Source organism: Oryctolagus cuniculus, chromosome 16 (assembly GCF_051225735.1).
Source record: "Oryctolagus cuniculus isolate XC-2025 breed Fujian yellow rabbit chromosome 16, ASM5122573v1, whole genome shotgun sequence".
Taxonomy (NCBI): domain Eukaryota; kingdom Metazoa; phylum Chordata; class Mammalia; order Lagomorpha; family Leporidae; genus Oryctolagus; species Oryctolagus cuniculus.
Genome location: NC_142882.1, coordinates 3898344 through 3959291, shown reverse-complemented (window position 1 = coordinate 3959291; position 60948 = coordinate 3898344). Strand labels below are relative to the sequence as shown.

The window sequence follows — 60948 nt, the reverse complement described above, 5'->3', positions numbered from 1 at the left end:
TGGAAAATGTGTGTTATGAATATGTGTGTTTGTAATAAAATATGAAAATGTGTGTTTGCAATAAAACTGACTAATGAGAAGAGATTTCACATAGTGTTACATGCCTTACACCTTGGAATTGCATAGCAAGGAAGAAGCAGGATTGGGAAGAGGCACCATATCACTGCCAGGGGCAGGTGCTCATCCTCTGACCTACACAAAGTCCTATGGGATATAAAGGCAGAGAGCACATCTACAAGTGGTCCTACTGTTTCAATACACCTGCCTTGCTAATTCTGATGCTGGATAAGCTTTGAAAGCTCTGAGGGCTCCTGTGCAAGGTGAAACTCTTGCTGAGGGCTGCTGTTGCCTGAGGAACCTCACCTGAGTCTCTGGTGCACAAACACCTATTTGGATGAAGTCTCAATCTAGGGGCAAGTGGTGGTCTACACGAGGGCCTCTATAAACTCCCAGTGATGCTGGGGAGCTGCCAACCCCAAAGTTGCACCATCAAGATCTCTGGAGGTGGTACTGTGGTGCAACAGCATAAGTCTGCACTTCTGGCACCGGCATCCTACATGAGTACTGATTCATGTCCAGCTGCTCCTCTTCTGATTCAGCTCCCTGCTCTATCACCTGGGAAAACAGTGCAGGATGGCCAAGTTCTTGGGCCCCTATACTCAAGTGGGAGACAGAAGAAGCTCCTGGCTTCTCGCTTCAGATCAGCCCAGCTCCAGCCTTATTGGCCATTTAGGTAGTGAACCAGTGGATGCAAGATCTCTTTCTCTCTCCCTCTTTCTCTCTCCCTGCTTTGCAAATAAGTAAATAAATATAATCTAATAAAACATTAATGAAGAGACCCAATGGTCTCCCTAGGTGGCATTTAGCACATTCCTGTGGAAAAATTCCAATCCATCGTCAGCCATGGGTGTGCTCATAGGGTCTGAGGGTTACCTTGAGCCCCTGAAAGAATCCAGACTTGTGCAGAAGAGCAAGAACGGACTCCCTAACACCCACCATTGTTGGACTGCAAAAACAACCTGAATGTTGTTCTGCAGCACCAGTGTTCATCTAATTTCAATGTAAGGGGATCCATAAGATCCCAGAAGAACCAAGAAAAAACATATCTGTATACAACATTCTCTGAATAATATGATAATTATTATTGCTTCTGAGGAATATGATTGCGCATGATTTATCTATTTTTCTTTATATCTAATTTTGGATTTAATTTCCCATGTCTACATCTTGTACAATAAAGGGATAAATGATGCTGTCACATTGAAAATAAATGCCCATGCATTTATACCTAAACTATGAACACTCCTATTTTAAAACAGAAAAAGGAAACAAGCCAAGTCAGAATAGAATAGATTCTTCATATAATGAATACACATATGTGCAACTCAATTATTTCTAATAAATCAAAGTATCAATGAGACACTATTTGCACATACCAACTCAGGCCACCTGTTAAGATAACCAATGTGAAGGGAATAATAGTGTTATAACTGTCTAGAACACATCATTTTAATTCTTGAGGATTTTGGACATTTGCCTGAAATACTGCATTACATGAATTGCTTGGTTAAACCAATTATATGGTCCATTATAGTGGATTCTCAGAATCCATTGGCTTAAACCATAATGCAGGGGCCAGTGCCATGGCTCACTTGGTTAATCCTCTGCCTGTGGTGCCGGCACACCAAATGTGTGCCAGGTTCTATTCCTGGTTGCTCCTCTTCCAGTCCTGCTCTCTGCTGTGGTCTGGCAAGGCAGTGGAGGGTGGCCTAAGTGCTTGGGCCCCTGCACACACATGGGAGACCAGGGAGAAGCACCTGGCTCCTGGCTTCAGATCGGTTCAATGCCGACTATAGCAGCCATTTGGGGAGTAAACCAATTGAAGGAAGACCTTTCTCTCTCTCTCTCTCTCTCTCTCTCTCTCTCTCTCTCTCTCCTCTCTCTCTCTCTTTCTTACTGTCTGTAATTCTACCTGTCAAATAATAAAAAATCATAATGCAAAGAACGATGCCCTAATATCTATCTTCTATCAAAGATCTATGTACTGCCTTCTTACTAACTGGATTATTAAAGTAGAAGTCAGTTTGAAAGTCAGAAACCTTCAGAAATTGGTATGATAATAAAATTATGCTAGACCTAAAAGATATACTTAGGTGTAAATTAAATATAAAGGTAGTTACATGGAAGAAAAATATCATATTTTACTACAGAATGCAAACCTAAGAGAGGAGGAGGCAGAATCACCACAAATTTCAAATATCTATATATGTATGCAGTTGTCTAAACACAAAATTATTACTTATGAACTGAAACATTTTCTTTCTTGGCCTATCTTTTATTTTCAATGGGGATTTTTTAAAATGCATTCTATGGTCCCCAAATCAAGTGCCAGGTAGAAAATTTGATCAGCACATGTAGAAGAACTCAAGTAAACACAAGGATGTTCATTTCAGTGCCTGGGCTGGGAGACAGTGTTTTTTCAAACTGATCAAATTGGAGAATGGAGGACAGGAAGTATAACAAATACCCTCTCTTTTCTTCTATGAGGAGATGCAGTGTCACACCAACATTCTGAGATTAGTCAAAAGAAATGTCTTGATGAGGCCAAAAGCATCTAGAGATTCACAAAAGAAGACCATTCACTTAATCTAGAGTCATAGTATAGCAAGAAAAGCCACCAGAGCAAAACAAAAAAAGAAGAAAAATGCAAAGAATATCTCCACAATGCCAGCAAGAAACAAGGAAAACAACATCATGATGCTCCCAAATGAACATGAGACTCCAGTACATGATTACGAAGATGATGAAAGAGAAGATTGCAAAATATGGAATTGAAAAATTTATGATAAGGACATTTAGAAATTATCATAAGCCAATGCATGAACTACAGAAACCCAAGCAGGACATGACAGAAAATCTCTCTTATGAAAATGAAATATTAAGGAGGAATCAAAATGAAACGAGGAATTCAGTAGAACGTGAAATTGAGATACTGAAGAGAAATCAAAATGAAATGAAGAATTCAATAGAACAAACAAACACATTTGAGAGCCTTAAAATTAAAATCAGTGAGGCAGAATAGAGAATATCTGACTTAGAAGACAGAGCACAGGAAAGTATACAGTCAAACCAAAGGAAAGAAGAGGAAATAAGAAATCTCAAAAATATTGATACATGATACTATTAAAAACCCAACATTTGGGTCCAGGGAGTTCCTGAAGGTGTGGAGAGAGAAAGGATTAGAAGGCCTTTTTAGTGTGATACTAGCAGAAAATCCCCCAGGTTTGCAGAAGGAAAGAGAAATCCAAGTACAGGAAGCACATAGACATCCCAATAAACAGACCAAAAGAGAGCTTCAACATAACACGTTGTTATCAAGCTCACCACAGTGAAACATAAAGAAAAGTTTCTAAAATGGGCAAGAGAGAAACATCAGATTACTCTTAGAAGATCTCCAATCAGACTAACAGCAGACTTCTCAGCAGACCCTACAGGCTAGGAGGGAATGCCATGGTATAGCCCAAGTACTAAGAGAAAAAAAATGCCACTACACAGTATTATATCCTGCAAAGCTCTCATTTGTTAACGAAGGTGAAATAAAGACCTTTCATAGCAAAAAAAAAAAAAAATTGAAAGAATTTGTCACCACTCATCCAGCCCTGCAAAAGATGCTTAAAGATTTGTTACACACAGACACATAGAAACATGGCCAGTGATACAAAAAGGTAAAGGAAGAAAATCGATCAGTAAAAGATCACAGGAAGCTCAAAGAATTTATTAGAAATATGTTTGGAAAAATGACAGGACAAAGTCACTACTTATCAATAGTCACATTGAATGTAAATGGCCTCAACTCTCCAATTAAAAGACATAGACTGGCTGGATGGATTAAAAAACAAAACCCATCAATTTTCTGCTTACAAAAAACACATCTTTCCAACAAAGGAGCATGCAGACTAAAAGTGAAAGGTTGGAAAAAGTGTTTCTATGCCAACAGAAACCAAAAAAGTGCTGGCGTAGCCATCTTAATATCACACAAAATAAACTTTAACACAAAACTTGTTAAGAGAGACAAAGAGGGGCAGTATATAATGCTTAAGTGTTCAATTCAACACTAATTGGAAGATGTAACTATTATAAAAGTACATGTACCTAATCACAGGACACTAGGTTATTTAAAAGATATGTTTAGGAACTTAAAAAGAAGACTTACACTCCAATACAGTAGTATAGGGGGACTTCAATACTCCACTCTCAGAAATAGACAGGTCAACCAGATAGAAGATCAACAAGGAAACAGCAGATTTAATAAACACTATAGACCAACTGAATCCAACATATATCTACATAACTTTTCATCCTACACTTAAAGAATACACATTCTTCTCAGCTGTACGTAGAACCTACTCTAGGATTGACCACATACTAGGCCATAAAGCAAGTCTCAGAAAATTAAAAAGAATTGAAATCAAACCATGTATCTTTTCAGACCACAAAGGAATGAAGCTGGAAATTAGCAACTCAGGAATCCCTAGATCACATGCAAACAAATGGAGACTGAACAACATGCTCTGAAATGAACAGTGAGTCATAGAAGAAGCAAAACAGAAATCAACAACTTTATGGAAGTTAATGAGGATAACAACACAACATATAAAATTACAGGATAAAGCAAAAGCAGTGTTAAGAAGAAAGTTTATAGCAATAGGTGCCTACATCAAGAAATTGGAAAGGGACCAAATAATGAGAGCCAATGCATCTCAAGGATCTAGAAAAACTAGAGAAACCAGATGCAAAACTATTAGGAGAAGAGAAATAATTAAAATTAGAAAAGAAATCAACAGAAATGAATCAAAAAATACAAAAGATCAGCAAAATGAATGGATGGTTTTTTGAATAAAAACTCAATTGCCACACAATTGGACCAACTAACTAAAGAAAGAAGAGAAAGGACCCAAATCAATAAAATCAGAGATAAAAAAGGAAAGCTAACAACAGACACCACAGAAATAAAAAGAGTCATCAGAAATTATTACAGAGAGTTGTATACCAGTAAACAGGGAAATCTATCAGAAATGGATAGATTCCTGGACACATACCACCTGCATAAATTGAACCATGAAGACCTAGAAAATCTAAACAGACCCATAACTGAGACAGAAATTGAATAAGCGATAAAGTCCCTCCTAACAAAGAAAAGCCCAGGGCCAGATGGATTCACTGCTAAATTCTACCAGACATTTAAAGAAGAACTAACTCCAATTCTTCTCAAACTGTTCAGAACAAACAAAAAAGAGGAATCCTCCCAAATCCTTCCTATGAAGCCAGCATCACCTTAATTCCTAAACTTGAAAAAGATGCAGCAGAGAAAGAGAATTACAGACCAATATCTCTGATGAACATAGACATAAAAATCCTCAATAAAATCTGGCCAATAGAATGCAACAACACATCAGAAAGATCATCCACCCAGACCAAGTAGTATTTATCTCTGGTATGCAGGGATGGTTCAACGTTTGCAGATAAATCAATGTGATACACCACAGTAGCAAACTGCAAAAACAACATATGATTATCTCAACAGATGCAGAGAAAGCATTCGATAAAATACAACACCCTTTCATGAAGAAAACTGTAAGCAAATTGGGTATAGAAGGAACATTCCTCAATACAATCAAATCAATTTATGAAAAATCACGGCCAGCATCCTATTGAATGGGGAAAATTTGGAAGCATTTCCACTGAGATCTGGTACCAGACAGGGATGCCCACTTTCACCACTGCATTTCAATATAGTTCTGGAAGTTTTATCCAGAACAATTAGGCAAGAAAAAGAAAATTTTTAACTTTTATTTAATGAATATAAATTTCCAAAGCACAGCTTATGGATTACAATGGCTTCCCCCCCATAACTTTCCTCCCACCTGCAACCCTCCCCTTTCCCGCTCCGTCCCCCCTTCCATTCACATCAAGATTCATTTTCAATTCTCTTTATATACAGAAAATCAGTTTAGCATATATTAAGTAAAGATTTCAACAGTTTGCACCCACATAGAAACACAAAGTGAAAAAGACTGAGTACTAGTTATAGCATTCAATCACAATGTACAGCACATTAAGGACAGAGATCCTACATGAGGAGTAAGTGCACAGTGACTCCTGTTGTTGACTTAACAAATTGACACTCTTTTTTGTGGCATCAGTAATCACCCTAGGCTCTTGTCATGAGTCACCAAGGCTATTGTAGACTTTTGAGTTCACCAACTCTGATCATATTTAGACAAGGTCGTAGTCAAAGTGGAAGTTCTCTCCTCTGTTCAGAGAAAGGTACCTTCAAGAAAAACAAATTAAAGGGATACAAATTGGGAAGGAAGAAGTCAAACTATCCCTCTTTGCAGATGATACGATTCTTTACTTAGAGGATTCAAAGAACTCTACTAAGACACTATTGGAGCTCATAGAAGAGTTTGGCAAAGTAGCAAGGTATAAAATCAATGCACAAAAATCAACAGCTTTGTATGCACAGGCAATGCCATAGCTGAGAAAGAACTGCTAATATCAATCCCATTCACAATAGCCATAAAAACAATCAAACACCTTGGAATAAACTTAACCAAGGATGTTAAAGAACTCTATGATGAGAATTCCAAAATCTGAAAGAAAGAAATAGAAGATGATACCAAAAAATGGAGAAACCTTTCATGCTCATGGATCGGAAAAATCAATATCATCAACATGTCCATTCTCCCAACAGCAATTTATAGATTCAAAGCCATACCAATCAAAATACCAAAGACATTCTTCACAGATCTGTAAAAAATGATGCTGAAATTCATATGGAGACACAGGATATCTCAAATAGCTAAAGCAATCTTGTACAACAAAACACAGCTGTAGGCTTCACAATACCAGATTTCAAGACATACTACAGGGCTGTTATATTCAAAACAGCATGGTACTGGTACAGAAGCAGATGAGTAGACCAATGGAACAGAATAGAAACACCAGAAATCAATCTAAACATCTACAGCCAACTTATATTTGATCAAGGATCTAAAACCAATGCCTGGAGCAAGGATAGTCTATTCAACAAATGGTGCTGGGAAAACTGGATTTCCATGTGCAGAAGCATGAAGCAAGACCCCTATCTTACACCTTACACAAAGATCAACTGAACATGTATTAAAGATCTAAATCTATGACCCAACACCATCAAATTATTGGAGAACATTGGAGAAACCCTGTAAGATATAGGCACAGGCAATGAATTCTTGGAAAATAGCCCAGATTCACGGGCATTCAAAGCGAAAATTAACAATTGGGATTACATCAAATAGAAACTTCTTATGTCTGGCACTGGCAAAAGAAAATCAAAGCAAAATTTATAATAAACAAAATGAACAGATGGAAAAATTTGCAGAATCACTTCTACATATAATGAAATCTTGGTGTGTATCACATCATTTTAAATTCATATGAAATGATATATAATTAAGGAGTTTCTGGACAATGAATTATACACATTATAAAGACTTAACATGTCTAATGATTGCACTGAAATATTCCAACTATATTACTAAGCTGCTTTTAGTATAGACTCCAATGAATGATTAAAAGTAGCAAACAAATGTGTAATTCACTTTATCAAAATATGAAGATAACAAGGTCAATGAGTTGACAATGAAAATACAGGATTGAAAAGAAATGAGATGGGTTTGTGCTTATGAATGTAAAACCCAGGCTAAGAAATTAGTACACAGTATTATTTTGAAGGAGGAGGATTAGGACCACCATGGGGGTGTAGTGGATATAACCACCACCTGTAAACCTAACATCCCATGTAGGTGCCAGTTCATGGCCTGTCTGCTCCACTTGCAACTCAGCTCCTTGTTAAGATCTAGAAAATGCTTTGGAAGATGGCCTAAGCCTTTCCGTCCCTGGTACTCACATGGACACCTGAATTAACCTCCTTGCTTTGGCATGAACCAGCACTGGCCCACTACAGATATCTTCACGTTCCATCACAAGATGGAAGGTTTATCCCACTCTCTCTTCATTTTCTGTGGACTGGTCCTTCAGAACAAAAACATTTTAAGTATAAATTGTTCATAAGGAGGTCACATATTGCAAGTTATTTTATAACATCACAATGCAAAATCGGTTTTATAAATTTTAGTTTCTAACCATTGAAAACAGAGAGAGCCTAAGAGCTATTCCTGAGAACATCTGTTTCCTTGGAAATTATTCTATCCCTGAATCCTTTCAAAGCATTCTTCTCAGGTCTGAAGAGAATAATGTAGCACTTGGGAACAAAGATGCAGCCCAGGAGCCCTGCACTGGAGCACAAGATGGAGAAGACCTCCACAGCCACCATGACCTTCCCCTTGGTGCTGTGGTAGACAGGCAGGAAGGTCACCCAGACACTGATGAACACCAGCATGCTGAATGTCAGGAACTTGGCTTCATTGAACTTGTCAGGCAAATTCCTGGCAAGGAAAGCCACAGTAAAGCTGGCCAGGGCCAAGGAACCCAGGAAGCCCAGGACACAGTACAAGGCAGTGACTGAGCCCTTGTTGCACACCAGGATGATGTGGCCATGCTCAGAGTGTGCATCTGTGTCAATAAAGGGAGGAGAAGTCCCAAGCCAGAAGCCACAGAGAGCCAGTTGGATCAGGCAGCATATGGGAATAATGGAGTTAGGTAACCCTGATATCAGACACTGTCTCATTCTTCTCCCTGGGCCAGTGACCCTGAAGGCCAGAAGCACAGTGATAGTTTTGGCCAGGACAGTGGAAATAGCCACAGTGAATACCACTCCAAATGTGGTCTGCTGGAGGACACAGGTGGTTTTGTTGGGACGACCAATGAACACTAAGGAGCAGAGGAAGCAGAAGATGAGGGTGATGAGCAGGATGTAGCTGAGACAACAATTGTTGGCCTTGACTATGGGAGTGTCTCGGTGCTTCACAAAGACCCCAAGGACAACAACGGTGAGGACAGAGAAGCACAGAGCTGTGCAGACCAGGATCATCCCCAGGGCATCTTCAAACGACAGAAAGGTCACTCTTTTGTGGAAGCACTGATCTCGCTCTGTGTTGGCATACTGAAGATCTGGACACTTCACACACTGGTCCATATCTAGTGAGAACCATACAATAACATCATCCCAAGTTCCTGATTCACAAGGACCCGACTTAGCCAGTTTAAGCATGTAGTCTTTTTTGATGTTGAAATAGCATATAAGATGACATCTACAAATTATTGGCCATTATTCATGCCGATCTTCCTCATGTTAGCCAGAGTTATTACTCCATCTCCCTAAGTACCTTACATACTCATGAGTACATGCTCTTTTTGTCCTAACAAAATATTAAGGGCTACTCTCTGAACCTACTCATGGTACTTTAAAAACCTACCTTTTTACCTGTTTCATTTTAACACCACAAGTTCATTCTTCACGGTTTCTTCAGATTGGGAAGTGATGATCAAGATGCCAGGGGTTTCTATGTGTGGTAAAGACTACTCTGACCTTTATACATTGCACACGCTTGCTGCATCCTCACTTTGAACAAGAGCAAGCAGCAGTCCTTGTTTTCTTAATGAATGCATTCTTTCATAATTCAACTTTTTTTAACTAATGGTTTTTTTCATAGATAGAACTTTGGGAATATAGTGGTTCCTTCCCTAAACCCACCTTCCCATCCCAACTCTCATCCCACCTCCCTCCCCCTCTCCCATCTCCTTCTTTATTATGGTTCATTTTTAGTTTGATTTTAAATATAGAAGACCAACTCCATATTAAGCATAGATTTGAACAGTCTGCATCCATGAAGACAAACTACATATTGAATAGAGTTTGGGGAAAAATTGCAGTCAATTCTCAAAGCACAACTCATTATGGATGGAGTTCCTACATGGGGAATAAATGCACGGTGACTCTGTTATTCCTTTAACAATTAACCCTCTTATGTATGACATCAGTGATCAGCCGAGGCTCTTGCCATGGGCTGCCATCAGTATTTGGACATTGCCATAAGCAGTTGGATGTTCTCTCCTCCCTTCTGAGAAGAGTATATTCTTCTTTGATGACCATTTCTTTCCATTGAGGTCTCACGGAGATCCTCCATGGAGGCTATTTATTGCCAGAGTCTTAGTTTTCCATGCCTGCAGTAAGCCCTTGTTTTAATGGTGTTATTCCCTCTGGATTCTCATGACCCTCTCAATGACCAATGGATCCCAGTTTTATTTCTAATGAGTGTTTATTTATTTATTTATAATTTAATGAAAGGCAGAGTTTTGGAAGGAGGAGGAGAAGTAGGAGAGAGGGAGAGTAAGAGGGAGAGAGAGAAGGACAGGAGGACAGGGAAAAGAGAAGGGGAAAGAGAAAGAGGGAAAAAGAGAAAGGAAGAAATCTTCCACCAGTGATTCACACCCCAAATGATGGTAATAGCTGGAACTAGGCTGTCTTTAGGCAATAAATGGGAGCTTCTTCTGGGTCTCCTACATGGTGTGGGCTCAGAAACTTGGGCTGTCTTCTGCTGCTTTCCTAAGCATCAGCAGAGAGCTGCATTGGAAGTGAAGCAGCTGAGACTGGAACTGCAGCCCAACTGGGATGCTGGCATTCCAGCCAGAGGCTTCAATTCCTAGTCACAGTACTGGCCCAGGTTCCCACTCTTAATTTCATCCACTGGGATATTTACTGTGTGAATTTTGGGTGCACAGAAAGTACCCAGTTATCTCACTAAACCACATCTCTCTAAGGTAGGATCTGGATAGCCATTCTATGGGCAAGTACTGATTGAGAGATCACCATTAGAAAGCAGATGGTCAAGTTCTAGAGAAACGCAGAAGAGTTGTACACTTGATACCTTCTGGATAAGATGCCACCCTTGAGCATATTTCCATGAAGGAACACACTGGGATGCTGCCTGTAATCAAAGTCAGTCTGGAGATCACCTTGAACCCTACTGGCATAGTTCCACTTTGCTGTCTTTTTATCCTTGAACATGAATTTTCTTTCTCTGTCAGTATCCCCTTCTATACATTGCTCCATCGATGTCAGATATTGCAACTTGAAATTGTCTTCCAAAATTTAGGTGGTCTTATCTTTGGATAGTTCCTACTTTTGAGATATTACATGTGCTCATTTTCAGAGCTTTGTTTTCCAGAATTGGTAAGCAAAAATAACTGTTTTTTTTTTTGTATTTAATCTATTATTCCAGCACTACTTAACTCAGTTACTGATTTTTGATTGTATTACACCATCCCAAGATTAGTTGAAAATGATTCCACTTTTATATCTTCCTTTATAATAAGTTTCATGGCTTTCATTTCTATTATATGCTCAAAGCAGACCATCCTGGTAATTTCCTGCATAAGTTGCACTCTTTCTTCAACTTTGTATCCAATCTTCAGCCATAACTTCCATGATTTTAGCATTCTAAAGCACACTTTAGGATTGAAAACTGATCCTTCTTTTTGGCATTTTTGAGTTGTCTTGTTCTTCTTGTATAATTCTCAGATCACTTAGATTTGTTAAATGTTTTTCTTCAGTTATGCTATTCTTCTTCTTATTATTGTATGCAAGCCATTGGGAATGATGTAAACTATTTAGAAATACTGTTGGATTTATGTTGTTTAAAATTTCAAATTTGTGTATTTATTTCAACAACAGTGTCTTACAATTTCATTTTACTGAAATATCTGGCAGTATTTGACCAAACAAGTTAAGATGTTTCTGTAGAAGAAACAGAAATTTTCCATTTTTCCTATTCTGTACAGGAGTTGAGAAAGAGTTCCTTTCCTATGTGAAAGTGTTTATCACAATAAAAGTATTAAGAATTATTTTCATAATCTTGAAGATACTTGGATTTTTCAAAAAATTCCCAATGTATTTCATCATTTTTATATCTGGAAATTTCTGAATTTCTTCTCTATTCAAACTATCACCATTAAATGATTAAAAAGTTCTGGTATTAGTATTTTTATATCTGTGCAGAGATCTCTTCAGCTCTCTTTGTGTAACACACACAGACATTGTAATCTTGTTTTTAGTACTGTTCCAACTTTCTGAGGTTCATAAATTTTGCTTGTTTTATGAGCACCACCTATAAGCTCTTCCAATTTTTATTTACCTCAGTTTCCTTATAATGTCCACATCCTATCTTCAAGGGTTTGTGTTGAATTTGATCTCATTAACCTACCTTGCTATGCATTCTTTTTACCATGCATGTCAGCATGTATTATTTTGAAATAAATTTTACTCATGAGTGTATGTGTGTAAGCATAGGAATGTTCCTGAAGATATATATTTTCATAAGCAATGATTTTTCTCAAAGGCTAAGCTTAGCTCATTTATGATATCTGATGAGTGTTATCCTTAGCATGATATACTATATAATTTCTAATATAGCTTTTCGTCTTACACACAGTTTGATGAGAGTTGTGCATTCTCACTGCAAGCATGCTATATTTGAATTTGGTGAAAGCATTTTATCTAAACACGCACAAGGAATGCAGACATGAATTTACCTAAATGATTTTGCAAATACTACATGGGGTAAAGTATAGTGTGCAAAGTTTTATCCTTTTAGGGATTATTACTGAATATAAGGTTTAACTTCCACCAGAAGGTGAAAAGAATCTTCTCAGCAGTCATAATCCACATCCTTTTCTTTTCATGGAGAAGAGGAAATTCTAAGAAACAGGTGTTAATTTCTCCATGAAGCTGGCACTGACATACCTGTCTGATTGGAAATCTCATTCTCAGAACAAGGTGTGCAATCAAAACAACAGGTAGGCTTCCCCTCCAGAGGGGCTTTCCTGAATCCAGGGCTGCAACTCTCACTGCATACTGAACGTGGAGTCTGAGAAAAATCAAATGAATATTGGTCATATTGGGAATGTTACTTCTGTTCCAAGTAGAGGGTTTTCAAGTCCTGCACAACCTATTCACTGAAACTGTAAACACCTATTTCTGACACAATCATGGCATGCAAGTTTATTTCCTAAATAAAAAGATTCAAAACATGTGGAGGAACAAGTGTGTGTACTGTCCATCCTCAGACACTAAAAACATAACAAAGTATTTAGATTGGGAGGGTTTAATGTCTCTAAGTATGTTATAATAAGCCAAGTTGCACAAATCCCCATATTAATTGGAGGGTAACAATGTATAGTGTGAATCTTATGATCAGACCAACTTACCTCTGTAATTCCTGTGGCCCACTCTATCAAATTCTCAGAGAGAGACAACTGTTGGCTCTGTGGAACATACGGGGAAAACTGTCCTACTTTAACCTTACGTCCAACACCATATGGAAAATTCAGAAAGTTGAGAATGTCATATTCAGCTTCCAAATTCCTCATGTGATTCAAATTCACTAGGTCACCCGCAGGATTGGTAAGTTGGAGGTTCTTGAGAAACGGGTGCAACTGAAAAAATGCATCATATTCTCATGAAGACTGCCCAAGCAATAACACATCAAACCCAGGTTAGAGAAAGCCTTTTGTCTATAATCACAAATAAACAAAGGGAACTTTTTATAGCCGCCCAATGAATTAAAACTAAAAACCTGATGAGGACTACATCAAAATAAGTGTGATTTCACTCACGTTCATCCAAAAACAAGGGCAATCAAAAATATCTAACTGTGAAATTATGACAGTTTCAAAATGTGGTCCACGTTACCAACACTCACTTATTTTCCCAGTGTCCCTAGGACAACCATCTGTAATGCAGTTACCAGAATAAAATAGTATGCAATTTAATGAGATGTCTTATGTACATTGTGGATGAGCATACTCAGCAACATTTGACACTAAAAAGTAATAATTTTTTTACTGCTTAGATTGAAAATGGAATGACACAGTCTAGGTATTCACAAGTCATAATTAAATTGTCAGGATGGGAGAGTAATTTTTTTTTATTTTTATTTTTTGACAGGCAGAGTGGACAGTGAGAGAGAGAGAGACAGAGAGAAAGGTCTTCCTTTGCCATTGGTTCACCCTCCAATGGCCGCCACGGCCGGCGCGCTGCAGCCGGCGCACCGCGCTGATCCGATGGCAGGAGCCAGGAGCCAGGTGCTTTTCCTGGTCTCCCATGGGGTGAAGGGCCCAAGCACCTGGGCCATCCTCCACTGCACTCCCTGGCCACAGCAGAGAGCTGGCCTGGAAGAGGGGCAACCGGGACAGAATCCGGCGCCCTGACCGGGACTAGAACCCGGTGTGCCGGCGCCGCAAGGCGTAAGATTAGCCTAGTGAGCCATGGCGCCGGCCCGGGAGAGTAATTTTTAAGACACAGCACTGATGCTTATCCAAGTTACCTTCCCACTTGAAAATGGAACCCTGTTTCTAATTACAAATTACAAAAAAAGGCTCATTTATATCTTGTGATTGAAGGAAGATTCCCAAGTTATTGGTTTGAAAACCCACAGAAGCTTTTAAGGGGATCATTCCAATAATACATGTCATGCAAAGGAAACCAAATTACCTGCCAAGGTGAAAATTCCACTTTTTCCCCATTGCTCACTGGCTGCATTTCTAACTCTTGTAGAAGCATCTCATGTACACTGTGGGCCACAGCATACACAGCATTGTATATGTTGGAACTCCCATCACTCATGCTCATATCAAAATGATGAAAAGGCAAGGATTCCAAGGAGGCATTCAGTGGACAGTTTCTCAAGGTTTTGCAGGATGGCCCAGTAACTGAGCAATCAAAATATAGTGACCAGAATGTAGAGAGGTAAAAGTCTTCTGGGTATTTGGAAGGGTTAACTGTCTGAAGAAAGTTTTTGAAACCAGAGATCTCACTATGGTGGTGTGAAAAAATGAGAGTCCCATGGAATGAGTGCAGCAGGATATGATGCTCATCACTGGCAAAATCCCATTGTGAGGTGGTGACCCAGACTTTCCATGTCATTACACGTTTCCATGTTGGAAAGCTGACACCTATGAGTGAATCAGTGTCACAGAAAAGAATCACCACATTTGCTGATGATTTTAGGATCTGGATATGAAACCTATTCTGGAGTGAAATACGTGACTCCTCAGTGACTGGGATGAATTCCACAAAGTCTACACAGATGCCATTCTTCTGCATCTCGACTTTCAAATTGGACATAAACTGAATACCTTTTGGGAGGTCTGAGATGGCCAAACCCACCCAGGTCCAGCTGAAATGAAGCATCAAGGAGACCATGCCATGGGCCAGAGAAGTGTCTTTGGGGGCCATCTGATAGATGGAAGGAAACTGAGCACTGTCACTCAGAAGAGGTTCAAAAGATCCAAGAGTCAGCTAAGGGAAAAAGCAAGAAATCTGTGTAAGGTTATTGCTATAGTGAATAATCTTATTCCTGAAGAAATTAAGCAAATGATGGATGGATCAGAAGATTTTAGAATATTTCATTTTTCTCATCTCCCATTACATATAAACTTCCTAGTTCATGAGTCATTAGACTCACAGGTTGAGGAAAACATTTCTCATAATCACTCACCCACATCACTTTAGAACAAATGTGGCTACTTCACCAAATCTCTGCACACCTTCTCCTTAGAATATGCACTGTGTGAAATATATAAGGTCTCTGTAACTTAAACTTTTGGGTCTAAGTAAGGCACCTAAGGTGATGTGTTTTTTCCCTCTCCCTTACACACTCACCTGTGGAATTTTGTAGAGTTCCAGGAGTATCCCCATTTGGACAGCAATGCTTGTTCCTGATATTATGGCTACAGACTTGCTCTGTTTCCTACACGTGTAATTGGGAACATGCTTTTCCATTCCCGCAAGCCAGATGAAGGGATTCTCCATCACCATCATGTCACTGTGCATGACATTATAGAGATCAAATCCCAGTGTCATGTTGGGTAAAAGATGGGTGTTCTTGTTGATCTCCTCAATAGCAAAAACCAAGGCCAGAACATATTGGTAGTTTTTGGATTGAAACCTGCACGAAAGGCACAAGGATCTTTAAGGGAAAAGCCTGCAATCCAGATTATCATCAATTCTACTGTAATTACTCTGACAGATGGATTGGTCATGGTCAAAAATTCAAGTGTTCTAATCTTTATATGTGCATTTGCTTAGGACAGAGTGTCAAGAGCATCGTATTTGCAGGACAGTTGTCCTCACCAGAACCAAAGCTGCTAGTATCTTTATCCGGGTCACCCAGCCTAAAAGATTCTATAAAATAAGATCTGCTTTTACACCATAATGTCACATCACAAATGCTTCTTGAAATAAGAGTCATATGATCATAAGGCTGCAGGATGCAATGGGAAAAGAGAATAACTCAGCTGAAGGCTATGTGATCAGAAATTTGGATGACATCAAAGCATGGAGAATGGTAGATGGAATCTTGGAGTTCATCGAGAAAAATCTCTTCCCCATCAAATGTACTGATCAACAACCATCCCAAGCCAGAAAAATGAAATCAGATTCAGAGCTGAAAGAAGGGAAACAGTGAAAAGGGAGGAGCACTTTGGAGAAAGTGGAAACACTCCCTGGGTGGACTGGAATCGCTTTATATATATATATATATATATTATTTATATATAAATATATATAAATAAATATATTTATCTATATAAAATATATAAATAATTATATATTTATATATCTATATATTATTTATATATAAATATTATTTATATATAAATATAAATGCTTTTTATATATGTATATTATGTATATATATATATAGAACATTTATATTTAGCTCTAAAAATGTATCTTAAAGAGGGGTGGAAGCAGAATAATCCCCCTTCTGAAATGTATTTTTCCCAGAAAAGGAAAGAATCAGGGACACATCATGAGGGTTGTAGATTCCAAACATTAAATTTCTTATGTTCATCATTAAAATATAATTTTTATATTTGTGCAAAGGTGTTGAGCCAAGATTGCTTTTAACTAGTGAAAACTTACTCTCTTGAATATCTTTTCTTCTTTACAATGTAGAAGAAATGAAGTGTTCTCATGGCCCCAAATCTAGTACGTAGTAGAAAAGATTGTGTGCACATGTGGAAGAGCTCATGTAACTCAGTTCATTCATTACAGTGCATGGGTTCTGTAAGAATCTTCTACTGAGGCACAACAGGCACCTGAGTTGATGAACATGGACAGGGAAGGACAGGAAGATCCCAACCTGACTCTCTGTCCTCCTACGATTAGAAAACCTTTCCCTGAACCGTGCATGAACACAAGAAAGAAAATGTCACCTCATGCCCCAAATTAATTATCAGCACTTTTTAGGAGAGACAGAATTCAAAGAGTAGGAAACCACATATCTCTATCCATCTGCAGACCCAATAACAAGTAGTTATTATGTAAATCAAGGGAAAATGATTATGGCAAAGAGAACTTACCCTTTGAATGTAAGGTCTCTTTGGAAAATATTCATGATTCTGTTAATGAGGTATCTGTAAATGGGGAAAAAGGCAGCAATCTCAATGTCTCCATCCTTGTAAAAACTCCGTTCCATCTGGGAATAGCATTTGGGACCATCCTGACAAATCACAAGGAGATATAGCTGCAGAAAAAACAACAGAAAAATCCAAGGAAACATTTTCAAAGTCTGTGAAAAATCATAGGACTCAACCACAGTGGAACGTGCAGGGTCATGCAGGTGCATACATATAGCATGTGTGTGTGTGTGTGTGTGTGTGTGTGTGTGACTCCTTGAATCAAGCCACTTTAATACTGCTCAATCTGACTTTTTCCACCAGCTGTCCATTTGTCCATGGGGGAATTGTAAACCCTTTCTGCCCTCAGGCTTTGCAGCTCAGGTCTTCTGCCAGGTGCAAAATACAGGAAAGAAAACATGTTTGTGATTCATCCTCTTCACCCCAGGTGCCAGGATTTCCTCCAAGTTCATGGATAAAAAGACTCAAGGGAGAAACTCCTCTCAGTTACATTTGGTCAATGGGCTTTGTCAATAAACCTCTCCATGAACTTTTGGCAATTATGTACCTGGATTACATCAGATGGCATGAAGCGCAGCATCAGGCAAGGTTCTCATAAAGGTTTCAGACCAGAAAACTCCTGTGTCACACACTTTAAACATAAAGAGCAACAGGGCAGCCTCCCACACTGCATTTTGGGCAGGCACATATGGTCTTGAAGCCACATAGACCCCAAACAAATCATGTATAGAGAGATACCCACTAGGACATGTGGTTTTCAATCACTGTGGAACCAGTAATCACCCTGAATTCAGAAGTTCCAATTCTGTATGTCAAATCACCACATCTTCAGGTGTAAAACAAGAAACCCTTCCACTACTGTTAACCACGGTAATCTCATGTTGTTCTGTTTTTGCACCTTCAACCTTGGTTGATGCTCTAATGAGAACTAGTAACTATTTGAGTACTCTTTGCTTTTTACCATAAAACAGACAACAGCAGCCAGAAGTCACCTCTTTATTCCCACCACCACAAACACCAAGGGCGGGATGATGGCTGTAGACAACTGTACTGCTTGAATGCAAGTGACTTTCAGAACTATTATGATGGACAGGGCAGCTACATACCTTTAATCTTTTGCAAAACCCACATACTACACAACACGAGAGTGAACACAATGGATAGTATGTCCTGTAGGTAATAGTGATGATCAACACTGACTAATCATTTGTGCTTGCATATCAGTGTGATGTATTGCTAATGAAGTAAATCTAATAAGGATGGGACAAGAGGGCAATAAGAGAACTCTAGTATTCCACTCAGATGCTTTCTAAACTCATACTGGTATAAATGAGATGCCTATTATTTTAAGCAAAACACATTTTCCATTGCCTAATCACTGCTCTGATGCTACTAGTGAGGTTTTTAATAGAGGCTCATACAATTGAGATGAAGTATAGCCACAACACACACAGAATTCACTGACTTACATAAAAATGAAAGTTCATTGTCTTGATGAGTTTGATTTATTACCAGTACAATGATGAAACTTGTAGTCTGTTCAGTTAACAAGTAAATCTAAATCAGAGAGCAAATATCTCCTGTTCTCTCTAATGTGTAGAAACTAAAAGTAGAGTCAATCTGAATGCAAATGATTCACTAAAAAAGATTAGGAATGGAAAGGATACACTCCATGAAATGAGAAGTCTTCAAAAATTCATGGAAAATGTATGTTATGAAACAATTGTGCAATTTTTTTTAACTTTTATTTAATGAATACAAATTTCCAAAGTACAGAATATGGATTACAATGGCTCCCCCCCATACCTTCCCTTCCACCCGCAACCTTCACCTTACCTGCTCCCTGTCCCCTTCCATTCACAAGATTCATTTTCAATTCTCTTTATATATAGAAAATCAGTTTAGCATATATGAAGTAAAGATTTCAACAGTTTGCACCATATAGAAACACAAGGTGAAAAATACTGTTTGAGTACTAGTTACAGCATTAAGTCACAATGTACAGCACATTAAGGACAGAGATCCTACATGAGGAGTAAGTTCACAGTGACTCCTGTTGTTGACTTAACAAATTGACACTCTTGTTTATGGCATCAGTAATCACCCTAGGCTCTTGTCATGAGTCGGTAAGGCTATGGAAGCCTTTTGAGTTCACTGACTCTTATCTTATTTAGACAAGGTTGTAGTCAAAGCAGAAGTTCTCTCCTCCCTTCAGAGAAAGGTACCTCCTTCATTGATGACCCGTTCTGTTCACTGGGATCTCACTCATGGATATCTTTCATTTAGGTCCCTTATTTTTGCCAGAGTGTTTTGGCTTTCCAAGCCTGTAATACTCTCATGGGCTTTTCAGCCAGATCTGCATGCCTTAAGGGCTGATTCTGAGGCCAGAGTGCTGTTAGGACATCTGCCATTCTATGGGTCTGCTGTGTATCTCACTTCCCATGTTGGATCATTCTCTCATTTTTTATTCGATCAGCTAGTATTTGCAGAAACCAGTGTTCTTTGTGTGCTCCCTTTGGCTCTTAGTCCTATCATTCTGATGAATTGTGAACAGAAATTGATCACTGGGACTAGTGAGATGGCATTGGTACATGCCACCTTGATGGGATTGAATTGGAATCCCCTGGTATGTTTCTAACTCTACCGTTTGAGGTAAGTCAGCTTGAGCATGTCCTGAATTGCACATCTCTTCCCTCTCTTATTCCCACTCATATTTAACAGCGATCACTTTTCAGTTAAGTTTCAACACTTAAGAATAACTGTGTATTGATTACATTATTCAACAAAAAGTATTAAGTAGAACAAACAAAAAATACTAAGAGGGATAACGTATTAAGTTGTTCATCAACAGTCAGGGCAAGGGCTGATCAAGTCATCATTTTTCATTGTGTTCATTTCACTTTAACAGGTTTCCTTTTTGGTGCTCAGTTAGTTGTCTTGGATCAGGGACAACCTATGGTATTTGTCCCTTTGGGACTGGCTTATTTCACTCAGCATAATGCTTTCCAGATTCCTAACAGGGATCACTTTTCACTTAAAATTTAAACACCTAAGAATAATTGTGCGTTAATTACAGAGTTCAACCAATAGTACTAGAACAAAAAAAATACTAAAATGGATAAAGTATTACATTCTTCCTCCCATAACCACCCACCCTCCCACAAACCATCCCATCTCCTACTCCCTCTCTCATCCTATTCATCAATATTCATTTGTAATTATGTTTCTATACAGAAGATCAACTCTATACTAAGTAAAATTTCAACAGTTTGCACCCACACAGACACACAAACTATAAAGTAAAGTGTTTTTTTTTTTGTAAAGTAAATTTTGAAGATTCGTTTTAGCGATAATTCTCAAAGTATAACACATTAAAGACAGAGGTCCTACAAGAGATGCAAGTTCACAGTGACTCCTGTTGTGGATTTAGCAATTGACACACTTATTTATGACATCAGTAATCATCTGAGGCTCTTGTCATGAGCTTCCAAGGCTATGGAAGCCTCTTGAGTTCACAAACTCTCACCTAACCTGTTTAGACAAGGTCATAATCGAAGTGGAAGTTCTCTCCTTCCTTCAGAAAAAGGTACTTCCTTCTTTGTTGGCTGCTTCTTTCAATGGATCTCACTCACAGAGATCCTTCATTTAGGCCTTTTTTTTACCACAGTATCTTGGATTTCCATGCCTCTGTTGCAATCATGGAATTTTCAGCCAAATCCAAATGCCTTAAGGGCTGATTCTGAGGCCAAAGTGCTGTTAAGGGCATATGAGTCTGCTGTGTATCCCATTCCCATGTTGGGATCGTTCTCTCCTTTTTAATTCTATCAGTTATTATTAGCAGACACTGGACTTGTTTATGTGATTCCTTTGACACTTAATCTTACCTTTATGATCAGTTATGAACTTCAACTGATCAATTTACCTAGAAAGATGGCATTGGTATCTGCCAACTTAATGGGATTTGGAGCCCCATGGCACCTTTTTAGATTTACCATTAGGGGTAAGTCCAAGGGTGCATATGGCAATATGTACATCTCCTATCTCTCTTATTCCACTCCTATTTTTAACAGGGATATCACTTCAGTTGGATTTATACCCCTAAGAAAATTTCTGTGTTAATTAAAGTGTTCAAAGAATGCATTGAATAGAAAAAAAATACTAAGAGGAATAAAATAGTAAGCTGTTCCTTGAAAGTCAGAACAAGTGTAGATCAAGTCATTGCTTATCATAGTGTCAGTTTCACTTCTACAGGTTTCCATTTAGGTGATCAGTTAGTTGTCACAGATCAGGGAGAGCATATGATATTTGTCCCTTTGGGACTGGTTTATTTTACTCAGCATGATTTTTCCAGATTCCTCTGTTTTGTTGCAAATGACTGCATTTCATTTTTTTTACTACTGTGTACAATTCTATAGAATACGTATCCATAGTTTGTTTATCCAGTCTTCCATCGATGGGCATTTAGGCCCATTCCATGTCTTAGCTATTGTGAATTGAGCTGCAATAAACATTGAGGTCCAGATAGCTCTTTTATTTGCCAATTTAATTTCACTTGGGTTAATGTTGAGGAGTGTGATGGCTGGGTCGTGTGGTATGGCTATATTCTGGTTTCTGAGAAGACTCCAAACTGTCTTCTATAGTGACTCTACCACTTTGAATTCACAGCAACAGTGGATTAGTGTGCCTTTTCCCACACATCCTCACCAGCATCTGTTGTTAGTTGATTTCTGTATGTAAGCCATTCTAACAGGGTGAGGTAAAGCCTCATTGTGATTCGGATTTGCATTTCCCTGATGGCTAATGATCTTGAACATTTTTCATGCTGGCTGTGAGTTCTTCATAAATTGCTCTGATTGTGTTGAGGAATGTTCCTTCTATACACAATTTGTTTAGAATTTTCATCATAAAAGAGTGTTGTATTTTATCAAATGCTTTCTCTGCATCTATTGGGATAATAATATGGTTTTCCTCTGCAGTTTGTTAATGTGGATATCACATTGATTGATTTTTGAACATTGAACCATCCCTGCATACCAAGAATAAATCCCACTGGGTATGGGTGGATAATCTTTCTGATATGTTGTTGAATTCTACTGGCCAGAGTTTAATGAGGATTTTTGTATCTATGCTCTTGAGGAAAATTGGTTTGTAATTCTCTTTCTCTGTTGAATCTTTTTCAGGTTTAGAAAATAATGTGTACTGGCTTCAAAGACAGAATCTGGGAGGATTCCCTCTTTTGATTGTTTTAAATAGCTTGAGAAGAATTGTAGATAGTTCTTCTTTAAATGTCTGGTAGAATTCAGCAGTGAGTCCATCCGGTCCTGGGCTGTTCTTTGTTGGGGGGGGGGTTATTATTGATTCCATTTCTGTGTTGGTTATGGGTCTGTTTAGGTTTCCTATGTCTTCATAGTTCAATTTAGGTAGGGTGTATGTGTCAAGGAATCTATCCATTTCTGTTAGATTTCCCAGCCTGTTGGCATACAACTCTTTGTAGTAATTTCTGATGACTTTTCTTTCTATTTCTGAGGTTTCTGTGTTAAACTCTTTTTCTTCTCTAATTTTATTGGTTTGGGTCTTCTCTCACCTTTTCATGGTTAGTTGGGCCAAGGGTGTGTCAATTTTGATTATTTTTTCAAAAAAAGCTTTTAATTTTTCTGATCTTTCATTTATTATTTGGATTCAATTTTGTTGATTTCTTCTCTAATTTTAATTATTTCTCTTCTCCTACTAGTTTTGTGTTTGCATTGCTGTGTTTTATACAAGAGCCTAGAGATGCATTGATGGCTCATTTTTTGGTGCCTTTCCAATTTCTTAATGTAGGCACCTATTGCTATAAGCATTCCTCTTAACACTGCTTTTGCTGTATCCCATAAGTTTTGATATGTTGTGTTGTTTATTTGCTTCCAGAAAGTTTTCAATTTCTCTTTTGATTTTTTCTATGAGTCTGTTCATTTTGGAGCATGTTGTTCAGTCTCCATGTGTTTGCATATGCGCTAGGGATTCCTGAGTTGCTAATTTCCAGCTTCATTCCATTGTAGTCTGACAAGATGCATTGTATGATTTTGATTCTTTTGAATTTGCTGAGACTTGCTTAATGGCCTAGCATATGGTCATTCTTGGAGAAAGTTCCATGCACTGCTGAGAAGAATGTGTATTCTGCAACCGAAAGATGAAAAGTTCCATAGGTATTCATTAGATCCATTTGTCTGTAGTGTCAATTAAATCTGCTGTTTCCTTGTTGATTTTCTGTCTGGTTGATCTGTCCATTGCTGAAAGTGGATTATTCAAGTCCCCCAATACTACTGTATTGTAGTCTAAATCTCCCTTTAAATCACTTAACATATCTTTTAAATAGTCCAGTGCCCTGTAATTATGTGCATAAATGTTTATAATGGTTACCTCTTCCTGTTGAATTGATCCCTTACTCATTATATAGTGCCCCTCTTTCTCTCTTTTAACACTTTTCATGTTAAAGTCTATTTTATCTGATATTAAGATGGCTACACCAGCTCTTTTTTGGTTTCTGTTGGCATGGAATAACTTTTTCTAACCTTTCACTTTGAGTCTGCATGCTCCTTTGTTGGAAAGATGTCTTTCTGGTAAGTAGCAAATAGATGTGTTTTTTTTTTAATTCATTCAGACAGTCTCTGGCATTTAACTGGAGAGTTGAGGCCATTTGTATACAATGTAACTATTCGTAAGTAATGACTTTGCCCTGTCCTTTTTCCAAAGAGATTTATAATATATACTTTGAACTTCCCATGATTATTTACTGAGAGATTTTCTTCCTTGACCTTCTTTTGTATTGAGGACTGTGTTTCAGTGTGTAACATATCTGTAAGCATCTTTTGCAGAGCTGGAAGAGTGGTGACAAATTCTTTCAATTTCTGTTTGCAATGGAAGGTCTTTATTTCACCTTAATTTACAAATGAGAGCTTTTCAGGTTATAATATTCTGGGATGACAGTTTTCTCTTTAGTACTTGGGCTATATCTTGGCATTCCCTCCTAGCCTATAGGGTTTCTGATGAGAAGTCTGCTGTGAGTGTAATTGGAGATCCTCTGAAAGTAATCTGGTGTTTCTCCCCTGCACATTTTAGAATCTTTTCTTTATGTTTCACTGTGGTGAGTTTGATTATAATGTATTGTGGCGAGGATCTTTTCTGGTCATGTCTACTGGGAGTTCTGTATGCTTCCTATACTTGGACGTTTCTTTCTTTCTCCAAACCCGGGAAGTTTTCTGCTAGTATCTCACTAAAAAGGCCTTCTAATACTTTCTCTCTCACCATGCCCTCAGGAACTCCTAAAACCTGAATGTTGAGTTTCATAATAAATACTGTCGATTCCCAACATTTTTTATATTTCTAATTTCCTCTTCTTGTCATTGGTTTGACTGTATACTTTCTTGTGCTCTGTCTTCTAAGACCAATATTCTCTCTTCTGCCTCTCTGATTCTGTTTTTAATGCCCTCAATGGCATTTTTTACTTGTTCTGTTGAATTCTTCATTTCATTTTAATTTCTCTTCAGTATCTCAATTTCATGTTCGACTAAATTTCTCATTTCATTTTGATTCCTCCTTAAGATTTCATTTTCCTGAGATAGATTTTCTTTCATTTCCTGTGTGGATTTCGGCAGTTTGTGTATTTGTTTTTGATTCCTTCTATGTAATCTTATCATCAGTATTTTAAGTTCCATTGCTTGCATTTCTTCTACCTAATCTTGTATTGAAGTGTCATTTTACTTTGGGAGTGTCATATTTTCATCCTTCTTCTTATTTCCTGGATTGTTGCATTTGTTGTTTTGCATTTTATGAAATAGTGGTTGGTTTCTTCTTTTTGTCCACTGTGTCAGCTTTTATCATTGAGCTATGACTCTGTAGATAAGTGGACTGGTTTCAGTGAATCTCTAGAGGCTTGTGGTGGGTGTGGCCAGAGAGCTCTGTTTAGTTCTCCAGGATCAAGAGTGTGCATAAAGTGAAAAACCCACTTTGGGTGCGGTCAATCTCCTCTCATTTTAATCAGAAGGAAAGTAATACCTCGCAGCTGAGCTATTCTCCTCGATGGAGACCAATGCAAAAGCAGGAGCCCCAGTGGGTATAATATTTATCTACTCTGTCCCAAGGACCACACAAAGGATCTGTGCAGTCCTCAGTGTATTTCCCCAGAAATGTCTCTCACAGAGTTACGAGGACCAACCAAGCTTGTGGCATCTCCCACTGAGACTGCTTAAAGTCTCAGCCACACATTGAGTTCTCCCACACAACCTTTTTTTTTTCACAGTCCCAGTACAGAAGCCTCACACAATCACAAGTTCTTATTCGCCTGTTATTTCTCCCAACCAGAATCAGGAGTCTCCACTCAGCTGATTGCTTGGTGCAGACACGAGCAAGTGCAGCTGTTACTTATGTCCAAAATGGCAACTGCTCTATTGGCTTGTATGTCTTTGTAGGGTGATCAGTGAGAGCAAAACTTGTCTGAACCATCCTCTTTTTTCTCTCTTTTCTAGTTAGGCTGGTGAAATTTCACCCATGGGGCTTCAAGCCTCATTACCTCTAGGTTCTTCCTGCCACTTTTTCACCAGTGTCTTGGGCTACTGTGGTCTCATCTCACCTCACTTTCCAGCACACATGTGTAGCTCTCAGCTATTGGAGTCCCAAGCTGTGGGCATTCACATCCTCCCCATGGGTCCACTGTCTCTCTCTAATTTTGGAAGAGTTTCCTCTGCCTTTTTTTCTCAACTCTTCCCTGAGAATACACTATCTCCACTTTTTTACAACTATTTTATCCTGAGCTGGATCAGTAAGCTCCCTCACTATTCCACCATCTTGTAACTCCATCTTCTACATTCTTAATGCTGAACATTATGGTTTTTATAGCCCAGGCCATTGCAGTCTGATCTCCTCTCCTTACCCAAGATGTTATTTTCTGTGGTTCTTTGCCCCTAAAGTTCAATTTAGACAGAAATGTATGATCAGATTCTATACTTTTTTACAATTAGAATGTATATTTTCCTTAAATAAGTTTGAAGTGCTACATTTGAAGCATTCATTACAAGCTATAAAATCCATAACTTTCAGCAGAGAGCTGGAACACAAGAAAAGTGCCAGAACTGGAAACAGTGCCAATATGAGATGCCAGCACTGCAGGGAGTGGATGTACCAACTATGACAATTTGCCAGCACCAGTTTGAGAGCATTATAGATCACAACTCTTATAAAACATGTCCAGGAAAGTCCTTTTCTCCTTTACCATTTTCTTCTCTCTATGTAAAATAGAGAAAATATCACTACTCCTATCTCTGAGTGCTTCCTCTTTATATTATACCTTTGGACAAAGAAAATTTTTATTTTACATCTTTTTGTACACTTGAGAAGGTCACCCAGATGAATGTGGGTTTTCTGTCTCCCCTTCTTACCAATCTGTGGGAATTTGTAGAGTTCCAGGAGTGTCCCAATCTGAGTAGAAATTCTTGTCCTGGAGAGTACTGCTACAGTAGAGGTCTCACTCTTCTTTAGCTGCAATGTGGGAAGTCTTTGTTCAGCCCTGAAAGCCAGAAGAGGAGACTCTCCCTTTTCCTTAGGTCATTGTGCATGACACAATACAGATCAAATCCCAGAGTCATGTTGGGCAAAAGAGAGGGGTTCCAGCTGATGTCCTCATTGGTAAATACCAGAGCCAGAACATACTGGTAGTTCTAGGACACAAACCAGCACGGAGGACACAGAGATGCTTAGGGAAAAGATTCCAACCATGATTATTACCAACTACAATCCTATCACTGCTATAGAATGAATGTGTTGTGCAAATATACAGAGGTTGAAATACTGCTCTGTTGTGTGCTCATAGCTGATGAGGTCTTTGGGAGGTAATTACAATTTTTTATGACTTACCTACCCATTTTTTGGATATTTCCAATATGAGAATGTGGAGAGAGATTGTACATCTCTACCTGGTGAAGACAGTGTGAAGAGGAAAAGAAAAATGCCTTTCGTTGAGGCAGGAAATGTGTCTTTAACAATCACCAATCTCATGTATCTTGACCCTTGTCTTCCCTCTGTAATTCTAAAAATAAATTTCTGTAGTTAAGTCACAGCATCATGGTATGTTGTTATACGGAAAATCTAGGTGACCAACACAACAATCAAGTTTGGATGAACATTAGTTGATTTCATTTGTGTCAACAGCTGGCTCTCCCATCTCCTTGGATTTGTAGCAAATGCCAGAACAGGCTCTGGAATGTTTTGTCTACATGCCATACACCATGACGAGGATAAACTATTTTTCAAAGGAAAGGATAATGAATTAAACTCAAATCACTCTTGGTGAATTACTGCACATGTTCCATTCATGGGCCAAAATGGTTAAGTTAGCACATCATTATATGATTCCCTGAACAGTGTCAACATGAACACAACTTTGCACAAGGTCATAGGATTGAAGAATAACTCACCTGAAGGCTATGTGGTCAGCAGAAGCAGGATATCTAAGTTTGGAGAATAGTGGAGTACAAGGCTTGGCATTTATAATGGTTAATCTTTGCCTTATAAAACCTAGGCATCAGCTCCCATTCCAAATCAGAAAATGAACTCAAATTCAAAGCCTGAAAGGAGGATCATAAAAATACAGAACTTTAGAAGATGTCAGAATCACTGGGTGGATTCAAGTAGTGTAGATCAAAATGCACTGCACCTAGTGAATTTGAAGGCCTGCCATCTATTTTATATGGAAATCTGAAAAGTATTTTCATATAAAAATTACTATTGGTAGCAGTTCTAACTCCAAAAAGGTCTTATTCTCTGAAGCATTTTCCAGACTTGCCTGCAGATAGAATTGCATGCATGCAAAAAAAAAAAAAAAAAAAAAAAAAAAAAAAAAAAAAAAAAAAAAAAAAACCAACCAAACAAAAAACAACACATTTCTACAGGCAATGGCACAAAACTTCCTCAAGGAGAGTACACAGGTGCCCCTTGTATTTCAAATGCCCTGTGTATTCAGTTGTGATGAACTGTCTACTTCATGTTGAAGACTTGTTCGTGCTCACTGTGTTCCTGACAGGAGAGCCATCTTTGAATTGTTGGGCACAGAATTTTATATGTTTCCAACAAATGCAATTGTAAACTTGGCTTTTGAGTTTTCTTTTTATTCTCTATATAGCTTTCTCTCTGAGTTAAGTTGAAAATTCTCCTTCTACATGAAAATATATTTCCTTTTCTATATTGTTCTTTTTCTCTTCCTTGTCATTCTTGCAGTTTTCCTCTAATTCCTCTGTCCTCTTCATCTCCTCCTCCTCCTTTCTTCTACTCACAATTCCCCAGGAGAAACCCAGGGGAACCCCGTACTCACACATCTCCACTCCTCCCCAGGTCTCACAACTTGGGATAGAGTCTCGGAGGGCCCATTGAGCTTCAGAGCAGTGAGGAGCTTACAGGGGGCAGTGGCAGGAACACACTTTGCTCCTCTGCAGCTCGGTCCTTGGGGACCGCACACATAAAGCCCCATATCCTCAGATTTTGCACCAAAGAAGCAAGGCAAGGTGGGGCATCTTCTCATTCCCCATGCCTCATGACCCATATTCCTGTACAGGACATGGTTCCTACTCTGTCCTCACAGAATGTACTATTTAGTTAATACAGAAACATATGATCTAGTTATAAATGATAGAAATTATAATCAGAAATATCATTTGCACATTAACTCAGGACTTAGTTTTTGCATGCAAAGAATATGGAATTTCAGTTCCAGTGATCTTGCCTTTGTAATGAATGAATAATGAGAAGAGAATCCATATGGTGCTACATGCCTTACACCTTGGAACTGCAGAGCAAGGAAGAAGGATTGGGTTGAGTTTTCACAGAGTTCCTCCATGTAGTCTATTTTTGCTAGAAAGTCTTGACTTCCCATGCCTGCAATGAGGACTTGTTTTGATGGTGCTATTCACTCTGTACTTTCATGGTGTATTCAACCACCCAAGGATTGCAGTTTTGGTTTTAATGAGTATTTATTTATTTATTTACAATTTACATGAAAGTCAGCTTCAGAAAGAGGAGGAGAAGCAGGAAGGAGGAAGAGGGAGAGAAAGGAGGACAGGAGGACAGGGAAAAGGGGACAGGGGAAAATGGAGAGAGGAAAAAGAGAAAGGGAGAGATCTTTCGACCCAGTGATTCACACGCCAAATGATGCTAATAGCTGGAACTGGGCCATTTTGAAGCCTGTAACTAGGAGCTTCTTCTGGGTCTTCTGCATGGTGTGGGCTCAGAAACCTGTGCCATCTTCTGCTGCTTTCCCAAGCATCATCAGAGAGCTGCATTGGAAGTGAAGCAGCTGGGACTGGAACTGCTACCCAACTGGGATGCTGGCATCCCAGCCAGAGGCTTAACCTACTATGTTACAGCACTGGCCCCCAGTTTCCACTCTAAGTATCATGGACTGGGAGGTTTACTTTGTGAATTTTGAATGCACAGGAAGCACCCAGTGATCTCACTAAAGCACATCGCTCTAAGGTAGAATCTGGATCATGTCATTCTAGGGGTAAGCACTGCTGGACAGACCACCATTAGAAGGCAAATGGTCAAGTTCTAGAAAAACACAGAAGAGCTGTCTACGTGATACCAAGTGGAGTAGTTGCCACCCTTGAGCAGGCTTCCATCAAGGAAAACACTAGGATGCTGCCTGTAATCCAAGTCAGTATGTAGAACACCCTGTACCCTACTGACATATTTCCACTTTTCTGGCTTTTTATCATGAACATGAAATTTTCTCTCCAGCTCTTTCTGCATCCTCTTTTTTTCTATACATTGCTCCATCATTGTCCAATGTCTGAACATGCAGATGTCTTCCAACATGTATTTTATTTTGGGATATTTCATACGTTGGAGACATTACATGTACCATTTTTCACAGCTTATTTCCCAGAATTGGTAAGCAAAAATAACTGTTTTGTGTGTTTAATTTTGTATTTCAGCACTACTTAACTTAGTTACTGAATCCCTGATTTCATTACACCATCCCAGTAGCAGTTGTAAATGATGCCACTTGTATATCTTACTTTTTAGTAAGTTGTATGTCATTTTTTGACAATATGCATGGAGCCAAGCCTCGGATAATTATCAGCAGAAGTTGCATTTTTTCTTCAACTTTGTGTCCAATCTTCAGCCATAACTTCTATGTTATTGAATTCTGCAAATACTCTTTAAGATTGAAAACTGATTCTTCTTTTTGTTATGTTTGAGTTGTTTTGTTCTTTTTAACAACTCTTAGATCAGTTAGATTACATCAAGTGTTTTTCTTCCATTATTCTAACTAGTATTACATCTTTTCAGGGACTATAAACTGAATTAGAGTGTATACATCACTTTGGGATTATGTAACCCATTTTAAAATACTGTTGGATTTACATTGTTTTAGATTTCAAATGTGAGAATTTATTTCAACAATAGTCTTACAATTTCATTTTGCCTAATTGTCTGGCAGTATTTGATCAATCAATTTAAGATGTTCCTGTAGAAGAAACAGAATTTTTCCATTTTTCCTGTTCTCTACAGGAGTTGAGAAAAGAGTTCCTTTCCTATGTGAAAGTTTGGTAAAAGTCATCTGAAAATTGTGGAACACATATAAGTATTGGGAATTATTTTAATAACTGTGAGGATATTTGGATTTTTCAAATATTTCTCAATGTATTGGACAAGATTTCTATCAGGAAATTTCTGAATTTCTTCTGTATTCTTCAATGTATCACCATTAAATGATTAATATGTTCTAATATTACTATTTTTAATATCTACAGAGACCTCTTCAGCTCTCTTTGTGTATACACGTGCACACACACCCACATACACCCACACACATACTGTAATCTTATTTTCATAGTGTTCCATCTTGCCTGAGGTTCATAAATTTTGCTTGTTTTCTGATCACCAACTTTAAATTCTTCCAATTTTATTTACTTCAGTTTCCTTATAATGTCCATATTTTACCTTCAAGGGCTTGTGTTGAATTTTCTGTCACTGACCAACTTGTTATACATACTTACTTTTTTTAAGACAGAATTACAGACAGAGGTAGAGACAGAGAGAGAGGACTTCTGTCTGCTGGTTCAGTCCCCAGATGGCTTCAATGGCTGGTGCTGTGCTGATCTGAAGCCAGGATCCAGGAGCTTCTTCCAAGTCTTTCATGTGTGTGCATTGGCTCAAGGACTTGGACCATCTTCTACTGTTTCACAGGACATAGCAGAGAGCAGGATCAGTAGAGGAGCAGCTAGACTAGAACCAGGGCCCATATGGGAAGCTGGCACTTCAGGCCAGGGTATTAACCCACTGTGCCATGGTTCAAGCCCTGCTATGCATACTTACTACCATGTATGTGAGCCTGTGTTCTTTTGATATAATTTGTATACATGTGTGTACATGTGTAAGCATAAGAGTATTCCTGAAGATTTATGTTTAGAGCAACAGTGACTTTCTCAAAGCTTAAGATTAGCACACTTCATGATATTTGATGAGTAGTATCCTCACGATGATATACTGTATGATTTCTAAGATAGTTTTTCATATAACACAGTTTGTTTAGAGCTGCCCTTTCTCACTCCAAGCATGCTACACTTGAATTTGGTGAAAACATTTTTATTTATACATGCACATGGAACACAGACATGATTTTCCTATACTGAATTAGCACATACACCACACTAATCCCACAAGTTATACTCTGCTGCCATAACCTTTCACTATCAACAATAAAACCTTTCACTATCAGCAATAAATATTAGAATAATACTAAATATATGTTGCAAATAACTACTCATACAACACAAGCAAAAACTGTAAAATCTTTATGATACATGTGACGTACTGCTTCATGGAACAAATCTCAGAAATCCCACACTGTTTAATGTGGTGGATATTCTCCAATTTCTGATTCCATTCATTTTTTACCATATATTTCACCATGAACTCCAACATGGTCAGCCTTCCTGTGACAATCATTCTTTCACATGCCTTCATAAATACATAGAGTAGAGTGCCATGTAAAGTTTTATCTTTTGAGAATTATTGCTGATTATAAGGATTAATCTCTAAGTGAAGGTGGAAGAATTTTCTCAGCAGTCATATTCCACATCTTCTTCTTTCCATGGAGAAGTTGAAAATTATTAGAAACAGGTGTCAACTTTCCATGACTGAGGCACTGACTTACTTACCTGTTAGATTGGAAATCTCAGTCTCAAGACAAGGTATGCAATCAAAACAAAAGGTAGGCTTTCCTTCCAGAGGGGTTTTCCTGAATCCAGGCCTGCAAGTCTCACTACATACCTGTAAGCAGCCTATGGACAAGACAAGGCCGATCTTGGCTTGTGGAATTCCTGTGATAAGAAAGTCACATACTCCCATCCTGAAGGAGAATGTGGATCAAGAACACTCTGTTAAAATTATCTGTGTTACAGGAGGCCCGATAAGTTGTTTGCATATGTTATTATCTTTAGTGCCTCTTTGAGCTACAGCTGGTTATGTATAAATATCGCTGAGACACTGGAATAAATGAGCCTTGATCAGCTCTTTGTCTTGCCTCCATTCTCCATGCCCTTGTCCCTCTTTTCATTCCTACTCCTCAGGTTCTGTTTGGCTGAGGTGGCAGGCCTGCACAGGTGGCGCCTGAACAAGGACCTGAATATGGGGGAACTATGTGAGGAATGCCAAAAAAAGAAGGAAGCTGCAAGCTTGGTAATGTGGAGGAGTAGGTAAGTACCCACTACCTATAATCCTCAGTCAGCAACAGCACAATATGGGACAAGCACAAGGAAAAAGAGAGGTAATTAAAGCCATTAAAGGTTTACTTCAGGTTCAGGGAATGGGGTTAAAGAGCAAACTGTAGGGCAATTTGTCAGTGCTCTGGAAAGGATTAGTCCTTGGTTCACTGAGGAGGGAGTTGTAGATGAGGAACATTGGGATTTATTAGAAAAAGTGTTGAATACCCATCTGCAGACTTTCAGTCCCGATGATTTTCCTGTTATGATATTTTCTTTATGGTCTCTGATAAAAGAAGCATTATCAGCACAAAAAGGAAAGGCTTGTGTTCGATCAGCTGTACAGAATCTTCAGGAAACAGTTGAGGAGGCACGCAGTCAGATATCAAAGGCAGGAGAACAGCTCTCTTGTGACACCGTGCCACAAAATTTAGCAAACCCAGAAGAGAAAAGTGTAGAATATGGACCATAGGAAAGGGACACTCTGGGTCCTTTGGGACAGGAGCCATGGCCCGAAGCTTCCCATATACCAGTCAGTTGAAAGAGGAGGTTGAATGATTAGAGAAACAGGTTTTATTGGAAAAGGCCAAACAAGATTAGTTAGACAATTCCACACTCTTCATAATCAACAGGAACTTTTCCACCCAGACCTTTCTTATTCCCATTGCCCTCTTGTTGGGGTTGAACAAGTTATTCAAAATGCTGTAAAGGCAGGAGAAGATGGGGCTGAAGTATTTTTTGCATCTTTCCCTGTGGAGGAATATCAGCAAGATGGGTAGAACATGAGGAAACATACTCCCGTATCATTTAAAATGTTGAACGAATTAAAATTTGCTTGTGAGTCTTTCAGCCCTATAGCCTCATATACAATGACATTGCTATAAAGCTTAGAATCCATGGTCTTTGCACCAGCTGGTTGGAAGACCATAGCTAGAGCATGTCTTTCTGGGGGAGATTACCTGGTATAGAAGTCAGAATTTTTTTTATAAATGCCGCAAAACTGTTCGACTTAATGCTCAGGGAGTTAATGCTGGCTGGACTTTTGATATGTTGGCAGGGGAAGGGGCATATGAGGATATCTTAGCTCAAATAGTACAGCCCATTGCTGTTTTGTAGGAGACAGCTGTGGCTGCGCACCAAGCTTGGATCACTCTCCCCTCAAAAAGAGCAAACATGGGAGAGTCACTTTCAAAAACTATACAGGGGCCTGATGAGACATATGATGATTTTGTTAATCTCTTGTTGCAAGTAGCAGGAAAGATCTTTGGGGATCCACAAGCAGGAATGGATTTTGTAAAACAATTAGCTTATGAAAATGCCAACGTCCCATGTAAGTGGGCTATTCGTCCTTATAGAAAAAAAAGACAGATTTGGATGGGTATATTAATCTATGTGCTGACATAGGACCTTCTTATACTCAAGGATTAGCCATGGCTGCCTCTCTGCATGGTATGCCATTACAAGAATCAGCAAGGAGGGCTATGCCCAATAAACAAGGGTGATATGAATGTGGGCAGCAGGGACATGTGTGAAAAAATTGTCTGAAAGTTAAAAATCAAAATAGGGATCTTCCTGGGATTTGCCCCCAGTGCAAAAGGGGAAGGCATTGGGCCAATGAATGTCACTCCAAAACTGATAAAGAAGGTAATTCATTAAAAGAACAGAGTTTGGGAAACTGGAAGTGGAGCCAGCCCCAGGCCTTGGCCCGACAGAACTGACAAATCTTTGGGGCCATGACATTTGTTCCTCAACAAAACACCTTAAATCAGTTGGTACCTTGCAGCGAGCAACTAGGGGGAGCATAGGACTGGACCTCAGTACGTCCACCTACACAGTCCTAATGCCCAAAATGGGAGCTCAGGCCCTCCCCATGGGGATCTGTGAGCTGTTGCCCAAGGGGTTCTTTGGGCTTCTGCTAGGAAGAAGCAGTACTACTATGTTTTTTATCTGAGAACTGCGATGACAATGTCATCTTAATCAGAGAAGGCACTGCCTCTACCATGGCTATATCAGTAGCAGGAGTTCCTGGATTGGTTTATGGAAATAATCATGGACTATGAAGGCTTGCATTTTTGGTGACCAAAACAAACAATCTTACTGCTACTGCATTGTCCAATATAGCCAAAGAATTGGATCAAGTTCACTCAGGAGTACTTTTAAACCATGCAGCTATCAATTACTTGCTGTTGAAAGATCATATAAATTGTGAATCTGTGCCTTGGGGATGTTGTTTTAACATAACTAACAATGTGCCTTATATAGAGTCTGTTATCGATAAGCTTAAGAGTGAAATACGACATATGTTCATTACCAAACCCCTATAATTTGGAGGGTTTCAGTGGATCCATTGGTTATTAATGTTGGCTGGACTACTACTGCTTTTCCTACTTTGTATGGAAAGTTTTTGGTGTGTTTTACAACTTACGTTAACTTCACTACAGTCTATATGGGCTGAGATCCATCATTTAAACTTCACACTAAACCTTCTTTGTAATAAAAATAATTGATATTTGGCCAAATATCGTATCCATCCATGACTCTCATCTAATGCCTAGCTGGAACGGTCCTCAGAGATGGGTAAGACATTCAGAATCCTGTACCAACCTAAGACAGGGATCTATGCCAAGCTGCCAGAGTTACCAATGACGGGTAAGAACAGAGATGACTGAGGGCAACCTAAGACAGAGGCCATTCTCAATAAAATAAAAAAGGAGGAGATGTAGGCAGCCTTTGGACAAGTCAAGGCCAATCTTGGCTTGTAGAATTCCTGGGATAAGAAAGTCACATACTCCCACCCTGAAGTGGGATGATGATCAAAAACACTGTGTTAAAATTATCTGTGTTACTGGAGGCCTGATAAGCTGCTTGCATATGTTGTTATGTTTTGTGCTTCTTTGAGCTGCAGCTGGTTATGTATAAATATTGCTGAGTCACTGGAATAAATGAGCCTTGATCAGCCTTGTTGTCTTGGCTCCATTCTCTGCACCCTTGTCCCTCTTTTCATTACCACTCCCTCCTTCGGGTTCTATCAGACTGGTGCAGCAGGCCAGCACAATTACTAATAAATCAAAGTATCTCAAAGTATCAATGATACACTATTTGCACATACCAACTCAGGCCACCTGTTAAGATCATCAATGTGAAGGGAATAATATTGTTATAACTTGCTAGTATCCATCATCATAAAAGTGGAGTGCTCTGCGGGCATATATCTACAATACTGTATCACATGAATTGCTTGGTTGCACAAATCATATGATCCATTAATTTGGCTTCTTGGAAACCATTGTCTTAAGTCATAATGCAAAGATTGATGCCCTAACATATATCTTCTATCAAAGATCTATGTACTGTCTTGCTAATAACTGCATTAAGGTAGGAGCCAGTTAGAAAGTGAGAAACATTCTAAAATTGGTTTCAAATAAAATTATGCTAGACCTAAAAGATATATTTAGGCCTGAATAATCATAAAGGAAAAATATTTTTCATATTCTACTGTGGAAGGAAAACATAAGGGAGGAGGCAGAATAACCTATATTTTGAAATATCTATATTTAGGTAGTTGTCTAAACACAAAAATGTTAATCATATGTAATGAAACATTTTCTGTCTTGGTCTATCTTTTATTTTCCTTGGGATTTTTTTAAAAATGCATTTCCATGGACTCCAAAACAAGTTCCTTGCAGAAAAGTTGATCAGAGCAGGAAGAAGAGCTCAAGTAAACACAAGGACGTTCATTTCATGTCAACCATTGGGAGACAGTGTTTTGCCTAGGCATAAAGGATTTCTGAGCTGATCAAAGTGGAGAAGAAGAGAAGCCAATTCCTCTCTTTTCTTCTATGAGGAGAAGCAGTCTCTCACTTCACCAATAAGAGATAGGTGAAAAAGAAATGTGATCATGAAGCCACAAATAAATTATCAACAATTTCTGTCTATGTGAGTTAAGGGATGGACAGGCCAGGGACACAGAACTTTATCTAACCATTAATCTAACCATTTGCAGAATCCTCAAGAAGTAACTGTCAGGACAGCCTTCAGAAATAAGAATAAAGCAAAGGCCACTTACACTTGGCATATAACATGGGATTATTGATGCTTCTGTTAGTGATGTATCTATACATGGGGGGACCAGCAATCTCCATATCTCCATCATTATGAAGGTTGTTTTGCATCTCAAGAAAGCACAAACTATCAACCAGTGAACACACAAGGAAGGGAACCTGCAGTAGGGGAATGAGAAAAAGCAAAGGAACCATTTAGGAAATCTGTACAAAACCCTAGAACTCAATTGTGGTGGAACCTTCAGTGCTAGGCAGGTACACACACATATTGTATTTTTCTGCATTCATGTATGCACATCTGTGTGTTTTTCTACTGGACTGGAGAGGCCATTCCAATGCTTTTCAATCTAACTCCTTTCTGCCAAGCCACCTCCCTTTCCCTAGAGTAAGGGATCCTTTCTTCTCTGGGGCTCTGCAGCTCAAGTCTTGTGTCCAGGTGAAAAACACAAGATGAAAAACCTATTTTTGGCCCATCTTTTCTACCCCCAGGTGCTTTGATGATATCAAAATCTATGGTTAGCAAGATCCTAGAGACACACTGCTATTAGATTTGATCCAAAAACTTTGCTGTTTAATATGACATGAATAGACTGCCTCACAGGGTGCAATGGGGGCTGTCAGGTGAGAATCTGGAGGGGCCAGTCTCAGTAAGCACTTAGCCAAGAGCATTCCAGCATCAGCCTCCCCAAAGAACAAAAGAGGAAGGGGTAGCCCCACACACCCAGTATCCAGGGCAGCCACAGAACATGTCCTTGTTTCCCACACAAATCTCATAGCAATCTTGTGCACACAGAAACCCACAAGTACAGGTTTCCCAAGTACTGTGGCCCCACCTATCACTCTCAGTTCAGAGTTTCCTAATCAGTGCATCAACATCAATCTATCTTGATGTTCACATATCCATGCATGACATCTTTCCACAATGTTCTAATATCCACACTAATTCCATGAAGATTTACACCTAAAACCATGGGTATTTCTCATTTAAGCCCTTATGAGGCCATGGGAGCTAAGTGCAAAAGTCTCCATTTTCACCCTAAAGTGGAGAAATCAGCTGGAAATCAGCTCTATTCTCACCATGATAACCACCAAAGTCATGATCACACCCTACAGATATCTATGTCTTTGGAGTGCAAGTGGTTTTCAGGACTACTCTCTAGCCTACTGTCATAGTGAATACATATAATTATTCCACTGCCAAAACTTGTGGATTGTGCAACAAAAAAGCAACCCTAAAGTAAACTAGAAACTTTAGGCAGTGATACATCAACAGCAGCTTATCAATTATCCATTTTATCCTACTATTTTAATGACATGAGATGTTATCAATAAAGGATAGCTAAAGGAGTTGGGTACACATAAGAAAATTCTAGTATTCTGCTCAAAAACTTTGTAAGTTGAAACTGCTGTAAAACAGAAATTCTAATAATTTTAATATAAGCATATTTTTCATCCAGTTACCACTGGTGCCTTGCCTTTATTAAGCTTTGAATTAAAATAGTTCAATTGTCTAAGATCATTCCATTTTCTATGAATAATTTGAGGTACTCTGGACATGTTGCATACATACACTAAAATATCACAGAACTATTAAGTGTTAATCAAAGCTGTAAATTAACTTAAGAACCTAAAAGCATAAGATGTTATTATCATCTACTGAACACATGGAAGAAATGATCATTCTGTATCTCCTAAACATAATCAAAGTAATAATATATGTTTACATACGCACATATATATACAATTGCTTTAAAATGCAAAGGACTCAGATTCCAACTGACTTGGATATTAGAAGAAACATCTGCTAATGGCTACTCATAAACAATTGAATATGACTCAGGAAGCGTTCCTATGATCTGAGATAATGCCATGAAGTTATGATATCAATAAAATTCAACACCACGGAACTAAGATGGCAGAATAGTGAGGGCACACACCGACAGTCTGGGAAAAGATAGTTTAATAAAAGTGGAGTTACGGTAGCCTCAGGAAAAGGATCAGGGAAAAACTGCAGAGGAAACTCTTCCGGATCTAGTGGCATTGACTCAGAAGATCTAAGGGGAAAGCAAGGTCACCCACCACATGGAAGCTGAGCCCTGCGAGCTGCCAGGGCCACCAGACCCGCCGGACCCGCCAGAGCAGCCAGACCCACCAGAGCTGCAGAGTCTGCTTGCCAGTGCTGGAAGGGGAGGTGAGCTAAAAACCTCTTGGTAACCAGAGACATTGGTGGTGAAAGGCAGAAAAAGCCTGCAGAGAATGAGGCCTGAAACCCCATTGGGGAAGTTCAGCAGGCTGGCTGGAGGAGAGAAAAAATTGAATAAATAAGGGGAACCTGCAAGGACATTTAGCCTCTCTCTCCACTCACCTTACAAAGCCGAGCAAGACAAAGGGCAGGCGCCATTTTATGTAAGTAAAGCGGTGTGCACCATTTTGCATATGTAAAGCGGGTGTCTCTCATTAGCCAAGCAGAAAAACCTGACTCTGGTAAACAAACGTACCAACAGGGGCTAGATTTCATACATCAACTACTCTCAATTCCACTCAGCTGTGTGGAATTACTTCCCAATTGAGTCAAAAAAAAAAAAAAAAGAAAAAGAGAGAGAGAGCAAGAGAACAATCAGGGTGAATCACCTTTGGCACACCCTTAACCCTGTAGAACCAGAGCTCTGACCACACCCATCACAACCTCAAAGGATCCATAAAAAGCAGACAGTCCTCTTAATCTAGAGTCACAATATAATGAGAAAAAAAAACAAAAACAAAGAATATCTCCAATATGACAAACAAATGCAAAAGCCGAGGTAACAAGAACAATGAAGACACTATGGCGCCCCCAAATGAAATAGACACCCCAATTCAAGATTATGAAGATGATGACATAGAAGAAATGCAAGAAGCGGATCTCAAAAAATTTATGATAAGAACATTAATAAGTTCTCAAAAACAAATTCTCAAACTACAGAAATCCTTAATGGACAAGATAGAAAATCTCTCTCGTGAAAATGAAATCTTAAGAAGGAATCAAAATGAAATGAAACAACTAGTAGAACATGAAACTGTGATAGTGACGAGAAATCATAATGAAGTGAAGAATTCAATAGATCAAACGAAAAACACATTAGAGAGCCTTACAAACAGAATGGGTGAAGCAGAAGAGAGAATATCAGACTTAGAAGACAGAGCACAGGAAAATATACAATCAAACCAAAGAAAAGAAGAGGAATTTAGAAATCTAAAAATCTTCAGGATACTATTTAAAAAAACAACATTCGGGTTGAAGACAGAGCACAGGAAAACATACAATCAAACCAAAAAAAAGACAATCAATTTAGAAATAAAAATATTCAGGATACTATTAAAAAAAAACAACGTTCGAGTTCTAGGAGTTCCTGAAGGCATGGAGAGGGAGAAAGGATTATAAGGCCTTTTTAGTGAGAAATTAGCAGAAAATTTCCAAGGTTTGGAGAAGGACAGAGACATCCTAGTACAGGAAGCTCATAGAACCCCTAATAAACATGACCAAAAGTGATCCTCAATATGACACGTTGTAATTAAACTCACCACAGTGAAACATAAAGAAAAGATCCTAAAATGTGCAAGAGAGAAACGTCAGATTACTCTCAGAGGATCTCCAATCAGACTCACAGCTGACTTCTCATCAGAAACCCTACAAGCTAGGAGGGAATGGCGAGATATAGCCCAGGTACTAAGAGAGAACAACTGTCAGCCCAGAATATTATATCCTGCAAAGCTCTCATTTGTGAATGAAGGTGAAATAAAGACCTTTCACAACAAACAGAAATTGAAAGAATTTGTCGCCATTCGTCCAGCCCTGCAAAAGATGCTTAAAGATGTGTTACACACAGAAACACAGAAACACGGTCATCAATATGAAAGAAGGTAAATGAAGGAAATTTCACACCAAAAGATCACAGGAAATTCAAAACATATATCAGAAAATATCTTTGGCAAATGGCATGGCAAAGTTACTACTTATCAATACTCAAATTGAACGTTAATGGCCTGAACTGTCCAGTTAAAAGACACCAATTGGCTGACTGGCTTAAGGAACAAAACCCATCTATTTTCTGATTACAAGAAACACATCTTTCCAACAAAGATCCATACAGACTGAAAGTGAAAGGCTGGAAAAAGATGTACCATGCCAACACAAATGAAAAAAGAGCGGGCACAGCCATCTTAATATCGGACAACATAAACTTTACCACAAAAACTGCTAGGAGAGACAAAGAGCAGCACTATATAATGATTAAGGGATCAATTCAACAGGAAGATATGATTATCAATGTATATGCACCTAACTACAGGGCACCGGTTTATTTAAAAGATTTGTTAAGGGACTTAAAGGAGACTTAGACCCCAACACAATAGTACTGGGGGACTTCAATACTTCACTCTCAGAAATAGACAGATCAGCAGCACAAAAGATCAACAAGGAAACAGTAGATTTAAACAACACTATAGCCCAAATGGATCTAACAGATATCTACAGAACTTTTCATCCTACACAGAAAGCATTTACATTCTTCTCAGCAGTATGTGGAACCTTCTCTAGGATTGACCACATACTAGGCCATAAAGCAAGTCTCAGCAAATTCAAAAGAATTAGAATCATACCATGCAGCTTCTCAGACCATAAAGGAATGAAGTTGGAAATTAGCAACTCAGGAATCCCTAGAGTATACGCAAACACATGGAGATTGAACAACATGCTCCTGAATGAACAATGGGTCATAGAAGAAATTAAAAGAGAAATCAAAAATTTTCTGGAAGTAAATGAGGATAACAGCACAACATACCAAAACTTATGGGATGCAGCAAAAGCAGTGTTAAGAGGAAAGTTTATATCAATAGGTGCCTACATCAAGAAATTGGAAAGGCACCAAATAGATGAGCTTTCCATTCACCTCAAGGATCTAGAAAACCTACAGCAAACCAGACCCAAATCTAATATGAGAAGAGAAATAATTAAAATCAAAGAAATCAACAGGATTGAATCCAAAAAAACATTACAAAAGATAAGCAAAACTAGGAGCAGGTTTTTTGAAAAAATAAGCAAAATTGACACCCCATTGGCCCAACTAACTAATGAAAGAAAAGACCCAAATCAATGAAATCAGAGATGAAAAAGGAAACGTAACAACAGACACCACAGAAATAAAAAGAATCATCAGAAATTACTACAAGGACTTGTATGTCAGCAAACAGGGAAACCTATCAGAAATGGATAGATTCCTGGACACATGCAACCTAACTAAATTGAACCTGGAAGACATAGAAAACCTAAACAGACCCATAACTGAGACAGAAATTGATACAGGAATACAGGCCACCCCAACAAAGAAAAGCCCAGGACCAGATGGATTCACTGTTGAATTCTACCAGACATTTAAAGAAGAACTAACTCCAATTCTTCTCAAACCATTCAGAACAATCGAAAAAGAGGGAATCCTCCCAAATTCTTTCTATGAATCCAGCATCACCTTAATTCCTAAGCCAGAGAAAGATGCTGCATTGAAAGAGAATTACAGACCAATAACCCTGTTGAACACAGATGCAAAAATCTTCAATAAAATTCTCTCCAAGAGAATGCAACAAAGCATCAAAGATCATCCACCTACCAAGTGGGGTTTATCCCTGGTATGCAGGGATGGTTCAACATTCACAAATCAATGTGATTCAGTACATTAACAGACTGCAGAAGAAAAACCATATGATTATATCAACAGACACCAATAAAGCATTTGATAAAATACAACACCCATTCATTATGAAATTTCTAAGCAAACTGGGTATGGAAGAAACATTCCTCAATATAATCAAAGCAATTTATGAAAAACCCACGGCCAACATCATATTGAATGGGGAAAAGTAGGAAGCATTTCCACTGAGATCTGGCACCAGACAGGGATGCCCACTCTCACCACTGCTATTCAATACAGTTCTGGAAGTTCTAGCCAGAGCTATTAGGGAAGAACAAGAAATTAAAGGGATACAAATTGGGAAGGAAGAACTCAAACTATCCCTCTTTGCAGATGATATGATTCTTTATTTATGGGACCCAAAGAACTCTTCTAAGAGACTATTGGAACTCATAGAAGAGTTTGGCAAAATAGCAGGATATAAAATCAATGCACAAAAATCAACAGCCTTTGTATACACGGGGAATGCCATGGCTGAGAAAGAGCAGCTAAAATCAATCGCATTCACAATACCTACAAAAACAATCAAATACCTTGGAATAAACTTAACCAAGGACGTTCAAGATCTCTACGATGAGAATTACAAAACCTTAAAAAAAGAAAAAGAAGAGGATACCAAAAAATGGAAAAATCTTCCATGCTCATGGATTGGAAGAATCAATATCACCAAAATGTCCATTCTCCCAAAAGCAATTTACAGATTCAATGCAATACCAATCAAGATACCGAAGACTTTCTTCTCAGATCTGGAAAAAATGATGCTCAAATTCATATGGAGACACAGGAGACCTCGGATAGCTAAAGCAATCTTGTACAACAAAAACAAAGCCGGAGGCATCACAATACAATATTTCAGAACATACCACAGGGCAGTTGTAATCAAAACAGCATGGGACTGGTACAGAAACAGATGGATAGACCAATGGAACAGAATTGAAACACCAGAAATCAATCCAAACATCTACAGTCAACTTATATTTGATGAACGATCCAAAACCAATCCCTGGAGTAATGACAGTCTATTCAATAAATGGTGCTGGGAAAATTGGATTTCCACATGCAGAATCATGAAGCAAGACCCCTACCTTTCACCTTACACAAAAATTCACTCAACATGGATTAAAGACTTAAATCTATGACCTGACACCATCAAATTATTAGAGAGCTTTGGAAAAACCCTGCAAGATATAGGTACCGGCAATGACTTCTTGGAAAATACCCCAGAAGCACAGGCAGTCAAAGCCAAACTTAACATTTGGGATTGCATCAAATTGCGAAGTTTCTATACTGCAAAACAAAGTTAGTAAAATGAAGAGGCAACCGACAGAATGGGAAAAATATTTGCAAACTATGCAACAGATAAAGGGTTGATAACCAGAATCTACGAAGAAATCAAGAAACTCCACAACATCAAAACAAACAACCCACTTAAGAGATGGGCCAAGGACCTCAATAGACATTTTTCAAAAGAGGAAATCCAAATGGTCAACAGGCACATGAAAAAATGTTCAAGATCACTAGCAATCAGGGAAATGCAAATCAAAACCACAATGAGGTTTCACCTCACCCCAGTTAGAATGACTCACATTCAGAAATCTACCAACAATAGATGCTGGAGAGCATGTGGGGAAAAAGGGACACTAACCCACTGTTGGTGGGAATGCAAACTGGTCAAGCCACTATGGAAGTCAGTCTGGAGATTCCTCAGAAACCTGAAGATAACCCTATCATTCAACCCAGCCATCCCACTCCTTGGAATTTACACAAAGGAAATGAAATTGGCAAAGAAGCTGTCTGCACCTTAATGTTTATTGCAGCTCAATTCACAATAGCTAAGACCTGGAACCAACCCAAATGCCCATCAACAGTAGACTGGATAAAGAAATTATGTGGCATGTATTCTATAGAATACTATACAGCAGTCAAAAACAATGAAATCCGTTCATTTGCAAAAAGATGGAGGAATTTGGAAAACATCATGCTGAGTGAATTAAGCCAGTCCCAAAGGGACAAATATCATATGTTCTCCCTGATCGGTGACAACTAACTGAGCACCAAAGGGGAAACTTGTTGAAGTGAAATTGGCACTATGAAAAACAGTGACCTGATCAGCTCTTGTCCTGACTATTGATGTACAATCTAATATTTTATCCATTTTAGCATTTTTTATTCTAGTACTATTGGTTGAATTCTGTAATTAACACAAAATTATTCTTAGGTGTTTAAATTTTAACTGAAAATTGATCCCTGTTAGGAATCTGGAAAGCATTATGCTGAGTGAAATAAGTCAGTCCCTAAGGGACAAATACCATATGTTCTCCCTTATCGGTGACAACTAACTGAGCACCAAAAAGCAAACATGTTAAAGTGAAATGAACACTATGAGAAACGGTGACTTGATCAGCCCTTGCTGTAACGTTGATGAACAACTTAATACGTTATCCCTCTTAGTATTTTTTGTTTATTTGTTCTACTTAATACTTTTGGTTGAATACTGTAAGCAATACACAATTCTTCTTAAGTGCTGAAACTTAACTGAAAAGTGATCGCTGTTAAATATAACAGTGGTTGTAAGAGGAAAGAGATGTGCAATTTGGGACATGCTCAAGCTGACTTACCTCAAACGGTAGAGTTAGAAACATACCAGGGGATTCCAATGCAATCCCATCAAGGTGGCATGTACCAATGCCATCTCACTAGTCCTGGTGATCAATTTCTGTTCACAATTTAGCATAATGATCGGACTAAGATTCAAAGGGAGCACACAAACAAGAATAGTGTCTGCAAATACTAGCTGATAGAATAAAAAAGGGAGAGAACGATCCAACAATGGGAAGCGAGATACACAGCAGACCCATAGAATGGCAGATGTCCTAAACAGCACTCTGGCCTCAGAATCAGCCCTTAAGGCACGCCGATCTGGCTGAAAAGCCAATGAGAGTATTTCAGGCATGGAAAGCCAAAACACTCTGGCAAAAAAAGGAAAAAACCTAAATGAAAGATCTCCACAAGTGAGATTCCAGTGAAAAGAACAGGTCATCAAAGAAGGGGGTACCTTTCTCTGAAGGGAGGAGAGAACTTCCACTTTGACTACAATCTTGTCTAAATATGATCAGAGTTGGTGAACTCAAAAGGCTTCCATAGCCTTGGCGACTCATGACAAAAGCCTAGGGTGATTACTGATGCCATAAACAAGAGTGTCAATTTGTTAAGTCAACAACAGGAGTCACTGTGCAGTTACACCTCATGTAGGATCTCTGTCCTTAATAGGCTGTAGATTGTGATTTAATGCTATAACTAGTACTCAAACAGTATTTTTCACTTTGTGTTTCTATGTGGGTGCAAACTGTTGAAATCTTTACTTAATAGATGCTAAACTGATCTTTTGAATATAAAAAGAATTGAAAATGAATCTTGATATGAATGGAAGGCAGAGGGAGAGGGAAAGGGGAGGTTTGCGGGTGGGAGGGAAGTTATGGGGGGGGAAGGCATTGTAATCCAAAAGCTGTACTTTGGAAATTTATATTCATTAAATAAAAGTTAAAAAAATATTAGAGTGGGAATTCCAGAGGGAATAGATGGAAAATTTGGGACATGCTGAAACTGACTTGCCCCAAGTAGAGTTAAAAACATACCAGGGGATACCAATTCAATCCCATCAAGGTGGTAAGTACCAATGCCATCTCACTAGGACAAGTGATCAATTTCTGTTTACAATTGATCTCACTGATAGGTTTAAGAGTCAAAAGGAGCACAAAAACAAGTCTAGTGTCTGCAAATACTAACTGATAGAATAAAAAAGGGAGAGAATGATCCAACATGGGAAGAGATACACAGCTGACTCACAGAATGGCAGATGTCCAAAACAGCACTCTGGCCTCAGAATCAGCCCTGAAGGCATTCAGATCTGGCTGAAAAGCCCATGAGAGTATTTCAGGCATGGGAAGCCAAGACACTCTAGGAAAAAAAATGACCTAAATGAAAATCTCTGTGACAGTGATCCCAGTGGAAAGAACAGGTCATCAAAGAAGGAGGGATCTTTCTCTGAAGGTAGGAACTTCCACTCTGACTATGACCTTGTCTAAATATGATCAGAATTGGTGAACTCAAAAGGCTTCCATAGCCTTGGCGACTCATGACAAGAGCCTAGGGTGATTACTGAGGCCATAAACAAGAGTGTCAATTTGTTAAATCAACAACAGGAGTCACTGTGCACTTACTCCTCATGTAGGATCTCTGTGCTTAACGTGCTGTATATTGTGATTTAATGCCATAACTTGTACTCAAACATTATTTTTCACTTTGTGTTTCTATGTGGGTGCAAACTGTTGAAATCTTTACTTAATATATACTAAACTGATCTTCTGTATATAAAGAGAATTGAAAATGAATCTTGATGTGAAAGGAAGGGGAGAGGGAGCAGGAAAGGGGAGGATTGCAGGTTTGAGGGAAGTTATGGGGGGGAAGGCATTGTAATCCATAAGCTGTACTTTGGAAATTTATATGCATTAAATAAAGTTAAAAAAAGAAGACTTGAACCAGAGGCATGCAGCTAAGCTGTACCATATTTCTGAGCCACAACACCCCACATATAATCAATAACTTCATTTTAAAATGAAAAAAAGCCTTAAAAATAAAATAAAAATAAAAAATAAAAAGTAATGGAAACTGGAGGTGGGCTCTGGTGTAGTATATTAAGCTTCCACAAGAAGTGCTGGCATCTTATATGTCAATGGCTTTAATCCTGGCTGCTCCACATCAGATCACGTTCCCTGTAAAAGCAATAGGAACAAAACAGCAACAAAGTAAACATCCAGTTAAGAAATGGGAAATGACTTCAACATGCATTTTTCAAAAAGAAGAAACTGAAATGGCCAAAAGCACTTGAAAAAATGCTCAGGACCACTAGCCATCAGGGAAATGAAATCAAAACCACAATCAGGTTTCACCTCACACATCAGAATGGCTTTCATACAAAAATCAACAACCAACCTATGCTGGAGAGGATTTGTATGAAAAGGCACCCTAATCCACAGGTGGTGGGAATGTCAACTGATACATTCATTGTGGAAGACAGTATGGAAATCTCTGAGAGCTGAAAAGAGATCTGCCATATGACCCAGTCAACTGTCTCCTAGAAATTAACCCAAAGAAAATAAATCAGCATGAAAAGTGGTCATCTGTACCCCCATGTTCATTGCACCTCAATTCAATATAGCTAAGTATGGAATCAACCCAGATATCCATCAACTGATGAGGGGATAAAGAAACCATGGTGTATATATTTGAAGAATATTAATTAGCAGTAAAAAAAGAAATCGTGTCTTTTGTAACAATGAATTATTACAAGGAATTATCATTTTGTCATAAAAATGTAAATACCTGCAATAATGTGGAGGCCCCTTAAGAACACCATGCAAAATGAAAGGTCACCTAAATCCACTGAGTGCAATACTTCATTTATATGAAACACCCAGGACCATTAAATCCACAGAAACAGGAACAGATTGCTGGTTGTGTAACTGGCAAGACAAGGAACTGAGAGAGAATATAATAAATAAGGAACCTGACTTATAGTGATGAAAATATTTTAAAATCTGACAGAGATAATAGTTGCACAATAGGCCGGCGCCGCGGCTCACTAGGCTAATCCTCCGCCTAGCGGCGCCGGCACACCGGGTTCTAGTCCCGGTCGGGGCGCCGGATTCTGTCCCGGTTGCCCCTCTTCCAGGCCAGCCCTCTGCTGTGGCCAGGGAGTGCAGTGGAGGATGGCCCAGGTGCTTGGGCCCTGCACCCCATGGGAGACCAGGAAAAGCACCTGGCTCCTGGCTCCTGCCACCGGATCAGCGCGGTGCGCCGGCCGCAGCGCGCTGGCCGCGGCGGCCATTGGAGGGTGAACCAACGGCAAAGGAAGACCTTTCTCTCTGTCTCTCTCTCTCTCACTGTCCACTCTGCCTGTCAAAAAAAAAAAAAAATAGTTGCACAATAGAGTGAAAGGTCTAAATGTCATTAGATCACTTTAAAATTGCTATTTCTTTTGAATTACTTTCAGGTTGAGATGTAAAATCACTTTCTTTTGTCTGGAATTGGTAAAAGTAAATCTAAAGCCAAATCAATAATAAACAGAAATGAGCAGATGGAAAAGAAGTCTGCATAATCACTTCTATGTATAATGAACACTTGTCATGTGATTATCACATCAATTCAAATCTATATGAAATGGTATAAAACTAAGGAGTTTCAGGACAATGCATTATACACTTGAAAATGATTTAACATGTCTAATATTTGCACTGAAATATTCCAACTATATTATAAAGCTGACATTAATATCAAATGAATAATGAATGAATAACTACAGTAATGAATGAATAAAAACAGCAAACAGGGGCACAGCAGGTTAGCGCCCTGCCCTGAAGCTCCGCCATTCTATATGGGGTCTAGTTCAAGACCCGGTGCTCTATTTCTCATCCAGCTTTCTGCTGCAGCCTGGCAAAGCAACAGAAAATGGACCAAGTCTCTGGGACCCTGCACCAGGAACCCCTGGCTCCTGGCTTCAGATCAGTGAAGCTCTGTCGAATGTGGCCAATAGGGAAGTGAATGAACAGATGGAAGACCTCTCTCCCTCTGCCTCTCCTCCCTCTGTGTAAACTCTTTCAAATAAATGAATAAATCTTAGAAAACAGCAAATGTGTAATTCATTTTATTAAAATATGAATATTACAATGTCCACCAGGTGACAATGAAAACACAGAAATGAAAAGTTTCATGGAGAGACTTTATCTGAGATCAGTTTGTGCTTGTGAAAATGAAACCCAGGCTAAGAAATTTATACACAGTATTATTTTTGAAGAGAGGAGGATTGGGGCCAGTGTGCGGGTGTAGTGGATATAACCACCACTTGTAACTATGATATCCCATGTGGGTGCCAGTTCATATCCTGGCTACTTCACTTGGAATCCAGCTCCCTTTTAGTGATCCAAAACAAGCAGTAGAAGGGGGCCTAAGATGCTGACACTCAAATGGACAACTGAATTGATGTCCTTGCTTTGACATGAACCAGCACTGGGCCACAGCAGATAACCAAGAAAAGGAGAGAGAAGACCCAAATCAACAAAATTAAAAGTGAAAAAGTAAATGTAACAACAGACACAAGAGAGATAAAAAGAATCCTCAGAAGTTACTACAAAGAGCTGTATGCCAACAAACTGGGAAAGCTAGAAGAAATGAATAGGTTCCTGGACACATACAACTTACCTAAACTGAGCTTTTAAGACAGAAAACCTAAAAAGACCCATAACTGAGATAGAAATTGAGTCAGTAATAAAGACCCTCCCAACAAAATAAAGCCCAGGACCAGATGAATTCACTGCACAATTCTACCAAATATTGAAAGAAGAACTAACGCCAATTCTTCTCAAGCTATTTAAAACAATTGAAAGGCATGGAATCCTCCCAAATTCCTTCTATGAAGCCAGCAGCACCTTAATCCCTGTAGCTGGAAAAGATAAAATAGAGAAAGAAAATTATAGACCAATTTCCCTGATAAACACCAATGCAAAATCCCTCAACAAAATCCTGGCCAGTCGATTTCAACATCAATCAGGAAGATCATTCACCCAGACCAAGTGAGATTTATCCCCGGTATGCAAGGATGGTTCAACATTCACAAATCAATCTATATGATACATCACATTAAGAAATCAAAGAACAAAAACCATATGATTATCTCAATAGATGTAGAGAAAGCATTTGATACAACACAACACTCTTTCATGATGAAAACTCTAAGCAAATTTAGTCTAGAAGGATCATTCCTCAACATAATTAAGGCAATTTATGACAAACCCACGGCCAGCATCCTATTGAATGGGGAAAAACTGGAAGCATTCCATTGAGATATGGAATCAGAAAAGGATGCCCACTGTCTCCATTGCTATTCAATATAGTACTGGAAGTTTAGCCAGAGCCATCAGGCAAGAAAAAGAAATGACAGGGATTCAAATTGGTCCTTATTTGCAGATGACATGATTATATATATAGGGGAACTGAAAGACTCCACAAGGAGACTACTGGAACTCACAAAAGAGTTTGGTAAAATATCAGGATATAAAATCAATACACAAAAAATTACAGCCCTTGTATACACAGACAATTCCATGGCTGAGAAAGCACCTAACTACAGGGCACCAGTTTATTTAAAAGATTTGTTAACGGACTTAAAGGGAGACTTAGACCCAATACAATAGTACTGGGGGACTTCAATACTCCACTCTCAGATATAGACAGATAATCCGGACAGAAGATCAACAAGGATACAGTAGATTTAAATGACACTATAGCCCAAATGGATCTAACAGATATCTACAGAACTCTCAATCCTACAGCTAAAGATTTTACATTCTTCTCAGCAGTACATGGAACCTTCTCTAGGATTGACCACATACTAGGCCATAAAGCAAGTCTCAGCAAATTCAAAAGAATTAGAATCATACCATGCAGCTTCTCAGACCATAAAGGAATGAAGTTGGAAATTAGCAACTCAGGAATCCCTAGAGCATATGCAAACACATGGAGATTGAACAACATGCTCCTGAATGAACAATGGTTCATAGAAGACATTAAAAGAGAAATCAAAAATTTTCTGGAAGTAAATGAGGATAACAGCACAACATAACAAAACCTATGGGACGCAGCAAAAGCAGTGTTCAGAGGAAATTTTATATCAATAGGTACCTACATCAAGAAATTGGAAAGGCACTAAATAGAGGAGATTTCAATTCACCTCAAGGATCTAGAAAACCTACAGCAAACCAGACCCAAATCTAGTAGGAGAAGAGAAATAATTAAAATCAAAGAAATCAACAGGATTGAATCCAAAAAATCAATACAAAAGATAAGCAAAACTAGGAGCTGGTTTTTTGAAAAAATAAACTAAATTGACACCCATTGGCCCAACTAACTAAAGGAAAAAGAGAAAAGACCCAAATTAATGAAACCAGAGATGAAAAAGGAAACATGACAACAGACACCACAGAAATAAAAAGAATCATCAGAAATTACTACAAGGACTTGTATGCCAGCAAACAGGGAAATCTATCAGAAATGGATAGATTCCTGGACACATGCAATCTACCAAAATTGAACTAGGAAGACATAGAAAATCAAAACAGACCCATAACTGAGACAGAAATTGATACAGGAATAAAGGCCCACCCAACAAAGAAAAGCCCAGGACCAGATGGATTCACTGCTGAATTCTACCAGACATTTAAAGAAGAACTGACTCCAAAATTTCTCAAACTATTCAGAACAATCAAAAAAGAGGGAGTCCTCCCAAATTCTTTCCATGAAACCAGCATCACCTAAATTCCTAAGCCGGAAAAAGATGCAGCATTGAAAGAGAATTACAGACCAATATCCCTGATGAACATAGATGCAAAAATCTTCAATAAAATTCTCGCCAATAGAATGCAACAACACATCAGAAAGACCATCCACCCAGACCATGTGGGATTTATCCCTGGTATGCAGGGATGGTTTAATGTGCACAAAACAATGTGATACACCACATTAACAGACTGTGGAAGAAAAACCATATGATTATCTCAATAGATGCCGAGAAAGCATTTGATAAAATACAACACCCTTTCTTGATGAAAACTCTAAGCAAACTGGGTATGGAAGGAACATTCCTCAATATAATCAAAGCAAATTATGAAAAAACCACAGCCAACATCCTATTGAATGGGGAAAATTAGGAAGCATTTCCACTGAGATCTGGCACCAGACAGCGATGCCCACTCTCACCACTGCTATTCACTATAGTTCTGGAAGTTCTAGCCAGAGCTATTAGGCAAGAAAAAGAAATTAAAGGGATACAAATTGGGAAGGAAGAACTTAAACTATCCCTCTTTGCAGGTGATATGATTCTTTATTTATGGGACCCAAAGAACTCTACTAGGAGAATATTGGAACTCATAGAACAGTTTGGCAAAGTAGCAGGGTATAAAATCAATGGACAAGAATCAAAAGCCTTTGTATACACAGGCAATGCCACGGCTGAGGAAGAACTTCTAAGATCAATCCCATTCACAATAGCTACAAAAACAAATACCTTGGAATAAACTTAACCAAGGACGTTCAAGATCTCTACGATGAGAATTACAAAACCTTAAAGAAAGAAATAGAAGAGGATACCAAAAAATGGAAAAATCTTCCATGCTCATGGATTGGAAGAATCAATATCATCAAAATGTCCATTCTCCCAAAACCAATTTATAGATTCAATGCAATACCAATCAAGATATCGAAGACCTTCTTCTCAGATCTAGAAAAAATGGTGCTGAAATTTACATGGAGACACAGGAGACCTCGGATAGCTAAAGCAATCTTGTACAACAATAACAAAGCTGGATGCATCACAATACCACATTTCAGGACATACTACATGGCAGTTGTAATCAAAACAGCATGGTACTGGTACAGAAACAGATGGATAGACCAATGGAACAGAATTGAAACACCAGAAATCAATTCAAACATCTACAGCCAACTCATATTTGATCAAGGATCCAAAATCAATCCCTGGAGTAATGACAGTCTATTCAATAAATGGTGCTGGGAAAATTGGATTTCCACATGCAGAATCATGAAGCAAGACCCCTACCTTTCACCTTACACAAAAATTCACTCAACATGGATTAAAGACTTAAATCTATGACCTGACACCATCAAATTATTAGAGAGTATTGGAAAAACCCTGCAAGATATAGGTACCGGCAATGACTTCTTGGAAAACACCCCAGAAGCACAGGCAGTCAAAGCCAAAATTAACATTTGGGATTGCATCAAATTGAGAAGTTTCTGTACTGCAAAAGAAACAGTCAGGAAAGTGAAGAGACAACCAGCAGAATGGGAAAAAATATTTGCAAACTATGCAACAGATAAAGGGTTGATAACCAGAATCTACAAAGAAATCAAGAAACTCCACAAGATCAAAACAAACAACCAACTTAAGAGATGGGCCAAGGACCTCAATAGACATTTTTCAAAAGAGGAAATCCAAATGGTCAACAGGCACATGAAAAAATGTTCAAGATCACTAGCAATCAGGGAAATGCAAATCAAAACCACAATGAGGTTTCACCTCACCCCAGTTAGAATGACTCACATTCAGAAATCTACCAACAATAGATGCTGGAGAGCATGTGTGGAAAAAGGAACACTAACCCACTGTTGGTGGGAATGCAAACTGGTTAAGCCACTATGGAAGTCAGTTTGGAGAGTCCTCAGAAACCTGAATATAAGCCTGCCATTCAACCCAGCCATCCCACTCCTTGGAATTTACCCAAAGGAAATGAAATTGGCAAACGAACAAGCTGTCTGCACCTTAATGTTTATTGCAGCTCAATTCACAATAGCTAGGACCTGGAACCAACCCAAATGCCCATCAACAGTAGACTGGATAAAGAAATTATGTGGCATGTATTCTATAGAATACTATACAGCAGACAAAAACAATGAAATCCGTTCATTTGCAAAAAGATGGAGGAATTTGGAAAACATCATGCTGAGTGAATTAAGCCAGTCCCAAAGGGACAAATATCATATGTTCTCCCTGATCGATGACAACTATCTGAGCACCAAAGGGGAAACTTTTTGAAATGAAATGGACACTATGAGAAACAGTGACTTGATCAGCTCTTGTCCTGACTATTGATGTACAATGTAATGCTGTATCCATTTTGGTATTTTTTTTGTTCTAGTACCATTGGTTGAACTCTGTAATTAACACACAATTATTCTTAGGTGTTTAAATTTTCACTGAATATTGATCCCTGTTAAAAATTTGGAAAACATTATGCTGAGTGAAATAAGCCAATCCCAAAGGGACAAATACCACTTATTCTCCTTGATAGGTGACAACTAACTGAGCACCAAAAAGCTAACCTGTTAAAGTGAAATGAACACTATGAGAAATGGTGACTTGATCAGCCCTCACCATGACTGTTGATGAGCACTTGATATGTTATCCCTCTTAGTATTTTTTTTTGTTTGTTCTACTTAATACTTTTGGTTGAATACTGTAAGCAATACACAATTCTTCTTAAGTGCTGAAACTTAATTGAAAAGTGATCACTGTTAAATATAAGAGTGGGAATACGAGAGGGAAGAGATGTGCAATTTGGGACATGCTCAAGCTGACTTACCTCAAACGGTAGAGTTAGAACCATACCAGGGGATTCCAATTCAATCCCATCTAGGTGGCATGTACCAATGCCATCTCACTAGTCCCAGTGATCAATTTCCGTTCACAATTGATCATAATGATAGGACTAAGAACCAAAGGGTTCACATAAACAAGAATAGTGTCTGCAAATACTAACTGATAGAATAAAAAAGGGAGAGAATGATCCAACATGGGAAGTGAGATACAGATCACATCCATAGAATGGCAGATGTCCTAAACAGCACTCTGGCCTCAGAATCAGCCCTTAAGGCATGCGGATCTGGCTGAAAAGCCCATGAGAGTATTTCAGGCATGGAAAGCCAAGACACTCTGGAAAAAAAAAAAAAAACCTACATGAAAGATCTCCGCGAGTGAGATCCCAGTGGTAAGAACGGGTCATCAAAGAAGGAGGCACCTTTCTCTGAAGGGAGGAAAGAACTTCCACTTTGACCATGGCCTTGTCTAAAAATTATCAGAGTCAGTGAACTCAAGGGGCTTCCATAGCCTTGGCAGCTCATGACAAGAGCCTAGGGTGATTACTGATGCCACAAACAAGAGTGTCAATTTGTTAAGTCAACAACAGGAGTCACTGTGCACTTACTCCTCATGTAGGGTCTTTGTCCTTAGTGTGCTGTACATTGAGATTTAATGCTATAACCAGTACTCAAACAGTATTTTTCACTTTATGTTTCTGTGTGGGAACAAACTTTTGAAATCTTTACTTAATGCATGCTAAACTGATATTTTGTATATAAAGAGAAATGAAAATGAATCTTGATGTGTATAGAAGGGGAGAGGGAATAGGAAAGGGGAGGTTTGCGGGTGGGAGGGACCTTATGGGGGGAAGCCATTGTAATCCATATTCTGTACTTTGGAAATTTATATTCATTAAATAAAAGTTTAAATAAAAAGAATTTCTAAGATGAATCCCATTCACAATAGCTACAAAAAAGTAAGTACATTGGAAAAAATTTAACCAAGGAGAAAAAAGATCTCTATGATGAGAATTACAAAACTCTAATAAGAGAAATAAAAGATGACATTTAAAAGTGGAAAAAATTCCATGTTCACAGATCGGAATAATCATCATCATCAAAATGACCATTCTTCTGAAAATAATTACAGATTCAATGCAATACCATTCAAAATACCAAATATATTCTTCTCAGATGTAGAAAAGATGATGCTGAAAATCATTTGGAAACCTAAGAGGTCTAGGATAAGTAAAAAATCTTATACAACAAAAATACAGCCAGAGGCACCACAATACCAGATTTAAAGACATAGTACAAAGCAGTTATTATCAAAACAGCATGGTATTTGTACAAAAACAGATGCATACACCAATGGAACAGAATAGAAATGCAGAAATCAATACAACAATCTATAACAGCCAACTTATATTCATTCAAGTAGCTAAAACCACTCCCTAGAGCAGGGACAGGGATTTCCACATGCAGAAATATGAAGCAAGGCCCCTTCCTTACACCTTACACAAAAATCCATTCAAAATGGATTAAAGACCTAAATCTATGACCCAATACCATCAAAGTACTAGAGAGCATTGGGGAAACCCTGCAAGACATCAGCCTAGGCACAGTGTTGCTTGAAAAGAACCCAAAGGCACAGGCAATAAAAACCAAGATTAACAAGTGGGATTACATCAAATTGCAAAGCTTCTGTATGGCAAACAAACAGGAAAGTAAAGAAGCAACAAGTAGAATGGGAGAAATTATTTGCAAACCACACAACTGATAAAGGATTAATAACCAGAATATATGAAGTGAACAAAAAACTCAACAATAGCCAAGCAAACAACCCAGTCAAGAAGTGGGCAGAGGATGTAGACATTTCTCAAAAAATGAAATCCAAGTGGCCTACAGACACATGAAAAAATGCTCAGGATCACTAGCCATCAGGGACATGCAAATGAAAACCACAATGAGGTTTCACCCCACTCCAGTTAGAATGGCTCTCATACTGAAATCAACAAACAACAAATGCCAGTGAGGATGTGGGGAATAAGGCACCCTAATTCACTGCTGCTGGGAATGCAAACTGGTAAAGCCACCATGGAAAATAGTTTTGAGATACCTCAGAAATCTGAATATAGCCCTACCCTAGGATCCATCCATCCCGCTCCTTGGAATGTACCCAAAGGAAATGAAATCAGCAAATAAAAGAGACATCTGCTCCTGTATATTTATTGTAGCTCAATTCACAATAGCCAAGATATGGAATCAACCTAAATGCCCATTAACCAAAGACTAGATAAACTATGGAGCTGGTGCCACAGCTCACTAGGCTAATCCTCTGCCTGCGGTGCCAACACCCTGGGTTCTAGTCCCAATTGGGGCACTGGATTTTGTCCTTGTTGCTTCACTTCCAGTCCAGTTCTCTGCTGTGGCCCAGGAGTACAGTGGAGGATGGCCTAAGTGCTTGGGCCCTGCAACCACATGGGAGACCAGGAGAAGCACCTGGCTCCTAGCTTCAGAACAGCATGGAGCATCAGCCACACTGCTCCAGCTGCATCGGCCATTGGTGGGGGTGAACCAATGGAAAAGGAAGACCTTTCTCTCTGTCTCCCTCACTGTCCATTCTGCCTGTCAAAAAAAGAAAGAAAGTAACTATGGGATATTTACTATTTGGAAAACTATTGGCAGTTTAAAAGAATGGAATTTGGTCATTTACAACAGATGGATGAATCTGGAAAATATCATACTTAGTGAAAGAAGCCAGTCCCAAAGGGACAAATATTGTATCTTCTCCCTGATCTGTGACAACTAACAGAGCACCTAAAAGGAATCCTGTAGAAGCGAAATAAACACTATGAGAAGGAATTACTTGAACTGCCCTTGGCCTTGGTTTGAATGTCGAGGAGCACTTTATTATTTCACTTTATCTAGTTCTTCATTCTTTTTTGCTTCTCTACTTAATACCATTAGCTAAACTCCTTACTTAAGCTAGAATTAATCATATATGTATTATCAATTGAAAATAGATTCCAGTTAAAAATAAGAATGGGAATGGAAGAGGGAGGAGCTGTACAGATCAGCACACATTCACACAGACCTACCACTAATGGTGAAGCTAAAAATGTTCCATGGACTCCAAATCCCATTTAGCTGGGTGGCACTGTTCCCATCTTATGTGTAAAAGTGATCATATTAAGAATCAACTTGATAATGTACATAGGAACATCAGACAAAGGGATCACATAAATAAGAACAAGTGCCTGATAATAACAATAGACAGAATTACAAAGAAGGGAAAGTTCTAACATGGGAAGCAGTCCACACAGCAGACACATAGAATGACAAACACCCTAAACAGCACTCTGACCTCAGAATCAGCCCCTGAGGCCTACTGAAAACATGATGAGAGAATTTCAGGCATGGATAGCCAAGACATAGTGGCAAAAATGGTTCTGCATGAAGGATCTCTGTGAGTGAGACCCCAGTGGAAAGAAAAAGCCATCAAAGAAGGATGTACTTTATGCTGAAGGGAGCATAGAACTTCCACTTCATATATGCCCCTGAATAAAAAACTGACAGAGTTTGTGAATTCAAAAGACTTCCATAACCTTGGCAGCTCATGTCAAGAGCCTCAGGTGATCTCTGACATCATAGCTAAGTGGTCAGTTGTTAAATCAACAACAGAAGTCACTGTGCACTTGCTCCCCATGCTGGACCTCTGTCCTTAATGTGTTGTACTACAAGAATTAAAGGGAAAACTTTTCTTCAAACTGTGCTTCATGTCGTGTGTGTCTGGGTGCAAAGAGTGGAAATCTCTGTTAGTAAAGAGTAGGTCTTCTATATATATGAAGTCAGTTGAAAATGAATCTTAATAGAAAATGAATGGGAGAGGGACCAGGAGTACGGGTGGGAGGGTGGGAAAGGGGACAAGAAACACTATAAACCTAAAAGCTGTACATATGAAAATTTATAGTCATTAAATAAAAACCTTGAAAAATAAAATAAAAATAAAAAATAAAAAGTAATGGAAACTGGAGGTGGGCTGTGGTGTAGTATATTAAGCTTCTACAAGCAGTGCTGGCATCCCATATGTCAATGGCTTGAATACTGGCTGCCCCACATCTGATCCAGTTTCCCGTAAAAGAAATAGGAACAAAATAGCAACAAACTAAACATCCAGTTAAGAAATGGAAAACAACTTCAACACTCATTTTTCAAAAAGAAGAAACTGAAATGGCCAAAAGCACTTGAAAAGAATGTTCAGGACCACTAGCCATCAGGGAAATGAAATCAAAACCACAATCAGGTTCCACCTCACCCATCAAAATGGCTTTCATACAGAAATCAACAACCAACCTATGCTGGAGATTTGTGTGAAAAGGTACCCTAATCCACAGGTGGTGGGAATGTCAACTGATACATTCATTGTGGAAGACAGTATGGAACTCTCTGAGAGCTGAAAAGAAATCTGCCATATGACCCAGCCAACTGACTCCTAGGAATTAACCCAAACAAAATGAAATCAGCATGAAAAGGGGTCATCTGTACCCCCATGTTCATTGCACCTCCATTCAATATAGCTAAGTATGGAATCAACCCAGATATCCATCAACTGATGAGGGGATAAAGAAACTATGGTATACATACTCTAAGAATATTAATTGGCAGTAAAAACAGAAATCATGTCTTTTGTAACAATGAACTACTATAAGGAATTATCATTTTGTCATAAAAAAAGTAAATACCTGCAATAATGTGGAGGCCCCTTAAGAACACCATGCAAAATGAAAGGTTACCTAAATCCACAGAGTCCAATACTTCATTTATATGAAACACTCAGGACCATTAAATCCACAGAAACAGGAATAGATTGCTGGCTGTGTAACGGGCAAGACACAGAACTGAGAGTGACAATTAATGGATAAGGAATCTGATTTGTAGCGATGAAAATATTTTAAAATATGACAGAGATAATAGTTGCACAGTAGAGTGAAAGTCTAAACGTCATTAGATCACTTTAAAATTGTTATTTCTTTTGAATTACTTTCAGATCAAGATGTAAAATCACTTTCTTTTGTCTGGTATTGGCAAAAGTAAATCTAAAGCCAAATCAATAATAAACAGAAAAGAGCAGATAGAAAAGAAGTCTGCATAATCACTTCTATGTGTAATGAAAACCTGGTGTATGATTATCACATCATTTCAAATCCATATGAAATGGTATAAAATTAAGGAGTTTCAGGACAATGCATTATACACATGAAAATGATTTAACATGTCTAATATTTGCACTGAAATATTCCAACTCTATTATAAAGCTCACATTAATAGTAAATGAATAATGAATGAATAAATACAGTAATGAATAAATAAAAACAGCAAACAGGGGCAGACGCTGTGGCACAGCAGGTTAGCGTCCTTGCCTGAAGCTCCCCCATTTCATATGGGGTCCACGTTGGGACCCGGGGCTCCATTTCTCATCCAGCTCTCCGCTATAGCCTGGCAAAGCAGCAGAAAATGGCCCAAGTCTCTAGGACCCTGCACCAGGAACCCCTGGCTCCTTTCTTCAGATCAGTGCAGCTCTATCCAACGTGGCTAATAGGAAGTGAACTGAACAGATGGAAGACCTCTCTCCCTCTGCCTCTCCTCTATCTGTGTAAACTCTTTCAAATAGATGAATAAATCTTAGAAAACAGGAAACATGTAACTCATTTTATTAAAATATGAATATTACAATGTCCACCAGGTGACAATGAAAACACAGAAATGAAAAGCAATGAAAAGTTTCAAGGAGAGCCTTTA

General features: G+C 38.6%; 1 protein-coding gene across 1 annotated transcript; it reads right to left on the bottom strand.

The window, feature by feature from the left end:
• Positions 1-8203: 8203 nt before the first annotated feature.
• Positions 8204-28969, bottom strand: LOC149121401 (vomeronasal type-2 receptor 116-like). The gene is made up of 7 exons (XM_089316303.1): positions 28763-28969; positions 17365-17528; positions 15662-15947; positions 14492-15298; positions 13207-13434; positions 12743-12866; positions 8204-9138 (listed from the first exon to the last, which is right to left on the bottom strand). Exons 1-7 carry the CDS (start codon positions 28967-28969, stop codon positions 8204-8206), a joined length of 2751 nt encoding a protein of 916 aa, XP_089172429.1.
• Positions 28970-60948: the final 31979 nt, after the last annotated feature.

Bases quoted from the DNA above. Each gene is read 5' to 3' on its own strand.
- LOC149121401 (XM_089316303.1), bottom strand. From the start codon at position 28,969: ATGAGAAGATGCCCCACCTTGCCTTGCTTCTTTGGTGCAAAATCTGAG. The intron at 17,529-28,762 runs GTGAGTACGGGG...TTTTTTCTGCAG, and splicing joins CTGGGGAGGAGTGGAGATGT to CTATATCTCCTTGTGATTTG. The intron at 15,299-15,661 runs GTGAGTGTGTAA...TTTTTCCCTTAG, and splicing joins AACTCTACAAAATTCCACAG to CTGACTCTTGGATCTTTTGA.